The following is a 72,089-nucleotide window of genomic DNA, read 5'->3' on the forward strand; positions in this document are numbered from 1 at the left end:
GGGTTTCAAACTCTCACAAGGGGATTTTAAACTCTTGTGAGATGTGCCACATACCATGTACCACCTAAGCCTTTTAAATATATAGATATTTGTAGCCACCCCTCCTCCAAGAAGCTTAGTGTAGGACATCTGGGTTGTTCTCTCTTTTATTCTCGAAGTAACCCAATAAGAAAAGTTTGGCTGCCTGTGGGTCACCTACTGGGCTCCATGACCACATCTCTCCATTCTAGGGCCACCACTCTATGCATCCTGGCTCTCCTTTATGTTAACAAGCACTCAGAAGACAAGCATGGTAGTCATAGGAATGCCACACCTCTTTAAATCGATGCATTCTCTTTGGGACACTTTAGCCCACAACAATACTGGTGTCACTACAGTTGCCAACACAACTCTAGAGTAGTTATTTGACATGCTCTTCAAGCAACATAATAAGTACTTATATGCATTTATGTCTTTATTCAGTTGTAGTGAATGCAATTACAAAACTAAATTTCCTTTAACTCAAAGATGAATATAATCACATCTGTTATAGAAGTTTCTGAGATTACCACCTTGTTATTTCTCCTTTCAAAGTTAAAATCTCCTCATCATTTTAAATGAAGGCTTTGGAAAGCCAGTGATGCCCTATGGGCAACACAGAGCCCTTAAATGGCGTTTTCTGTTGAAGTTATTTGGCCTTAGGCTATTGTGGGATGTGTCTAGACAGGCTGAGATGGCTCCTTCTTTATACTTTATACTTGTAACATGTCACTCAGTGATAGGGGATGGTGCCTGTGTACTTTTCCTATTGAGCAATGAGTCATCGAAATGGATGGCACTGCAGAAAGGAATTCACTGCTTGGGTCTCCTGTGTGAAACCTACATCATGAGGAATCGAATAGGTATCAGTTTGTTACCACATTGACTAAGATTGTGGATGCCAACTATTCATTGTGTCAGTCTTATAATTTGAAGCTCAGTCTCTAAGCACCTACCATTGGCCAGAAAGGTCATGCTGAGGCTAGCATCTGGACTAGACTTTATGATTAATTCGCATATAAAGGTCCCTTGAGGCCATCCCCCCCCCCCCCGCTTATGTTTTGCCTTTCATCTCACAATAGGACCCAGCTGAGATTGAAACTGCTGCTCTGATGAGGCACAAACTTTAGTTTATGGCGATATATATATAATTGTTGTCTGGACTGCTGAATACTGTCAGCAGACCTATTCAGATTTATGATGCTGGAGCATTTGTTAGAGTCAGTTTGGCTATCTATCTATCTATCTATCTATCTATCTATCTATCTATCTATCTATCTATCTATCTATTTATCCCACTTTTCCTCCAAGGAGCCCAAAGTGGTGGACTACATAATTAGGTTTCTCTGATGCCTGGAGCCGAGGACATCTCTCATTGGGTTATCATGTCCACGTGCTCCCAGGCAGGACTAATCAAAATTAGTTACTAGGCTTAAGAGCCCCGGACGGATAACCCCACCCAGTTCTTTTAGTCCTGCAGTCGCTTCTAGGCAGAGATAGTTTGTATTGCTCTTGCAAATCTTGTTTGTCTCTTTCTTACTTCTTTGTGGTATTTCTCATTGTACTTGGACTTTTACTCTATTTCTTACTTAGTTTTTATTTAGTTTTAAAACAAACAACTTTTTAAAAAAACCCACTTTCTTTCCCACTCTTTTTACTATCCTCCTCAACTGTCGTTTCTCTGTTTCCCTGCACAATGGAGCATCGCCAGGCTATTAGACGCATTTTAGTGCCCAGGGGAGGACAAATGGAGGTCTTCCCGTTCGCCTCTCGAGCGCCGGGCTCACCCCCCGTATCGCTGCCATTAGCGGCAGCGCCATTAACGGCTGCATGGGAAGAGGAGGATTTGCTGAGGGATGCCATGTCGGGTCCCTCAAGTGCTATGGGCATGGGCGCTGGATCGGGCCCATCCCTGCTCACCCGCACAACGCGAACTGCGGTGAGAGCAAGGGGAGATGCGAGCCTGGATGGTGCTGGCCAGACCTCGATCTCGTTCCCGCCCATTCCAGAGCTCAGAGAGCCGAGCCGTACCACTTCTGCCGCTGCGCCCTCTAGTGGCTCTGCAACGGCTCCTGCAAATGGCGGCTCAACAATTTCGGCGGGAATCCTGGGAGCCGCCGCTCTTCGAAGCCGCGTTTCTTCCACGGACCGTCAGGGAGCTGGCTCCACAGCAGAAAGACCGGTGAGATCCCTCCTTGTTGCGGCTAGCCAGGGACCTCCAGTAAATGACCCCCCAGTAAATGTCCCTCAACCTATTCAGAATGTACCTCCTCAGGCCATTAGTCTCCCTTTGGATATGCCGACTACATGGCAGGACTGGATTAAAGAGACCTTTTCTGTGTCTCTTAGGGAGGTGGTTTAAAAAGGGAAGAAGTCTAAGAAAAGGTCCAGGGAATGTGTTTATATGTCCTCTTCTGAGGAGTCCACTTCTCAGGCCCCCAGAAAAGCAACACGCAAGAGAAGGCACACTAACGCTGAGAGGCGCAACCTGATTCCATCTCATGACGTGGTGGTTTTAGGCAGGGGGGGTTCGCTCTTTGCAGGGGTCTGGCGGGGAGTCACCGGATATTACATGCAGTAACCCCCTACCTCCGGCTCCCTCAAGTGAGCCCATTCGCCCTGTCGGGCTGATATCCCCGACTCCTTCAAGAGCGGATGCGGTACCGTTAGATATTCCAGATCCGGGGGTACCTGTTGTTATACCAAATCCTGTGGCTCCAATTCCTAATCCTGTGGTTCCATCACCGATCTCTATTCCTAACCCGCGGCCGGAATTACCTTTAGACCCATTTGACAAAGAAGAGGGAGAATGGTTGGATGACCAGGACAATCCTGCATCCACAATATCTCAAAGATTATTTTCTCAAGTGGATTTGAATCCCCTCATGTCTAGGGCCATGAATGCATTAGACCTTCAAACACCTGTGGCCACTGAGGTGGTTCCACCTACCAAGGGCTCACTGGTGTTTCCTAAACTGAAGAGTAAGGAGTTGCTGTTACCTCTCCCAGAACTCCTGGCTGATACGGTTAGGGAGGAGTGGCTACTCCCCTACTCTAGTCGTAGATCATTGGCAGTGGCCAATAAGTACTACTCATTCCAACAAGAGGCTATGGACATGTTTAAAGTACCCTTAACAGATGCCCTGGTGGTTGCCCTTCTAAATGGGGCTTTACTACCAAAGGATGCGGAATCAGCCCTGAAAGATCAAAATGATAAAAAACTGGAAGCTTCTTTCAAAAGAGCTAATGAGGCCTCTTCTCTGGCCATTAGGGCCTTGGCGGCGGCCTTAATGTTGTCGCAGGCATCTATAGTTTGGTTAGATGACCTTATTCAGGACCCCCCTACAGATGTGTTTAATTTAAGGCACCAACTCATAAAGATTCAAAAGGCACAAGCCTTTGTCTCTGATGCAACCCTAGATGCTATAAGATTTTCATCCAGGGCTTCCACAGCCACAGTCGTGGGACGCCGTAACTTGTAGCTAAAACGTTGGCCTGTAGATGCGAATTCTAGGGCCAATTTGGCCTCTGTTCCCTTTGATGGGGTTAAACTCTTTGGGGAGGAGGTCCTTGGAGGAGGCCCTTAAAGAGGTGTTAGTAGAATCTAAGGACAAACGTAAGACCATGCCTCTTCCATCCACCACACGTAAACAGGAACGTCCTCCTCCAAGAAGGACTTTTCAGTTCCAGTACCAGCCCTTTTGATCCTTCCAACCCTCCTTTCGAGGGAGAGACAGGGATTCGAGATTCCAACGACCCCAATGGGGCAGACAGCGAGGCGCTAGGCCCTTCAACCAGGGCAGACAGGCCTTTGCCAATCAACCCAAGTCTCAAAAACAGCAATGACTCCCCAGCAGGGTCTCTGGGGGGTCGCCTGTCAGCCTTCTTTCAAAAATGGCAGGAAACAACTACGGATGGACTTGTGGGTTCTGTCAAAAGTGCACTGGGGGCTACAAGATAGAACTCACATCCTTACCACCCAGCAGATTTCTACCAACCCCAAGATCACAATTGCCTATGAAGCATGTTGGCCTTCTGGGCACTATTCACCACTTAAAAGATATAGGGGCTATAGAATTGGTGCCTATTAATCAACAGGGACAGGGAATCTATTCCATAATCTTCATGGTTCCCAAAAAGGACAAATCCCTCAGAGCTGTTCTGGATCTGAAGTTTTTGAATCAGTGGGTTCCCAAATGCAGATTTCGCATGGAATCCCTTCGCACCATAACAGAGGCGTTACAACATCTGGACCTCTTAGCTTCCATTGATCTAAAGGAAGCTTATTTACACATTCCCATAGATCCGGAAAGTCGTCATCTCCTGCGCTTCAAATACAGTGGAGTACATTATCAATATAAAGTACTGCCGTTTGGTCTCTCCTCAGCCCCAAGAATTTTCACCAAGGTGCTGGCACCTGTGATCGCACATCTAAGACTACAGGGAGTTTGTGTTTTTTGTTATCTCGACGACCTGCTTTTAAGGTTTCCCTCGGAACTGTCTGCCACAAGAGACCTTCATCTAACTCTTCGCACATTAGAACAACACGGATTCCTAGTAAACATAGAAAAAAGTCACCAGCAACTTTCCACCAGGATGCAACATCTGGGCGTCCTAATAGACACACGAAGGGACTGTCTCTTCCTATCAGAAGACTGGATCAAGACCCTCAGGGAAGAGATATGGGAGGTGCTGAATGCTTGTCAAGCCAAGCTCCTGTCGTTGGCATGTCTCCTCGGCCTAATGGTGGCCACATTGGACGCAGTACCGTGGGCCAGATTTCATCTGCGACCGCTACAATGGTTCCTTCTAACATTCAGGGAACCCATTTTGAAGAAAGTCAACATAACCATCCTCGTTCCCCAGGACATACTAACGTCCCTGTAGTGGTGGCTCCTGGATTCCAACACTCAAAGAGGCAAGGAGTTCCTCAACCCGGCCCGGATTCTGATCACGACCGATGCCAGCAAGACTGGCTGAGGGGCACATTGTCACCACAGAACAGCCCAAGGCTGGTGGTCACAAGCCAAGAGTGTACACAGCATCAATTGGTTGGAGCTGAGGGCCATCCGTCTTGCCTTGTTGGCATTCCAGGACCTGATCACCGGTTCCCATGTGTTGATAAGAACAGACAACGCGAAGGCCCACATAAACAGACAGGGGGGGACCAGGTCTCGATCTCTTCAGGCAGAAGCATCACTGATACTGGATTGGGCGGAGGTTCACCTGACCTCACTCATAGCCCACCATGTACAAGGGGATCTCAACTCGATAGCGGACTGGCTGAGTCGAGAGCAGCTCCTACCCGGGGAGTGGGCACTCAACAGGAGAGTCTTTCGGATGATCATGCAACGCTTCGGCACCCCGAGAGTCGACCTGTTTGCCTCAGCACTGAACGCACAGCTCACCAGGTTCTTCACCCACTTCCCCTGCCCACAAGCAGAAGGGGCAGATGCCCTAGCAGCGAGATGGCCTCAGGAACTGCTGTATGCCTTCCTTCCCACCAACTCCGCTCTTGGCCCGCTTTCTTCGCAGAGTGCGCTTGCTCAAGGCTCAGGTCATCCTAGTAGCTCCTTACTGGCCCAGGAGACCATGGTTTGCGGAGTTACATCACTTGGCCATACAGGAACCGTGGTTCCTCCCGGTGTCAACAGACCCTCTACTTCTTTTTTTTTTTTTTTTCATTTAAATTTTTATTGATTTTAACAATGATAACATCGATAACAAACACAACAAACAAAATTGGACTTCCCGCTCATCTCTTTTCGTGAAATAACAAATATAAAGTTATCTTCTTACAATATTAATAAACAACAAATCACCATAAATTTAAGGCTTAAAAAACAAAAGGAACCATAAGCCTATCCTCCCTGCTTTTCAACCTGCGATATCTACTGCAAGCTCTATACTGAAGAAGCACTTTAAATACCACTTCAATATTGTCTACTTATTGACAACTATAACAAACAGTGTTGTCTAGATATTAACAACTATAAACTGTAATTTACCTTATCACAGACCCTCTACTTCAAGGTCCCATAGAACATCACGATCCAGGCTAGTTTCAACTAGCCGACTGGAGACTGAGCGGGGAATTTTAAGTAAGTTCGGCTATTCGAGAAGAGTTCCAACCACCATGTTATCTTCCACAAGGAAGTCCACCAAGCGTATATATCAGTATACATGGAGAGCATTTCTTCGATGGTCAGCAAGGCATTCCATACCTCAGGGGACAGCGTCCATTAAAGATCTCCTGGCATTTTTACAAGATGGCTTAGACAAAGGACTCAAGGGTAATACCTTAAAAAGACAAGCTGCTTCCCTAGCAGGTGTGATAGCAGGTCTATCCAAATCCAAGGTTCTTAACCACCCTCATTTTAAAAGATTCCTGAGGGGGGCCACCCTGCTGTCACCTATGGTGGTTCACCGTTTTCCATCTTGGAGTCTCCACACTGTTCTTAAGGCACTTCAGAATCATCCGTTCGAGCCGATAGGAACCATTCCCTTAAGGCTTTTATCATACAAGACGGCATTCTTAATAGCTGTTACATCTGCAAGAAGAATCTCTGAATTGCATGCTCTGTCGGCTCATAAAAATTTATGCATTTTCTCTGCTGACTCCGTACGTCTCATTCCTAGCCCGTTCATCAGGCCGAAGGTGTCCTCAGCATTCCACCACTCACAAGATGTCATACTTCCATCGTTCTGTCCTAGGCCAGCTCACCCAACAGAACGAAAATGGCATAAACTAGACATATGCAGATGTTTGAAGAGATACCTGAGACGCACGGAGAGCTTCAGGAAGATGGAGAGTCTATTTGTTAGTTTTTTACCAGCTTCCATGGGCAGCCAAGTGTCTTCGCAGATTATTGCTAGATAGATACGGGCTTGTATTTCACTAGCCTATGAGTCTCTACACCTTCCAGCACCAGAACACATTCTGGCTCACTCTACTAGGGCAGCGTCCACATCTGCGGCCTTCTCAACCAACGCGCCAGTGCATGAAATATGCAGGGCTGCGACTTGGAAGGCTCTGTCAACATTTACGAAGCACTATAAAATTGATCTATATGCGCCTTCTCAAGCTGCATTTGGACGCAGAGTGCTTCAACAGGTTCTTCCCCCGGAGTAGGCATGGACACTCCCTCCCAGAGAGTTTTGCCCAGGACTTTGGTATGTCCCAATGAGAGATGTCCTTGGCTCCAGGCATCAGAGAACGGAGCATTGGTTTCACTTACCGTGAAGGCTCCTTCTTGATGCTGGAGCCGAGGACATCTCGGCCCTTCCAGGCGGTGTCCTGGCCTACTCCACAGGAAACTTGAGCATATTACAAGAGCATAGCTAATAGTTTCAGAGGTTTCTGGGGTTCCTCTGTCTTTGGCTCCAGCATCAAGAAGGAGCCTTCACGGTAAGTGAAACCATTGCTCCGTTCTCCTCACCATAACCCTGTGAAGTAGGTTAGGCTGAGAGAGAAGTGACTGGCCCAAAGTCACCCAGCACGTATCATGGCTGAATGGGGATTTGAACTCAGGTCTCTCCAGTCCTCGTCTGGCACTCTAGCCACTACACCATGATGTTGCCGTTGTTATCGGTGCCTGTATTGTTGTTCTCTTTCTCAGCTACTTCCTTGATCTGGACAATGTAATATGGTGGTAAACTTTTGGAAAAGCATATTAACATGTTGGGGGGAAAGTCCACTACACACACACACACACACACGTATCACTTGGTACAGATAGGGCAGTCACTCACCAATAGAGTGGCCAGCTCTGACTGAAGTTATACCTGGAGAGCTTCCCCCCTACCCCCCCAACACCACCCCAATATTTTCCATATTATCAAAGCATTAAATTATTTAGGATTGCTTTCAGTTGTCTCCTGAAGACTGATACCAATTCCTGGAGGCCACTTTGAAGCTCAGGCCAATCCTAGAGGGCTGGCAGCCTACTCACCATATACTGGCCACAATCCAACACAGAATTACTGTGTTCAATGTGCTTAAATTCTTTGAAAGCAATGAGCTTAAGCTTCATTGGATTATTGCCACCTTCTCTGTAATATGGAAACAAGCACTAAAAAGCCTTTTTGTGTCAGCTTGATTCCTTGAACAATGCAGAGAGATTCTGCTTCCCTATACTCTTAGGGCCACTTCACACATGGTACTTCCTCTGCTCTAAAGATGGAATTATACATTGGGAAAATCAGGGATGTTGCCAAAAACAGCAGCCCCATGTCAAGTACTCAGCCTCTGTAACACATGGCTCAACTTACCTCATTTCCTGACATAATTACTCTGAACACTTTTATACCCATATCATTGGCTGCTGCTAGCAGGGGCACAGAAACAGTGGCTTGCATTTGAACATTTTGTACACACAGGGAGAAAACAGCAATTTTGCCCCCCTCCACACACACAAACCCCCCTTTCTTCTGCTGCCTCTGCTCCCCTACAAAAATACAATATGTCCCTAAAGGTCCTCCAACCTTCAGTGACATATTTGAAGGGGACATTGGGGACAATAGAGTAAAGGGGAGTTTGGTAAACATTTCCCCTTCCTCTTGTGTGCGCAATATATTCTTACACATGTGTGGCATTAGTCAATACATATTAGTCATTCATTAGTCAGAGTGAATGACATCCTGCCTAACAAAGTGCTCACAAGCAAAGATGCACTAGTCCAAGATCACGTGGCTGCAATAAAAACAGGAATTTGCACAATTGTGCTCTTGTGCCAAATTTCCCTTTAAAACAAATGAGACATGCCGCATTTGTGCAAGTTCATACATTCTTGTGGTAGTGCAACACTGGTCTAGAACACAAGCTCCTGACTTAGCACAAGTAGCTAGCAGAAACAGCCTGGTGCTAGTGCAATGTCCTTCTGTTAGTCAGGATATCAATCACCTGACTGACTTCAAGACACAGTGTCATCAAGACATAGGAACATAGGAAGCTGCTCTATATTGAGTCAGACCATAGGTCCATCTAGCTTAGCATTGTCTACACTGGCAGCGGCTTCTCCAAGGCTGCAGGCAGGAATCTCTCTCAGCCCTATCTTGGAGATGCCAGGGAGGGAACTTGGAACCTTCTGCTCTTCCCAGAGCGGCTCCATCCCTGACTATCTTACAGTGCTCACATATCAAGACTCCCATTCATATGCAACCAGGGCAGACCCTACTTAGCTAAGGGGATGTCATGCTTGCTACCACAAGACCAGCTCGCCTCTTTAACATGGCATGTTGAACCACGTGTTATGGAGGGGGCAGAGGGACCTGGACAGAAGACTGCCATTTTTTGCAGCAGCCTTGTGTTGTTTTGTAACATGTACTTGTTCTACCCTGAAAAATATATACAGTGTAACTTGAATGCAGCAGGAGAGTTACTTTTGCCATGAGTATATTGGTTGGAAAGTCAATGAGTACATTGGCTTTCTGATCCATATGGGCATGGCAAAATATACACTTGTGCCAATATCTTCTTTACACAGAGAATATATATCAGTGTAGGGAGAATATTGTCTGTGAAGCAAACCATAAAGATGTTTATAAATATTAACAAAAAGTGCTTCCATAACCAACTATTTGATTGGCAAGTTGCTACTTCTAAGGCCATGATTGCAGACAATTTCCTAACATAATTACACTAGGTTCTATTGCAGTGATTATGTTGATGGCAACTACTTTAGTTTTGTTTCATATGCTGGCAGCTGGCACATTTCCTGTCCAATATAGATACATCCAGTGTGCATGCATATGACCTTACACGAATGTCACCAACAGCTCTGTTCCTCTTGTCTCCTTTCCTCTGTCACCCCTATTTTCATGTATTTCTTTTTCTACATGAAAACTCTCAAGCAAATGCATAGATGTATCTCCCAATGTGATGCCAGCTACTGTGAACAATGACTAAGAAACTGGCCTGTGAAAGGGAACATATGAACATATGAACTTTTCTTTAACTAGTCTGAACCATTTATCTATATAATTCAGTACACTGACTGGTAAGCCACCTAATGGCACAGCGGGGAAGTAACTTGCCTAGGGAGCAAGAGATTGCAGGTTCGAATCCCTGATGGTTTGTTTCCCAGACTATGGGAAACACCTATATCACAATATCGGAAGATGCTGAAAGGCATCATCTCATACTGCACAAGAGATGGCAATGGTAAACCCCTCCTGTATTCTACCAAAGACAAACACAGGGCTCTGTGGGCACCAGGAGTTGACACCGACTCAACGGCACAACACTGACTGGTAGAGGCTGTGCAGGATTTCCTACAGGGGTCTTTCCCTGCCCTATCTAGGGACGCCAGGGATGCACTTGGTTCAGAGGCCACTTTGGGAAAGAAAGGAGAAAAGACTTCAGAAGTGCACAGAAGATAATTTATGGCCCAGTGGATTTCAACCATTAAAACTCTTCCTTGGGGTGCCTCTGATTCAATTCTTCCAAGAAAATTTTAAACTGTTTTGTCTTCTGTGTTCCTTTGATGTCTCCTCTCCTACATTTAATGCCATCCCTTTTGTCCTTGGTCAAATCTCATTTCAATCATAAGACTTGGTGACACAAACACACAGCCACAGCACAAAATCAGGATAACAATACTGATGTACATTACAGGATTATTGTATTATTATTAAGATAATATAAGTAAAGCTGTTTGAACACTCTCGAGTGCCATAGAAATACCACATACTATGATAAATGATATATATATATATATAGAGAGAGAGAGAGAGAGAGAGAGAGAGAGAGAGTTGGCTAATAATAGTCAACGAATAATGCTCAGTAATGATCCTGAGTGTTCATCAGGATCTTCCAGCTCAGTTGTTTATCAATATATGAACAATCTCCACTGGTTTGCAAGGAAGCCCTTAGTTTGTTTAAACAGGAACAACGGTACAAAAATCTCCCAGTGTGAACAATATTTTTGGGAAATCTGAAAACTCATGGGAAAACTAAAGCCAGCAATATCTGCCACAAATCAACTCTATTCTGCATCTGCTGCTCTTCAGAGATTGTCTGAAGGCATACTGGCTTTTTCCTTTGATACGACTTGATTGCTCTGGTCTATCTTTTAACTTTTGGCTGCGGCCTCAGAATATATTTTGGGAGAAGAGAGTGCAGCGGTGGCAGGGCGGGTGGGGGGAGGTGAAAGCCAGCCCACTGTAGTCTGAGAGAAAGAAACAGATTTGGAAAATAAGAGGAGGAGAAAGAAAGACAGACAGACAGAAAGCCAGCCCAGCAAACCCCTGAACGGTTTCCTGTTGCCTCCTTCGAAGACATTTAGATTCCTTCAGATCCTTGAGAGAGGCTGAAGTTTTCTCAGTTCCAGTGTCCTGTCCCTGAGGTATGGCATTCAATTCTTCTTTTCCATTCTCTGCTTTCAGTGATTTCTCATTAGATTCCTTTCTTTATTACTAAACAAACAGGTCATCTTTATTACTAAACAAACAGGTAAAATAAAATAACACCAGCAGCTGAATTCTAAACTAGCAGAATAAAAAAGCAGTGATCTGAATGTATGGGAATATTCTGTATTTTGTTGACCTTACACAGCTATTACATTTTAAAGAAATGTGTTTTCTCTGCCTTATTTTTGTTATGTAGCGTGAAAACTCAAAACTGGCCTTTAAAAAAAAAGCTGATGCAGATTCATAGTTTATAAGGTTGAGAATAATTGGATTTTGCTGCTGCGTCAAATGTTTTTCTCTGCTGGAGTGCTCACTATATATATGCATTTATTTGGAGGAGACTGCAGCAATTTTCAACCATGTTAATCTGTAGTTACAGTTTCACAGTTAATGCCTCCTAACCTCTCCAACTTCGTTCCGCATACATTGATACGGTGTACAAGATTAATTAGGCTGAATGCATCCTAATTAATTAGGTTTGGCACATGGAACATACTCTTATCATTGGGCACGTCAGGCGACACATTTTCTGAGGAACTAAACTTGCCAACATAATTCGGTCTTACCAAATGTAGCTCAATTATATATTTATCTTTGGGGGGGGGGTCAATTTAAAAAGAGCAAATATTCCACTTCCACCCCTCTGCCACCTCTCTCTGCCCTTATTTCGCTCACTGTTTTGCTTAAGATAGAGTTTGGAAACCAGACAACATGAGAGAAGAGACATTTCCAGCTAGGATATTGCAACTTTATTAAAAATTAAGAGTGGGTGTTTATATTATTTGTCTCTGTTCAAAAGAACAGCTTTATTGCCTTTAAAGGCTGCAGCTGCCTCCCTACTCCTGCCATGGAGAATAGTTCAATTATTCTCCTCCTCTCCCCTCTGTCTTGGAACAGTATTTTATTTCAAAAACATTGCCAAGGAAAAGACAGTTAGCTTCAAAATTCACGCTGAAATTGAAGTGCCAGAACTTTAATCTGGAGCAAAGAGAAAAGGGTCCCATTGCTCTGAGCCTTCTATTCTCCTCAAGTGACAAAACAAAAATGCAAAGGATTGTTTGCCTGGAAGGGTAGTGAAGTTGAAGGAGAGATTTTTGATTTTTTATTTTGGAAGGGATTAAAGTAAATGCCCGAACAGTTCCATGAAACGGTTCAAACAAAGCCATTGTCTGCCACATAGGCAGAGGCAGGAGATGGGGAGGGAGGAGAGATAGCAACTTTCCAAACTTTTGCCAAGCTCCGCCTACTGAGAAAAAGCCCCCCTCTTCTCTTCTATGACTCTCCCACAATGGAATGTCGGCTCCCATGGAAACCTTTTCAGTATCTTCTGGTTCAGGAGATCTAGGGCCTTTATGGCCAAAGCTGTGGAAAGGAGAGGATGTGTTCAGTCGGAGCTTTTCATTACAAAAAAGAAAGCAAAAAGGGGGGGGGGGTAGATGTTGAAAAGTTCAAAGGTTTATTTTGAACTACTACTAGCTTGGTTCTGAATTGCTCTGCTATGCACCATCCAAAAGGATACAAACATAATAGGAATTAGTCTCTTGAGTTTCCCCCACGCATTCTTACAGACCACTCCCTTACTCCTGGATACCTTTTGCATAGCAAAAGTGGTCTCATACCATGCGCAGCATTCCCCCCCCCCCCCCAAAAAAAAAACAACAACAACCAGGAAAAGAGTTAGTATAATTTAAACTTAGAGCTTAATTTGTGTCAGGGATCACTAGAGCTCAACAACAGAAAGTATCATCCTGGGCTAAGTCATGGAAGATGAGATGTGAAAATAAAGTGCTTCTGAGCACATACAAAGTGTCTTTGCCACTATGATCTTTCCCCATTACTTGGAACATTACTTCCAAAGCTTGCTTCAGCTCAGACTTCTTGTGGTTTAGATACCTAGATGAGAGATCAGTGCCTTTCATACAGTCACTGTTTGAGTTCTGTTTTGAAAGAACTGCAATTAAGTGTACATAGTTATTTAGACCAGCTGTTATACTGAGCCTATTTATGTCTCAAAGGACTATGGTTAAATAAACTTGCCTTTAATTAACCTTGAATGTTTAGGTAGTAGTTTAGTCTTTCTTCATAACTAAGAATGCTAATGGTATCTTTTTTGCACTGGTGTGTGTGTTGTGTGTGAACTGAAGGAGTTTCACAGGTGTTGACCCGTCTGGGCTTCTGTCCAACCTAAATTTCCGGCCACTTTCCTCTTGGGACACAGTGCCGGGAGTTGACAACATGACTCTTGAACAGCTGAGCTTGCTTACATGGTGCCACTGAATCCATAAAATAACATAATCAAAATGAACTGGAAAATTACAGTTAAAGAAGCTTGACTTTCCAGTGCTGAATGTCTTTGGCCTAGTCCTCATGGAGGTGGTAAATCTGTGTCTCAGCTGTCCCACCCTCAGGTTGAAGGTTCACATAATTAAAGGTCTCTTTAACAAACCCTGAACATAGAAGGTTAGCATGTCAGGGAGAAGGATCCTAGCCTAGCCGTCTCCTTGACAGCCTAGATTTTTATGTGCATGGAAATCTACAGAGGAACACTCTGCCCTGTTTACCGCAGAGAGCCAGCAGCCCTGGCCAACCCAAGCAGGGGCATGATGCTGACAGAAGAAAGCAGGGAGAGAATGGAGCCTCCTGCCTCTTCCCACAGAAGCCTGGCCAGCCTCCCAGCCCACCTCTCAAGCAGTCACAGCTGTACTTGGGCGGCCGGGCACTTGTTAGGATATGGAGCATCTCCCCAGAGGCTGCTATCATGCTGCTGAAATTGCTGGAGTGACCTTTCATTTCCTGGTGGGAGGGGCACCACAGGAAGCCAAATGCAGCCCTCTCTTGCTCCTTCTGGCAGGAAGTAAGATGTCTCTTTGGCCAAACAGGAGTGTGAGAGAGTGAGTGCTGCTGCTGTTGTTATACTGCTGCTGTTTCAGGTACCTCTCCCATCAGGCAATGGGAGATTGTTCCTGTCAGTGAATTGGCTCTTCGGAGTGGGGGGCACCATCAACCAAAGCCATCAGGGAGTGAGCCTGCTGCAAGTCCCCACATGAACTCAGCTTACTCTGCCTCAGCCTACAGATTCTAAAAGGGCATCTGAGGGCATCTTACCCGAGGCCTCACCCTGCTCCACCTGCAGTCTAAAGTGGTACCGCCCAGACACAGGTTTACCACCACAATGAGAATTATATTTCACTGCATTAATGGCTATAATTGTGCCTGCAACCTGAGTTTGTTTGAGAAACTATTTACTAAATTGGAGAAACTATTTACAATTGGAGACCGTTTTATTTGGGTAGCAAAGGACAAGCAATAAACAGCTAAATCATATCCCTGATGTTAAATGGTTACGTAATACTTTATAAAAAACTGTCTCTTAAGAATTGCTTACTGCAGGGCTTCTCAAACTTGGTTCCCCAAATGATAGGAGTTGGACTGCAACTCCCATCATCCCAACCAGTATACCAGGTGTGATGGGAGTTGTAGTCCAGCAACACTGAACTGAGGGGAACCCAAGTTTGAGAACTCTTGGCCGACTGCCTTCCTCTGCCCTCATGCAGTGGATATTTGTATGAGCTGATATCCGGACCATCATTCGTCCTGTAAACCCACTTATTTGATGCTGAGCCAAAGATTTGGATAGATTCTGAGTAAGTTCTTCTTGTTGTAAAAGTCAGAATAAAATAATGATACTTCTACAAAGTGCTTCACATAAGGGAAAGCAGAGTAGGAAAGAGAGAGCTTCACATAAGCACTTTCCTAAGATCACACAGCAGATTCAGAAATAGAATTCTTTCTGATCAAAGCATTTCCCAATCTCTGCTCTGCCTGCATTTTCACATCACAGTTTTTTAGTCAGTCTGGCCTCTGAAATATCAAGTCACTGGACATCCATCAGTTGTGGACAAGTCACTCCTACTCAGATTTAGTTTTCAACTGTAAAACTTGTGAAATGAGGGAAGAAATGAGGGAAACATTGGAAATGAGGGAAGTGGTGAAAAAGAAATGAGGGAAACAATGACATTCATTGGCTGTTGAGTGAGGGTGAATTTTTACCCTTTCCCTCCCATTATTACTCTCTCTTCCTACTGTGGGAGGGTGGGAATTTTTACTCTCTCCCTCTGCTTATGAGATATTGGGGGGGTTGTAACAGGATTGGTTGACACTGTAACAGGATTGGCTAATTACTGTACTGTCAGTTTTTCTGAGCCATGACGCTGAGGTATGGTACTTAACAGCACATTTCAGTCACAACTGTATAGCACTGAAGCTGATGTGTAACAATGAACTATTTGCTATTTTAACATCTGTTTTATATTTTATTGTGCATTAAAGAGGTCTTGAAACATTTGTGTTCTTTTGGAGAATGTGTATTCCATCGCCGTTATACCATCTTATTCAACTGTAAAACTGTAATAAAGAGGAGGAGGAAGCCCAGATCACAGAGTTTCTCTGGTTATGAACAAAGGACAAGGATTTTAAGACATGCACATATAGTGCACAGTGTGTTACACTTATAGTAATTCTGTGCACTGTACATCTTGCATATTCAAGAATTCTGCTGAATCTCAATAAGGGCATTCCTGAAACATTTCGCAAATGCACAGAGATTTGTGCAACACATTCATATTTACTCAGAAGTAAGTCCCTCTCCCAGCTAAGTGTGTGTCAGATTGTGGCCTAAAACTTACTTGGTCTTAAAACAAACCAGCTGCTTCAGCACAGTCATACTTAGGTCTCACTCATGTTCAGGGTACTAATTACAGTCCTTGCTTTTGTGCATTAAAGGCTTTGTCCATTAGAAAATTTGTAAAAAAGATTCACTTCTGTGTAATTTAGTGTCTTAGAAGTATTATTGAATACTCGGTGAACTATCTTACTAATCGATCAGATGAATATTTTCATAGTGTGTCGTATTTTGTTGTGTTTTGCTGTCTTTTAATGAATTCTTTTGTAAAATGTCATGGATTAATATATGAAGAATGGTGCATAACCCAGTCCTACAGAGCCATTTAGCAATAGTGCAGCCCTAATTGAATACTTCAAAAAAAGATACTAGCTTAAAGATAGCAGCATGAGGGCCTGGAACACCAGGAGCATGAGGAATCTGATGTTGTGGCAGCTCCCAGCTTTTGGTGTGAGTGCAGAACTGGACTATATGTACACCACCACACAACAGATTTCCAAAACGCTGTACCACAACCATGCACATTTATGTGGGAGTAAGTCCCAGTGGGATCTACTGGCATGTAAACATTTATAGGGTCGGGATGCATGTGTGGATTTGTTGCAACCCCAAAACAGTCCGGTCCTGCATGCAGCATACTCCCTGTGGTTTGCCGTAAGACACGTGTTAATCTCAATAAATTAAAGAATGTTTTAGTCTTCTAACTGATTAGTAGACTAAATTTAAATATATTTGCATACTATAAATATATCGTTTCAGTTTTTAAAAGCCACAATATAGGCTTTTAAAAATGGAATGTAATCTGAGATAATGGTCTGACTCTGAATAAGGCAGCTTCCTATGTTCCTGAGCTAAATGGACCAATAGTGTGTGACTCAGTGTTAAGTATCTTCACCATACCTGCCAACCAGTGTTCCCTCTAACAGGGATTCCCTGGTGCTGTGGACTACAACTCCCATAACCCCTATGCAAAAGCCATTGCAGCTGGGGATTCTGGGAGTTGTAGTCAACAACATCTGGGAATCCCTGTTAGAGGGAACACTGCTGCCAAGGCACGAATTTTTCACATGCATTTTCTTCATTTCCACATTTCATGTTTTCACATGAATGGGAAATAGGGACATATTGGAAGGTATGCATCACATGTTCAAAAATATAAGTGAGTATATCATGTGAACTATGAAAACTAGTAAAACCATCAGTCAGCAACCAGCAGCCCCAACACCATCACCCCTTCACCATGCCAACTCAAAGAGATATGAAAGAGAGGGGTGGAGGCCGGTGTTCTCTTGAACAATGATTCTCAGATGTTGTTTACTGTTTACTGTTTATTTGTTTATTTTGGCCCAAGGCCAGCATAGACTACAACTCCCAGAACCCCTGGCTGCAATGGCTTTTGCTTGGGGATTATGGGAGTTGTAGTTAACAACATCTGAGAATCTCTGTTGGAACACTGGAGGAGGCTGTGGGGGGAAAGGTGTGGGTTGGTTGAGGCTTTGGTCTACAACCCTGTACCTGCTTCTCATTCTAGCCCTTTAAGAAAACTTGCTGTCAGTTACGTCTTGAAAGCCAGAAGCATAGAGAAGGGAAGTGACGTAACCAAAACTGCCCCGTCAATCTGTGGCAGATCACAAAGTAGATTCTTATCCAAGTTTCCTCAGTCTTTTTTGTATATTGAGATATGGTTCTGCTGCACAAGCATACAGAATAGATAACAAAGATGAATAGTAAACTTTAATATGCAAGGGAGATAGATAGTTTTAGGAGAAGAGACGGAGCATGAACAAGAGGTGATAGAGAAAATGGAGCTGTGCATCATTTAAAGGCCAAGAAATGAAAATCATCCTTCCCTGGGGAAAGGGAGAGAAAATGGGTCATGTAGTACAGAAGCAGCAAACAATGCTAACCTTACTGAAAAGAGAATGGGTCTTCTGTTAAGCAGTGCACAGGTATTGCAGAAAGGTGTACATGAGATATGCAGCCCATTAAAAGGCAGCTAAGCTAATCGGTTCGTCTAGAGTTGCCCCTGGCTTGTCGGGTGGCTACTCAGGGACCGGCCGTTCTCTGTTGCTGCCCCCAAGGCTTTGGAGTGCACTCCCTGTTGAAATAAGAGCTTCCCCATCTCTGACAACTTTAAAAAAGTCAATCAGGACACATCAGTTCACCCAGGCTTTTAATTAGATTTACAGTTTTAATACTTTTAACTTGTTTTAAGTTTTAAATTGTTTTAATGTTTAAATTTTGTTTTGGTTGTGTTTTGATTGTGAACCGCCCAGAGATGTAAGTTTTGGGTGGTATAGAAATTTGTTAAAATAAATAAATAAGCTATTCCCGACACCTGCACCAAAAGCCGCTCATGGGAGACACAAAAACAGGATCAAGCAATGCTGTTTTAGAGAGTCACGTGACATAAAGTGGCACTGCATATGTGTTCCGGGAAAGGGCAGCAAACCAGAAGATGGAGTCAGTTAACAGAGCAGGAGACCTTCAGGCTGCTGAGGTGGTAGGCTTGGCTGTGGACAGGAATATATTGGGAAATAAGGACAGAATATGGTGAGTGAAGGGCATGAAGTGGTTTAAAGATGGCAATGAGGCAATTCTCATGCGCAGCCTAACCCAGGCTAAGGAAGCCCAGCCTGGGATAGGCTGCACGTGAGAACTGCCGAGATCGAACCCAATCCTGGTGGGGCACGCCACCTGTTCTGGCTTTATAGCCTAGCTTTAGCCGAGGTTATGGGAGTGAGCACTCCTTTAACCTGGGCTTCCAGCTCATGTGCTCACAGCCCGGCGGCACACAGAGATAGGTGCCTAGAGTGTCCGTCTCCTGGGGGAAACCCCCAATGCACTGCACTTGGTGCGTTGTGGAATACTTGGAGGCTGGGATGCATCAGGCTGGCTCTCCGACACTGGACTGTATGGGAGCACAGATGTCACTCCCACCAACATTTCATCAGTCGTCTGGGGGGAAGGTGAGTGAAGCCAAGCCTTCTCCCCACCCGCCTGCCCACCCGGTCGTGTGAACAACCTCAATTTGTGTTGGTTTGGCACCACAGAGCTAGCTGTGTAGGAGAAGAAAAACCTGCTAAAGCAGCCTTGCCAATCATTAAGGGGGTTAAGCCTCTCTTAACTCTATAATAGCTAGGAATCGCAAGTGAACATGATTTGGAGTGCAGAATAGATATGATGCTGCTTTGCGGGGCAGGGAGGCTCTTCAGCTGCTGTTGGACTACAAACACACACACACCCCAACCCATCCTGCAATTTATTGCAGCCAGGAATGATGGGAGTTGTCCAACAACAGCTGGAGATATTCAAGTTGGCCACCTCTGCTTTAGAGTTATGGACCGGGAAGAGTGATCTGTGACACCAAGGAAAATGTGTACAGCTAGGACTCCTGCTGGGAGGATGAGAATCCTGCAGTGACTTTATGCAGTCACTCAAAACAAGAGAATATTCAAGTCATGCTGACCTTTTTCTTTCACAAGAAGCATTTTTGTTCATGTACTGGCTTGCGGTTAGGTATATATTTATAACCCTCTGAATGAGGGGCGTGTGGGGGTGGTTTTTTTTTTTTTTTTAAACAATTTCTCAGGCTGGGTTTAAACATATATCTGTCCACCAGGGGATATATACTTACCGTAGGACAAGAAGAGGGTGAAACTGACTGCAACCAGATTACTTGGTGGGAGGTGGGGGTGGGGCAAAAGATCCACCATGGGAGCAGCTTTGGTTGTGAACCAGAAAAAAACCTAAATATAAGTCATAAAATATGTTTGAAGTTTTTAAATGTATAACATTTAATTTTAATATTAACATTAAAATTAACATCCCTGATTAAAGTGATGCAAACGGTATACAAACCATCTTAACAAAATATGGAATAACCACAGCTAATCTGTAATTTCCAATGTTAAGTGGCAAGATTCCTGCTATCTCTGTCTGAACAATAGGAGAACCCAGTTTGCTCTTCTAGTGAACAACTGGGCCACTGACAGGATCACAGACCGAGGCTGTTCTCACGCGCAGGCAGAACCGGGCTAATGAAGCCAAGCCCCATGCATGAGAACCGTTGGGATTGCACCCAATCCCAGTGGTGCCTCGGTGGCAAACCCGCCAAGCCAGCCACCCACTTAAATGGTGTTAAGAGAGCTAGCGCTATCTTAGCCCCATTAAAAAAAAAACCAAAATCATCTGCCAGCCCCAGCTGCTTGCATCTGGGGCTGGGAGACTGCGGGGCTTCCAGCTGGCACCAGGGGAATCCCCATAGTGCACCACACACTCATGCGATGCATGATGGGAGTTCCGGGGGCTCAGGTGATGCGTCCCAGCCCTCTGCGCTGCACAAGGAGGCAGCTGCCTGTTTGGACACACAATCTCCTCACCCAGCAAGGATCGTTTGTGGGGGAGGTAAGCTTTTTTAGGCTTCCTCCCCTGACCCTTCAAGCCCTTTCTCACAGATCATGAGAAAGGGCTCGACATGTGGATCTCAACCAGGCCAGCCTACTGAACAGCATCAACATTTCATTTACTAAAAATAAATGTCAGGGTTTAATCTTTCTTAGAAGCTAGGTTTTCTAACACAGAATTCCCAAATGCATAGTAGCTGTGCCTGTCTGTTCTTGATGCAAAGAAACTCTGAGCATGTGCAGAATAAATAATCATAAATAGTCATCTTCTCATTCAGGGGGGGAAAAATCAACCAGCTCTAAAGCAAAGTATAAGATCCTTATCAGGTACCAGCACTACCCGTAGTTACCCAAATAGAAGTTTCTTTCCCTAGGCAGGGGTTCCCAATCAGTGTTCCCTCTATGAGGGATTCCCAGATGATAACTACAACTCCCAGAATCCCCAAGCAAAAGCCATTGCATCTGGGAATTCTGGGAGTTGTAGTCAACAACATCCAGGAATCCCTCTAGAGGGAACACTGTTCCCAACCTAGGGTCCTCGGACACTGTTAGACTACAATTCCCATCATCTCTGCTGCAATGGACAAAGTTATTGTGGCTGGGGGTGATGGGAGTTGCAGTCCAATAACATCTGGGGACCCAAGATTGGGAACTCCTCTTCTAGATAAATAACCTAGAGACAAGAAGAGTGCATTCTGTGTTCCAGGCTATTCCAGATCAGACATGGGGGTCATTCACTCAATCAAAAACTGTGTTCTACCTGGGTTTGGGAGCTATGTGTGCTCCCAATTTTTGGATGTGTGGAAGCAAGGTAGGAGGGAAAGCTGGGTAGAAGTGACTGTGTGGAAGCAAGGTGTGTGGAACAGCTACATAGGTTTACCTCCTACCTTGTTTCCACACAACCAAAAACTGGGAGCACACACAACTCCCAAACCTGGGTAGAACTTCATTTTTGCTTGTGTGAATGACCTCATATTCTCCTATTGGAGAAGCAGTGGCTGGGAAAGTGGGGTTGCAGGACCAAAGTTGCTCATACAAATGCATCAATCCAGGGCTGAGCCTTGACATTTAAAACAAAAGAAAGTCTGGGGCTCAGTTGATATCAGTCTTGACTCAGATTAAAGCCCAGACAGCATTTCTCATGGGATAGTTGTACAGTGACTGTGAAGCCAAGTCTTCACTATAAGTGGGTCATGCTGTGTACCAGTATATCTGACAACTATCTTACTGCAAAGCATTAAGAGCCTTGCTGGAAGGCATCAGAGCCAAAGCTTCTATTCAACTCCCCTTGAATATGAGTTAGTTAATGAGGCTTTTCTTTACATTTTGTTTTTAAACTAAACTTGTTTCCTGTCTCAGGCTACAGACGTTTATGTGACGCTTGTTTGCAGAGTGAGTTTATCCATGTCCCTTCTCCCTCCAAACACAACAGTGGCAGTTCTGAGTGTTTGCTGGCTTGTTGTCAGACAGACAAAAACCACAGCACAGACTCATGCTTTGAAACCTCGATGTTCCCTGGAACAGGGGATACTGCTGAGATCTCAGACAAGGGTAATTGAAGGGGTGCTGTCTTTTGAATGCACTCCTTTGACACCCCACTCATATCGTCTGAACCTCAATAGCATTATCATAGCTTGGAAATTGAGCTAGGACTCAAGGCAAATCCCTGCTAGAAGAAGCACAAGAAAAGCCCTTATAAATCAGGGATGAAGGGAACAGCCAGATTCAGCTGTACTTTTCCACCCCAAAAATGCCCTTTGAAAGGGGAAGAGCTATTGACCTCAGCTTCGGGTCTTGGCAGCAATGGAGGATGCTTTCAGCAGCCTCCAGAGCAAATAAAGGAGAGAGGAAGGGACTTGGTGTACTGAACAGGAGGAGAGATGGGGGGGAGGGAGGGCTGTATGCATTAGACAGCAGCCAAGGCAAAGGGAAAAATGGATTGCCCTTTCTATATCTATCCACTGCTTCTCACCAGAAAGAGTCCATAATGATAAAAACACCACATCTGTAATTTTACAGATCATGCTGCAGTTTCCATCTGATCCATATTAAAATCCAGATGAGTTTTTCTTTGATAGTGCTGTAACTTCATGCAAAAAAGTATATCATGAAAAAACAAGTAGAAACCATTTGACAGTCCTCCCTGATAAGTGTGGAGGCTGCAACATATAACTACTAGTATAGCAGTATAAATACTAGCAGTATAAATACTAGTAAAATCTTTCATTAGCATAAATATAGACTGAACTGGATGGACATTACTGAAGCACCTTAACATTTATATTCACAGACAAATTCTGAAGGTCAGTCCACATTTCAGGTGCAAAATGAGCTAAAAATAAAATACAATACTGCCATTTATCATAGAAATGCCAGGAGATGTCTTTGAATTAGATCTGAGCAACACTGGAGGAAGGCAAAAAAGTATACATTTTTTAGATTTCAAATATGTATGCAGATAACTGAAATCACATGCAGCATTTGAAAAATAAAACTTAGAGTTCAGCATTTGATAGATATGTGTTAATTTTGTGACAAATTTTCACATTTAGGGGCAACTTTCAGCTTTAGATGACAAAGTGTATCAAAGTTCATTTCTGAGTAGACTTGGTTTTCAACATAAAAACATAGCCTCTGAAACTCAAATAGCACATTTCTTTTATTTAAACATCAGTTATTCCAAAGAAATACTCTTCTGTAATATTTTGAACCCTTGCTTATAATGGAAATAGAAACACATTTATAATTGCTGGTGTGGTTTGCTTGGTACTCCAGTATTTAGCTTAAACTTGGAGCTCAGATGTTTAGGACATATATGTTTGCATCACTGGTGTAGCTAGGGGAGGGTGGGCCTGGGTTCATCCCCCTTCCTGGTGGTCCCGTGGGCAGATTACATGCGTGTGGCCTCCAGCCCCACCTGTGATGGTGCATGCTTTGTGTATGCAGCCCCCTTACCACTGGCAGCCCTGCCACTACTGCCTCAGTCACCACCCCGGCAACGTCCTGGTAGGGATGTGCGTGGAACCGGTTCGACCAGTTCAGTTCGAATCCGGACTGGATTCAAACCAGCCTGGTCTGATTCCAGGTTCAGTTGAACCGGGTCTGGTCCAGTTCGACCCCTGAGCCGGGCCAAACCGGTTCGTGGATTGGCTCGGGTGTACTTAGATAAGTGTCCCTAATCTTTAAGTTAAAGGCGTGGGGGTGGAGAAAGAAAGCGGCCTCCATACCTTTACAAGGTGGATGCATCAGAGAAACATTGAAGGGGTGAGGGGGCTCCTCCAAGCCCCCCGCTGGCCTCCCAAATGACAGCCCAGGCCAGCTGCAGCCCAGTTCCGGCCTCTGCAAATGTGCAGAGGCCATTTTCATGACCTCCACACGTGCACAGAGGCCATTTGCATCACCATCGGTCATGAAAATGGCCTCTGCGCATGTGCAGAGGCCCGAACCAGGCCATTGCTGGTCCGGGCTGTCATTTGGGAAGCCAGTGAGCTGTCATTTGGAGGAGCCTCCATCCCCGCCACTCCCCTGCCACCTCTGATGCTTCTCCACTGCCTCCACCACTGCTTCCTGTAAAAGTAAGGAGACTGCTTTCTTTCTCCACACCCACTCCTGTGCCTTTAGCTTAAAGGTTAGGGATGCCCCCATTACTTGTAAAGTGCCCCCTTTACAAGTTAACCCTTTCTCTGGTTGAGCACTAAAATCAATATTCCATTCTATTCCCAAGTAAACCCAAGCCTGTCCACGAACCGGTTCTTGGAACCAGGGCTGGGCCAGTTCTAATGCAGACTGCCCGAACTGGGCTGGTTTGATGTTGAATCGAGCCAGCTTGCACATCCCGACCTCCCGGGTGTCTAGAATCCTGCACTGCCTCTCACTTTTCTTGCTGCCTCACACTACCCAGCGCTGCCTGTTCTACTGTTCCGCATCACGCTGGTTCCTGGGCAGTGGAAAGGTGGAAAGTCTTGAACAGGAGCTTCCACCCAACCTGGAAATGGCTGTAAATGGAGGAGTGGAGCAGCAGGAGTGGGAAGCTGGCTGGCAGAGGGGAGGGAGGAGGTAAGAGACAGCTCCCAGATACGGGGCAGCTCGCGTTCTTTGACCACATCTGCCCAATTATAGCTCTGCCCCTGGTTTACATATATTATATTGTGAACCAGCCATGGATTATTGTGAACCGGCCAGGGACTTTTTTTGTATGGGATGGTAAACAAATGTACTAAATAAAATAAAACAAAATAAATATCAATGGGCAATTTACCCTCCTCTTTGACAACATGCTGCTTATTCACCTGCTGTGATTGAGGAGGTTCCCATGCAGATGGAGAGCCACGAATATCTTATTCTCAGTTGCAATTTGCAACAAGGAGTGTCAGGATGAAGACAGACAAAGGTTATTGAGAGCAAAACACACTAGAATTCCTTGACTGTGTTCCAGCCAAACACAACTTTCCTCCCCAGGAGGTTTCCCAGACTGAGGCTTTACCGCAAGAGAAAGTGGTATAAGTTAGGATGAGAATATATAAAGCTTGTATAAGTGTGTAAAAGTGTAAAGGAGCAAAAATGGAAGTAATTAAGGCCGTTCACATTGCATTCATTATTATGGCTGATTACATTTCATTACAGTTTTTCAAATGTTGGTTTGTTCACATAGCCAGATCCCCCCATCCATCATGTCTTTTTCTGGCCTATAGGGCTGTAGAAGATGTCCCTACCTCCTGCTTCTGATTGGCACCTGTGCCCAGGTAGTGAAGAGAATGTGGAGAGTATATGTGTGTGCACATATGTAGTGCCTGCGGATCCCCTCCAAATGTAATTTCTGTCTTTTAAAAATATATCCTCCCCCGCACCCAGTGTTCATGTGCAACAATAACTGCATGCTAGATCAATGGGGAGCTCCAGTTACTGTAATGGAGCATTAACTCTAAACCATGTTTTGGGGTCTCAGTGGGGGTGGGGGCTGGGAAGCTTCCCTCTGGAATGGAAGCGCTTTCCATTCTTACTGTGGCCTGGAGATTTGTTTTAAAAAACAATACACCAGCTTCCCCCCGCCCCCAGACCTCTTCAATATGCAAATCTGGGGTGTAGCAAGGTTGGAGTGGGCCCAGAGACAAGATTTTAAAATGGGCCCTCCCTTCACTGAAGCTCAGCTCATGAAGTAAAGAAATCGTAAATGAGGCTGAATAGTGGTAACAAAAAGCATAACCTATGTGCCACAACAGAACACCATCCTAAATTATTTTTTTAAAGGTTTTGTAAATTGTGGACAATGCAAGTCATTTAATGGTACTAGAGAAAGACATGCTGTTCTGGTAGCTCCAGGTCCTAACACTCACATCTGTTTCGGAGGATGAATACAACTGAAGGAAGCCCGGGCGGGTGCGCGGCTGGGGGAGTCAGTCATGTGACTTGCCCCCAGGGGGGCACCGAAGGCAGTGGGCCCCCAGACGTGTCTCCCCTTGCTATTATAATTACACCCCTGGTGCAAATATATGTTAAAAACTGGTGTTCAAGATAGCAGATATGGAAAGCTTGATTTTATTTTCAACCCTAACCCTAACCTGAGCAGGCAAAGTTCATTATCAAAGTCGCAGGGAAACCAACTAATTGGCCAAATCAAGGCTCTTCCCAGTGATTGAAGATCCTAGGGTTTGAAGAAAAGATGGGGTGCATGATGCTGGGGTGGGAAGAAGACGTGTCTTCTGGACCTGCCTGCTGAATGTTGGGTCTGAAGTCTTCCAGTTTTATATTCTTCTTAGCCCTTCACTGTTCTCGGGGTCAGTGCTCACATCCATCAAAACTTATGGTTATGACAACTCCAACGCCACTTGTCGGGGTCTTCAGATGTTCTCCTTTCATCTTCTTGTACTGTCAGCATACACAGCCTCTTATCTTCTGCACCCCAAGATGTCTTTGGCCTTGGTGGTTAGAGGCTAATTGTTAAACAATCATCACTTTGCCTTTCTGGTCCTTTGGTCACAAAGTCTTTATCAGTCCTTCAGAATGGGCATTTTGAGGAAGGAGAGGACAGGGGCAAGATTACACTTCTGCTGAATTGCTATCTACAATACATATGCCAGGTGTCCTGAGGAAAATGCAGTAATGCATATATCATACGTATAAGCTTACAGAATTAAGCTCATTTCTTAGTCTATGGGGCTAATACATAAAAGTAGCAAACAAGATATCTGGGACCCTGCTAATCTAGCACTCTCGTCACAGTTTCTCCACCCAGCAAGGCCATTCATAAATCTGTCAGCACGTTCAGTGTCTGGCAACCTTGATGTAGCTTTCTCTTCCACAGCTTCTGTCATACACATTCCTGCATTCACATTTAACATAGAGAGAAGAGAGCTATAACAGTAGAAATTATTAAAATCAAACAGCAAAAACTTGCAAAAGCTGGGTTATAGCATAATACAATGGCAGTATAGCCATGAAGACTGGGGCACACTAATAATGTTAGTTCATAGATAAGCAAAGAATTTCAATCCCTCAAGATTTCCTTAGGGCTTTTTGATAAGGGCATAGCTGAGTAAGAATGGGCAGGCAGTTTGCCTAAATATTATCAGAAAAGTTTGAAAGATCCAGGAGCTAAGAGTGGTTTTGGATGTTTCATAATGCAGAAGACAGGAAATCACAACTAATTCGCACATCTTCTTCACACTTGTCAGAAATTGGATGTTTGCATCTTCCACAACAGTCACTTGTGCAAAGCACGGTCAAGATGCAAAACTGTAGTGCTGGATATGGCAGAGAGCAGAGGAGGGCCAATAATCCACATCATCACTGCATTATATAATGCTTACATATAATAAGAATTGCCTGGCTGGATCGGCAATTTGCCACCAAATTGGATTTGCCACCACATTGTCATTTCCACTGTGCTTTTGAATGAAGTTAAAATGGCTACTCCACAGAAACCATAACAAGGGCAGTAAAATCTTTCATCTTAGTGCTGTGTCGATTTAACTCTTCCAAATGTAAAGTCAAATGTGACTTCCTGCGTTTGCTGACAAGTGGATTCTGTGATCTGGATTCTGCTGATGCCCTGAAACCAAAAGGGGCTTCGTTAGTTTGTGAACAGCCTTACAAATCAATGCAGGCAATGGCATAATGCAGTGATGAAGGCAAGGAAATGTGTTTACAACTCCACCATTTATACTATAATCATGGCTGGATTACAGTACATGAAGGACCAAACGTGTGGTTCATAAACATGCCTTCTCCACTGCCAGGAGTCAATGTATTATCAAATTACAAATGCAGCTGTACCTTCGTCTCCTTCATCCCCTCATCCTGTTCTGCTGCTCCTGAAATTTTTTGCAAGATCAGACAAGATTGTTCTCTACATGTTCTCTTGGCTCCCATATCCTGATCTTTTCCTATAGCTGCAAGCGTGGTGTTCTGTCTTGGGAAGAAAGAACAATCACTATACACTGAGCTGCAGGATTTTTAAAGGATTGGTGAAAATGTGACTGCCCACAAAACAGAAGGCACAGGGGGGGAATAATAGTTCTCTTTAAACTCATGGAAACTCTGTGTGTGTGTGTGTGTGTGTGTGTGTGTCTTTCCGTGGGTTTCCTCTCTTCAGGATAAGTATTGTGGCTAATAATAAAACTCTTCGAGAGTTTTTTAGGTCTTTGTGAAACACAAAGATACCTGCATTATTCTCTCAATATTTGTTATGCTCATTTATGTCTAAATACAGGTTAAAGATTTTTTTAAAAAATTTACATTGTTGTAATGTTTTAAACGTTTTGTTTTTGTTTCAACTAATGCTTTACTTTCTGTTTTTATTTTGTTATACACTGCCCAGAGACACAAGTTTTGGGTGGTATAAAAATATGTTAAATAAAAATAAAAATAAATAAATAAAATGTATTTGTCAATGTAGCCAATAGGAAGGAAACCCATTTACGGTCCTTTATTTTTACCTCACTATCCAGAATGTTCAAAAGAGAGCCTCTGAAAGTGCACCAGATATCAATATTTGTATCAGCTGACATCACACTATTATTGATATATTAACATTCAAAAGCTCAGTTAGGGCTGTCAGCTGATCTGTCACCAGTACTGTCACCCAGTACTGCCCTCATCCCTCTGCACTTGGGCTAATTATCCTTCGAAGTGCTGCACATGCTCCATAAGCCCTCTAAGAGCAGAAACACATTGTTTTGTTAGAATGTCAGCCAGTGCCTATCCCTTTAAATACACTGAGAGGTACTGGGTGTCTGCAGCTGCTGGTCCCCTTTTCACATTTCTCCATGTCTACCTCCTATGGGTCAAAACTGTTCAACTGGCCACAACAGGTTGATGGGTAAATCGCATTGCTTGAGAAACAGGTACAGTAGGCACAGCCTCGCAGCAGGATCCGAAAGACCACAAAGTTCAATGCTACTTACTGACTTGCTAGCTATTACTAGAATAGATGATGATGATGATAGCAGCCAGTGTGGTGTAGTGGTTAGAGCATCGGGCTAGGACAAAGATTCCTATCCCCACACAGTCACAAAACTCATCTTGGGCCACTTACTATCTCTCAGCTAAACCTACCATACAGTGTCATTATGAGGATGGGGGAGAGGGGGCAATACAAATATCATAAATAATAAAATACGTTAAATAAAATACAATAAAATAGTAACCTTTCACAAGGAGTAACATCCATCATTTGAATAAAAACTAACAATATAGAATACCATACATTATTTCCCAATATGTAAGTCAAACTCTTGCTCTCTTCCTCTCTTCTGTGTCTAGACTTCGGAGAAAGATGCAGGCTTGGATTTTCTTCCTTCTCTGCCTGGCAGGCAAGGCCCTGGCAGCACCGGTGAGTCTTATGCCTCAGTATAAAAATATCTCTTTCTTCAAATGGATTTTTGTTTGAGATATGACAAAGCTCGCTGTCCCCTACCCCAAAATATATTTTCCTCCTCCTCTACCCCCCCCCCATATATATAATGCTACCACTGGGTAGGATTGCAAGAAAGTCACAAGGACACTTTAATAGGTTAGCATGCACGTGCACACACATACATGCATTACTCTCAGAACATGGTATTTCAAAATCCAAAGTTTTTTGAAGCCTCTGCACAAACCATGCCTCAGGGATAGGAGTGCTGTAAAAGCAGGGTGGTGGTGCTCAAGTTAATGCATAGCAGGAATTCATGAATCTTCACTCTTTGAGTCTGAAAGACTGACAGCCTAATCCAGGGGTTCCCAACCTTGAGTCCCCAGATGTTGTTGGACTACAACTCTCATCATCCCCACTCACAATGGCCAACAGTCATTGTGGCTGGGGATGACGGGGAGTTGTAGTCCAACATCATCTGAGGACCCAAGGTTGGGAACCCCTGGTCTAACCCTATACACCCTCTCTCGGAAGTATTTCACTATAGTCACTGAGGCTTTTCTCCACAGAGGATTGCATCCAGAGGGTTACTTCTCATATGACACTGTGCACTGTGGCTTCCAAAGACACACTGCAAAAAAAGACAGTTGTCCGATTTTCACACGATAGTGCCTGCTGGTTCAGATTCCACACTTTCCCCCTACACCTGAAGTAGCTCTTATCTAAGCCATTGCAGACTAGGAACAAACCAATGCAAAGAGCAGTGGGACGTGCTGTATGCCGAAAAGACAAGAAATAGCATTTTTGTAGCACGAGAGTGATACAAAAACTTTGGTTTTTGTACATTTCGTTAACAACAAATATTTATATACTGCTTTTCAACAAAAGTTTCCAAAGCAGTTTATATAGAGAATAAATGAATGAATGAATAAGATGGATCCCTGTCCCCAAAAGGCTTATAATCAAAAAAGAAATGTAAGAGCATACTAACAGCGCATTGTGCCTTGGACAGTGCTTGATGGCCAAAATGTCCACGGATGTAGCAAGACTGTGAGGTCATCCACACAATCAAAAACTGTCTTCTACCCAGGTTTGGGAGCTGTGTGTGCTCCCAATTTTTGGTTGAGTAGAAGCAAGGTAGGAGGATAACCTGGTTGGAAGTGATTGTGTGGAAGCACGGTAGGAGGGAAAGCTCTAAAGAGCAAGCCCAGCAAGCCTCAGTGATAATCTGTGATAACTGCAGTAAGAGGAGGGGCTTGAAACACAAAAAGGAGACAAGCCCTGCAGAAAGAACAGATGGAGCGGCGCCTCACTTTCTGATTTCTCCCTTACAGCAAGATGCACTGCCAGAAGAGATGGAAGTAGTAGAGGATCCTACAACAGAGGTATGAAGCAATACCACACTGGCTCCTTTCCCTTTCTCGTCAAGGGGCATTGTAAGAAGTTGCTGGCTTATTTTGTTTTCCAAGCATGAAGACATCGCTGGTCTCAGTTGCCATTTCTCAAGATTAGTCTTTCCACTAGTTCCATCAGGAGTTAAGAATGTGCAGACATTGCTCAAGACATACCAATCATCAGCATTACCCAGCTCTGCTTGCAACAACCACTGGCCAAGTTCCTTTTTATCTTTCCTCTCATGCAGGCTAGGCAGTTTGCCCCCATGCCCTTAGGACAACCAGGCCTGGGACACCTTTCTCCATGCCCTGCCTTTCCTAACTGCAGCCCCTTCCCCTCACTCCATTCACTTGTGCAGAGCCAAGGAAAGAGGCTGCAGTTGGCACCATCCTTGTGGAAAGGACACAACTGCCTCCCATGCATCAGAATGTGTGGCTGGAGGAAACAATGTTTGTGTCTAGTGTAGCAGAATAACTTGAGCTAGCCCTACTTTCATGAAAGGAAACCTGTTCAAGGGATTTAGCAGTTATAGGGACATAGGAAGCTACCTTCCACTGAGTCAGACCATTGGTCCCTCTCACTCACTGACTGGCAGCAGCTTCTCCAAGGTTTCAGGCAGGAGTCTTTTCCTGGAGATGCCTGTGACCTTCTGCATGCAAAGCAGATGCTCTACCACTAGGCTACGGCTCCATCCACTAGTCGTAATTGAGCTTAGCAGCACCAGCTAAGAACTGGAACACCTCCCTGATGCTTGACTTCCTGAGCTTTTACTAAAGTTATTTGTCCCTTTAAACAGTGTATTCATTTCAGATAGGCATCTGTGATGCACCAGTCAGGGGCCAATCAGAGCTGACCACATTCTCTCTTTACTCAGGAGCCTGTGGGAATCAACCCAGTTCAAGTGGAGGTTGGAGAGTTTGAAGAGCCCACCGTGGACGTGGAGGAGGTTATTGCTGAAAGTGAGTGGTTTCAAACCCAATACTTAGCCTAGCTGTTCAGCACCAGAGTTATTTCACACCAGCATGGTTACATGTACACATAAAATGTCTTACGTGGAGATACACAAATGTAGTACATGTATGTGCTGAACACATGTATTATCATGTAGGCACAGACATTAGGGATCCAAAATTGGACCTTTAAAGCCTTAGGCACAACTTCCTAGTCCCTACACGCTACTGTAAGTAAGCTTAATTATGTGTAACTAAAATAATTGCATAGTTATAGCCAGATGACAGTTGGTCCTTCTCAGGCTGATGGAGGGGCCTGTTTCTAAATCCTTGTGCCTGTTTCTAAATCTCTCTGTCTGTCTAATTTATAGTCCACCCCAAATTTCCATCTCTGGATGGCTTACAACATAAAATAAATTAAAACAAAATGAAAACCATACAACAATTTTAAAGCCACAGTCAAGTTAAGAAGCTGAGGTGAAAAAACAAGTCTTTTAAGGACTTTTAAAACGTTGTCAGAGATGGGAAGGCTTTTATTTCAGCTGGGAGTGCATTCTAGAATCTTGAGGCAGCAAAAAGAAAAAGACAAGAAAAAATCCTGTCCCTCTGTAGCCACCAGACGAGCTGGTGGTAACTGCAGATGAACCTCTCCAGATGATCTCAGTTACCAGCTGCAGTTTCTGGACTATGTAAAAAGGCAGGCCCCGCCCTGCCCCCATAGAACACATTGCAGTAATCAAGTCTGCAGGTTACCAGCAAATGTACTACTGCTCTGAAGTCGTTTATCACAAGAAACAGACACAGCTGGTGTATTAGCCAAGCTGATACAAAATACCTCTGGCCACCGCCTCAACCTGGGACACCAGGGAGAGGCTCGGATCCAGAAGCACCCCTGGACTGCGTACCTGTTCCTTCAGGAAGTGTGACCCCATCCCGAACAGGCAAATTAAACTCATCTCCCGAGTTTTGACCCCGCACAATGAGTGCCTCTGTCTTATCTGGATTCAGTCTCCGTTTGTTATCCCTCATCCAACCCATCATTGCCTCCAGGCAGCCATTAAGGGAGGTTATGCCTTCTGATGATATTGACATGGAGAAATAGATTTGGGTGTCATCAGCATACTGATAACGTCCTGCACCAAATCTGATGATCTCTCCCAGTCTAAAGCATTTTAGACAGTATGGAGCCTTCAGGGTCTCCATTAAAAAGTTCAAGTTTTGAAGAACAGCAGTCTCCAAAGGACACCATCTGGAATCTGCCCAAAAGATAGGAGTGGAACCACTGCAAAGCAGTGCCTCCCATTCCCAACCCTCTGAGATGCTCCAGCAGGAGACTATGGCTGATAGTATTGAAAGCAAAATAGAGATCCAAAAGGACCAACAGAGTCACACTTTCTCCATCAGCTCTCTCTTAGGAATAATCTATCAGGCCGGCCAAGGCAGTCTCCACCCCATAGCCCACCTGAAAGCCAATTTGAAATGCGTCTAGATAATCTAGGATATTATGGGTCTAGAAGACGGCAAGCTTCTTGGGGCGGGGCCTGTCCTCTCTTTCTGTGTAAATCACCATGTATATAGGCAGTATTTAATGTAATTAAATTATTTATTTAAAATATTTATACTCCGCCCCTTCAGTTCACTACTGCTCAGGGAGACTAACAAATTCAGTAAAACCAATACGCTATAAAAATATAAAACTGACAAATTAGAAATTGAAAACCAATCTAAGTTAGAACCAAAATTGAAAATTACAAGTTTAAATATTAAAAGTTAGCAAGTTAAAAATACTGGTACTAAATAGATATAGGGATAGATGGATATAAGTTGGCATCTGTTACATATAAGGTAAAGCAGATTACAAGCCTTTATCTCAGGGCAAGCCCACGTGAGGGAGAAAAATGCTGATTCATCCCCTCTGTGTTTTCCAAGCAAAGGCTTCTCCCAAAATTTTCCTGTAAATCTTGGTAGGTTCTAAGGCTGCCACCACCACCCAATTATCAACAGAGTTTAACACCCCCCCACACACTGGGCTTGGGTGGAAATCCCAGGGAAAACTCTCCTTCTTTTGCTATTGGAAAAGTATACTAAAACTTTCCACGTGGAAGCTTACATGTGGTGAGAAACCCCCTCCCTAGCCACTATGATCGCGGGAATAACCTCATAATGTGACAGAGAAGAGGCCTCCAGAGGACAAAACAATCCATAGAGCTTCAAAGTCGTGCAGGAAGAAAATATGTGCAACCCTTCACACTTGTTGGGCTTCCAAAAGGAAAAGGTACATGCCCATCGGGGTGGGGAAGGACAATTCTGAGGGTTTTTACAAAAAGCATAATAACTAGAGCACTGTTTTGGATTGCAGTGGTAGGTGGTGTCTAACTACATTAGATAAGGATATGATTTCTGTATATAGAACCAATATGTAAGCTAAAGATATGGGCATTCCTGATGCCTGGTCTCAAACGGTCCACATGGCCGTCTCTCGCTGACTCCAACCACTCTTTGGAGAAGAGAATAGTCTCTTAAGAAGCTGGGCGATCCTGGTGCAGACAAAGCAATAATGGGCTGTTATACACACATGTCTTGGTTATTTTATAGTTGTTTGATAACATAATGCAATAGTTAGCTATGAAATAAACAGCAGGCTATCTACATGAACATTTTATAACATGTTAGTTTCTATACCAAAGGAAGCATTACGACAGCCTCTTGTGCAGTCCCATTCTTGAATTCCCAAGATACTTCCCTACCATTCCCTATGCTATTAAAATGTTCTATTAAGCAGCCTTAAATATGCCGGAAAATATTAGAGAGTTGAAATGACCCACTCCCCCTCACCTCCTCCAAAAATCCATTAGGGATGAGCACTATGCTAATGCTGCTTTGGAAAACTGAAAGCAGAAAGAAGGACACAGACATGGCCCCTCAGCCATGCCAGGGTTGGGAGTTCAGGGGAAGAGAAGCAAGCAGCTTTCTGTTTTAGACCTGGGGTCTAAAGTGGGGAGAGGGATTGATTTTGGACAATGCCCTCAGAGTCCCCTTCTCTGAGCCCAAACCATTCCGCCATTTTCCTTGAACCTGAGAATGGGCTCCCCCCTCGCCCACAGATTAAAGGATCACGGTGGTGGGGGACTGACCTTGGAGAACACCCCCACACACACACGCACATACACACACAGATGGACTTTGTGTGAGTCCGTTTCCATCTGCCACCCCTCACTAAAAATGCTTTTAACAGCAAGGAAGGAGGTCCGAGGCAAGAGAGAATTTGCCTTGGAAGTCACACTTCCTCTGAGGCTGGTTCCTCCCTTCACTTCAACTGTGAATTTTTATTCACTGGCATCCATTTTTAGACCTTATTAGCCAATTAAATGGAAAAGATTTTAAGTATATTAGACAAGTCTATGCTGATAACCATGTGGCAATAAGCTGCCACTCTAGAAGAGGAGAATTCTGCCACTTATAACAGCCAAGCTGGGGTATAGCAAGGTTGAGTGGATCTGGGACAAAAAATAAAGACCCACCTCCTCCCTTTTTATTTGCAAAAAGAGCGAGCAAAGAACAAGCTGTCACTCAGCTGTCTGTCACCCACCTCAGGGTCAGTGTTCCTTATCTAACAAGGATTCCCAGATGTTGTTAACTACAACTCCCAGAACCCCCAAGCAAAAGCCATTGCAGCTGGGGATTCTGGGAGCTGCTAACTTGGCAAAGAGGCACCTTTTAACGTGGCGATTCTCTTTATTTAGCGGGGGGGGGGGGGTAACTGGCCCTATCCACCCCCAGCACAGTACTTCCAGTGACTGCTGCTGGTGTCTGTCTTATGTTTCTTTTGAGACTGTGAGCCCTTTGGGGACAGGAATCCCTCTTATTTATTTGTTATTTCTCTGTGTAAACTGCCCTGAGCCATTTTTGGAACGGCAATATAGAAATCAATCAATCAATCAATCAAATAAATAATCAATCTGGGAATCCCTGTTAGAACACTGCTCAGGGGCCCAGGGACATCTGCCGTCCCTCCTTCTTGTTCAATTATAGCTACGCCTGTGCAGCCAAGTATGAACTAAGAAGTCCTGGTCATTCCATTGTTGTCCCAGTCAGTGAGAAATGTACAGAATTGGACTTAACTTTATGACTTGCTCCATAAACATTCTGGTTAGCATATCCTATGTCTGACGAGCCAAGCAAACATTGAGCTGGATGGCTCAGATGCTGCCATTGGTGAAAAGGCTGAGTCCCTCTCTCCATGACCAGTGCTCCAGGCTTTTATGATGCACCTCTGACATCTTTTTGGCTTCTAAAATGCCTTTTCTGGTCTTCCTCAGACCCCTGCCAGAACCATCACTGCAAGCATGGCAAAGTCTGTGAAGTGGATGAAAACAACACCCCAATGTGTGTATGCCAGGATCCCTCCAGCTGCCCAGCCAGCACTGCAGTGTTTGAGAAGGTAAGCAAAGACTTGACACTCAGAACAAAGTTGAGTGAATTCAGGGCTGTACCATCAGTAGACAAAAGCGGAGGCCCTCTTGGGAGCCGTGATGGCTTATAGCCCTATTTATGCATGAGGGCGAGAAGAAGTGGTTGCTGCCATTTGGCGGGTGCTCCCGGTAACACCTGCAACTTCTTGCCACATGGTCAGTGAGAGGCCTTCACTAGAAATGCCTGCCCACTAGGCATGTGTTGCAGGTTTAGTGTGTAGCTACATGCTCCATCCTAGCCACAAGAGTGGAAACAAAAGATGTTACCAGGAAAGGTATGGGAGCCATCGCAGGAGAGCAGCAACCATGACACTCCTGGAAACATTTTTTTAAAAAAAATCCCTGGTTTTGTTGTCCAGCAGAACTCTTTTATTGCAGTTTATATCGCTGTATATTGAACCCCTCTCCCCTTTTGATTATGTAAGCCATCTTGAATTTCTCAAAAGAAAGGTGGGATATGAATGTTTAAATATGAATGTTTAAAATCAACACATTTGCCCAGTTGTGACAATACAAAGAACCTAGGCTGAGCATTTTATGTTGATTTTAAACAACAAAATAGATCGCTGGAAGAGGCAGGGATTTATCTGCTTTTAAAGAGGACCTCCCTAGAGCTAGCTGATTTAAAGAACTGTAGGATAATGCCAAGTTGGCCTTTGTTGGGCCAAGTGATCAAACAGGCAGTGGTGAGTCAGCTCTCAGAACTTTTGGATGAGAAAGGTTTTCTGGACTCACCATACAGTCAGGAAGAGAGACCATAATAGTTGCTTGGCCAATTCTCTATACCTAGAGATAGGCAGAAGAAGTGCAATTGCTTATTCTTCCGATCTCTCCTCAGCTTTTGATACAATTGACCACAATCTTTTTCTGAACTGCCTGAGGCAAATGGGAAGGGGAGGTACGGCTTGGCAGTGGTTCTTCTCCTGTGCCAGAAGGCAACATGGGAGGGGTGCTACTCTGACACCCGGACTCTGACTTGCAGGGTATTACGAGGCTCCATCTTGTCCCTGGGGCTCTTTAACATTGATATACAATGATTAGAAATGATCATCCATCCGTTTAGAATACAGCGTCATCAATATGCTGATGCCATTCAGCTCCATTTTTCATTTTCATCAAATTCAGGAGCATTAATTTAGTCCCTGGATTTATGTCTAAACGTGGTAATGGGCTGGATGAAGGCTGACAAGTTGACGCTTAATCCAGGCAAAACTGAAAGGGTATTCCCACACACCGCCTAACCTAGGCTAGGGCAGCCAACTTGGGTTAGGCTGCACATGTGAAGTGCTGGGAGCAAGATTGCTCCCAACGCTGCACCCATGCCAAGCCCCACTTTTTAACCTGGCGTTTAACTGAGGTTAAGCGAGCCTGTGGTTCACTTAACCTTGGCCGGTGACTGTCAAGGTGATTGCTGCCAAGTTAAATGGCTTCCCCCCATTCCTGGCAGTGAGCTGCAGGGGAAAGAATGGCTATGCCGAGCGCGGCACCCTGCAATATGGGAGGCGGGAGGTCCTCCTGCTCCCAGTGTCTCCCTCTGCCATACCACTGTTCAGGTGGGTGCCTGGTGCGGCCAAGGGGAGGATGGTCACTGCTCATCTGCCAGGGAAGGCAGGTGAGCTCCTGCCTTCCCTGCAGCCCACCATCGCTCCCCAGCGAGGTCATGTGAAAGACCTCTGAGTTTTTTTTATTGTATGCCTTGGTCTGGTTATTGGTTTCACCTGTTTGGGATTGGGAGAGAGAGGAGGACAGACCCATATTAATTTGAGTACTTTCTCCATCCTAATGCAACAACCTTCTTCACAAAGGTCTGTGCTACTGACAACAAGACCTATGACACCTCCTGCCACTTCTTTGCTACCAAATGCACTTTGGAGGGAACCAAGAAGGGACACAAGCTCCACCTGGACTACATTGGACCTTGCAAATGTAAGTTGCCATCCTTGAGTTACAGAGCAACTCAGTTAGGAAGTAACTTGGCAAAAATGGCCTGTGTTCAGCCATCTTTTTCAAAATCTGTGGCTTTGGTATCTATATGAGCTAAGGAATAGACAAAATACTAGTCAATACACAGTTATGCCAGTATGGAGCTATACAGGGATATACTGAATAAACTGGGACATAATAACTGAGGTTTGGATAATGCAGATTGTCCATGGTACTGGAATAAAGGCTGCTAATAGGTAAAGCCATGTTCATAACAGGCTTGTGAAAAATTCCTGTCTGAAGAGCACCTAGGTAATTCTGTGACAATGGTGGATCACCCAACCTTGTGATCAAAGTTCGGCCTACTCTTTGACCACAACAGCCTTTTTCCTCTGCTCCTGCATTCAGAAATAAAACAAAAAAAGGCTTCTCTCTCTCTCTCCCAGGAAAACACTTTATTCCAACCTCTGGATTGCCCCATAGGTCACCCCCAAGACCTGGTATCCAACATCTCTATAATCTCAGCCATTGTGTTCAGTGTCAGGGAGTAGTCACTGGACAACAGTCACACATTAACATCCAAAGAAGTGGCATAACTAGGTCATTTTCTGCTAGATGCTCAGTCACACACTTGAAAAGATGGTGTTAGTATCTGTCTAGCCCAACTCTACGCCACTATCACCCTATCTCTGTTCCTTAGTTTGACTGTACCTCCAGCAGCTCACCAGTACAGGGCTATTATGGGTTGTATCCTATGACAGTTAGTCATCATTAAGTACCACTGAAATAAAAGAGACAAGTTGTGACCAACTTAAGTGCCATTACTTTCAATGTAATGCCAGAATCCAAACTTCCTTAGGATGCAAGCTTATGATATAGCTATGGGAAGAAAGAGATATTATCAGTGCCTTGTTAAACAGTGCTCCAGTGCATGAAAATGTTCCACACACAGTGCTAAACAGTTCCACTTTTAGGCTTTTACTGGATTTTGTGGTATCTTTTTAAGTGAACTTAGGCAACAAATATTTGTCAGCAAACCGACAAATCAGGCAAGTGCCGTCTTATGTCCAACAACTCAAAATGTCCATCACGAAGAGTCTGGTATGAGATTTATTCTAATTAGCAAGTATTTTCTTAGCTTCCCTTACCTTGTCCCTTGGTATCCAAGCTCCCCATATGTTTATGGAACACACAGTGGCTATGATGATTTCCTGTTTCACGGTGTTCCACTATAGCTGTCCTGTGTGACTAACAAGCTCCCTAAGTTTGAATATGGCAGGGAAACATGTTGAATAAATCAAAAACAAGATTCCTAGCCAACATTCTGAGCGGGCAGGATGGAGTTAGATCAGGTCACAACACAGAATGTATGATCAAGGTACCTTTACTGTGTTAAGCACCGTCAGGATATTTCTGGCTTCCCTAATTTTAAAGCAAAACGGCCTCTGAAACCAACACCTAGAAATACATTAAGACCCTCAGGCTATAGAACAGTGGTGGTCAACCTTTATGGATAGTGTACCACTAGTCAAGTTAAACACAGAGAATTAATATTTATTTATTTATTATTTATTTAACATATTTTTATACCACCCAAAACTTACGTCTCTGGGCGGTTTACAACAAAATAAAAACAAATAATAATAATATTTAATAATAATAAATACACTGAACTCATGGTTGAGTTAGGGTTTTGTGTTTTGTTTTGGTTTTTGGCCCACACAACTGGTGCGGGAATAGAGTATATTTATTTGGTAGCCATGAAATGGTTGTCCACATTAACAGAATGCCAAGGTGCTCTCACAAATCAAGTGATCTATGATATTTCTGCACACACCCATAATCTTACGTACTGCTTTTTGTGGAAGAAATTAAACTTGGATCAGTCAATCAAATTGTAATTGGCTAAAGCTAATCTTGAGGTCTCTTCTGATAGTTCAGACTGATGTATTCAGGATGCATTGCCTTGAATAACAAAATAGCAAAGCAAAACACAAAACCCAGAAGCTCATGAAAGCTGTGATTTATGGTAAGCATATCGTAGGCGGCTGGCTACTGAAGAGAGGGCCGTTTCTGGTAGCATCCAGACCCTGAAACTCTTATCCTGGCACCAGCATTGCTGGCTTTTAGATGTCAGGCATGGTTGGTTCTGTAGTCTTGTGCTCTGTAATGGTCTTTAAGACCCTTTTTTCTTTGACTTTTAACATTCTTATGTCTTTTTATTGATTATTTTTGGTATTTTTGGTAACCTTACCAATTCCGACATTCCCCTGGCATCCAAGGCTAGAGAGGCCCCAGGCGGGGTGGGTGGCCAGGTAGAGCAGCCCAACGGGCGGCCAGCTGAGATGCTGCAAGACCAAGGAGCCAGGCTAGAGGGGCCAAGGGAAGGTTGGAGGGTGAGTGGTGGAGACCTCTAGAGAGAGACTGCCACAGCGACCCCAAGGAGTCTAGAGGAGGAGGACACGGGTGAACCCAACCCCCTCCCCTCAAAAACTCTGAGGCCCTGCCTGCGGGAGGTGAGAGGGAGAAGTAAAACAAGAGAATGGCCATGGAGAGACCAGCGTTGTGACAATTGTTTTTTATATGGATTTATTTTTGAAGCTGGCAAAATGGCTTCTAAGTCAAAAGGCTGGGTAAAATTTTCCTAAATAAAACATTACATTACAACACTATCAAAGGAGGATCTAGAAGTGGGTCTAGACAGAAGCACTTGTCTCCAAGATAGGGCTGAGAGAGATTCCTGCCTGCAGTCTTGGAGAAGCCACTGCCATTCTGTGTAGACAATACTGAACTAGATGGACCAATAGTCAGACTCGGTATATGGCAGCTGCCTATATTCCTATGTTCCTATGTTAGTAGGTATTGAAAAGGTTTCTATGGGGAAGACTGGATTGACTGGCCTCTGGTTTAATTTCAGTCATTCCCCCATGCCTTGATGCTGAGCTGAGTGAATTCCCTCTGCGTATGCGTGACTGGCTGAAGAACGTCTTGGTCACCCTTTATGAGCGTGATGAAGACAACAACCTGCTGACTGAGAAGCAGAAACTCAGGGTGAGCAAGAGTCATATATAATCCATAGCTTATTCTGCCCACAGAATTTGTGTAGTGGAGGTGAGAGTCCAGACATACATACCTCCATCCCAGCAAGGCAAGCACTGCATATATCACTGCCTATTGGGAACCTACCTGATCACAGACCACTTCATCATTTCTTTTAATGTGTGCACCTAAAGTTTTTTTTCAAGTGTATACCTAAATATGTAAAGTATGAATGCAACAAGGATTTTGCGAAAATATATGTTACACTCATTAGAGCCATGATTAACTGCAGATCCCTGTCAAGGGCCTCCTTCGGACATCACAGGGAAGCTGAGGCAAACTCACCTCAGATTCGCACCCCATGACATATGAATGATTGGAACCATGGTTCCTGGACCCAACTGCAGTTCTGATTCTTCCCCCAAACCTGGGAATGAACCCTTGGTTGGAATTAAGTTACACTCACCAAACCGAGGATCCATAGACTTCAGTGTGATGTCCAGTTTGTGCAGTTTGCATAAACCAGAGTTAAGGGGAGGAAACTCCTCCCTCTCTCCAGTGCAATTGGCTGCTGTGGTTGTCCTTCTTGTGTTGGAGGAAGCCTGCTCAGCCGATTCCTCCCCCTTTGCAGTCAATGAGGATTGTCTGGGAACGCACTGGGGGAATGGACAAAAACTGCAGGTCCTTTGAACCCACAGTTTCAAGGTCCAAAGGTGGCTAAGGCTATATTCATGGCAAACCTGGGTTTGCTGCCATGTAATGTGTGCCATGCCCTTAACTGCTCAAATATCGAGCACAGCATGCATTCATAAAGCTTTTCCTCACAGATTACTGTCTTTGCAGACTTTGCCTTGAACACACGTAAGTGCAAATATGTTCCATCAGACGGAACCTTCTCTTAGGACAGGATCAGTCAAGCATGTGTTGAATCTCATGCTGTACAGTACTCCTTAAAGTACATTTCTGCCAGTGATTAATACAGCATAGACTCCTTCTTCCTGCTCTTCCTTGCCAATCCAGTGATGAAACAAAGGTTATCCCCACCCCAGTCTCGAGTATAGTCCCATACTAATTGCAAATAAAAATTCTATTTTGCTGCGCAGGTGAAGAAAATCCATGAGAATGAGAAGCGCCTGGAAGCTGGTGAGCACACCATGGAGCTGCTAGTTCGTGACTTTGAAAAGAACTACAACATGTACATCTTCCCTGTGCATTGGCAGTTTGGCCAACTGGACCAGCATCCAGTTGACGGGTATGTACCTGCATGCTTAGAGAGGGAAAGGATTTGTTTCCCTGACCTATGATAAGCTCTGACATAGACAAGACACATTCATATTAGATTGCAAGACAAATTAGCCAGCAGCCTTCAGAAAACAAGGATCAGCCAGTGGTTGTAGAAATACAGCCTGGGATACAAGAGACTAAGACTCTGGTCCATCTTGGATGTAGTGTTCAAGTCATGTAGGCAGATGTGACCCAGTTCTGTAAAAAGTAGCTGTTGCAACTTGGTAGGGCTGAGAGGAAGAGTGGCAAGTTGTTTACTGTGGGAGACATTTCCTGCATGGCCATGACTAGGCACGGAAGTAAGAGTTTTTGTCTATCAACATAGTCAATAGTGCATCCTTCCAGTTCCCAGGATACATACATATATACATATATGTATATGTATGTATATATGTGTGTGTATTTATATATACACACATGTATACATCCACCTCTCTCTCCCTCCCTCCCTCCATCTCTCTCTTTCTTCCCCTCCCTCCCTCCCTCCCTCCTTCACTCCCTCCCTCCCTCTTATGGTTTCTGATATAGTGAGAGTAGGGTCTACTAAAGGCTCTGGTACCAGATGATATAGAGTGCAGCTTTATACTGCATCAGCCCTTTTGTCCAACTAGCTCCGTATTGATTACTATGATATTGACTGCTATGATAGGCAATAGCTCTTCAGGGGTCACAGGAAGGGCCTTTCTCAGCACTAAGTTGCCATCATGATAATGTACTTGAAATCTGGATAATGACGTGCTTTGTAAAGGAGACCACTGTCCTTAGGTATGTTATCAACTGTTTAAGTGGACAGAAAGCCTTCTGCGCCACAGTGAGAGACTGAAAGTGTTCCTCTCTAAGGCCTAACTGAGAGATTACTTGAGCAATGTGAGTGCTGCTTGTGTATGGCTGCATCACATCCTACTCTGGTAATATATGAAATGAGAAGATCATAAGGGAGGAACAGAGCACAGAGCAAGTTCCTACATGAAAATGCCATTGAGGCCAATGGCACTGATGTGTGATCTCCTGAAGTGGCCCGCCCCTTCCACATGCTTTCCTTGTTTCTTACATTACTAGAATGGTATGGGTTGTAGCCATGAGGAATTGGCAGACATGCTGCTCAGGTAACATATGAACTGGATCCCAGTCTAGAACAAAAGAGAGACCTTGCCATTGGACACGAGGAGGGGGATTGGGAGACAGTGACTTAAAACTGCCACTGGGGATTGCTCCAGCATATAATGAAGCTAACACACAAGTGGTCATTGTCTTAATCGGGCAATTAACCCAGTACCCAACATGCAGAGTTCTTGCTACTGAACAGATATTGGAACTAGCCCAGAAATAAAGAGTATGAATAGATAGAAATAGTGGCTGACAGCCAGACCGAGTTCCTCGGGTGTTATTCTAAAGTACTACTTGATTTGAATAGGCTACTCAGGAGTAGTTTAACCTGTCAGCCACTAGCTAGAGTGACAGGATCATTGGTCACCTTTTCCTATAAGCTCCCTTTGTGGGGAATGCTGCTTCAACTCACTAGTCCCATAATTTTGTACAAGGGAAAGAATGAAGAAAATGCATTCCATTCTAGCAAGAGACACTGCATGTGGTAGATTCTGGATGTTGTGACCATTTTGATGTTCCTTGCAGGTACCTGTCCCATACTGAGCTGGCCCCACTGAGAGCTCCTCTCATCCCCATGGAACATTGCACCACTCGCTTCTTTGAGACATGTGATCTAGACAATGACAAGTACATTGCCCTGGAGGAATGGGCCAGCTGCTTTGGCATTAAGGAGAGTAAGTATCATCCACCTCTACTAAGCCACAGTGAGGAAGATGCTAAAACAGGGAGGAGCCTCCCAGATATCTCAGGATTATTCTAGCTGACCAAAACATGAGGGAGATATGTCAAGAACAATACTCTTATCAAGAACAATAAGTAACTAACAATACTCGCCTATACGCCACGAGCGTATAGTATTGCTGTGGAACTTCCAGGCAGCTTACTTCTTTGCTTATTTATTTATTTATTTAAAAACATTTATACCTGTCTTTCCTCAAAAGGAGATCCAAGGCAACATAGAATGATCAGTAAAACAACACAATACATTAAGCTAAAAGAAAGAAAGAAAGAAATCTGCAGTCAACTACTAAAAAACTTCAAGGTCAAATCTGCTTGGCTTCAGCAGTAGAACTGGATCATGTGCATTCAGATCATACTCTAAACCATCTAAAGATTAAGCACCTTCCCATAAACCAGCCAGCTCTATCAAATCAGCATATTGGCCAATCAATCTATGCTTTCTCATTCCATAGTGTGGCTATAGCCAAGGAGGGGGAAACTATACCTGAATCCTGAACCCATTAGCCACTGACTTACAGGCATTAGCCAGTTGAATTGCTAGAAAAGGAGTTATGCTGAAATTGCCTGGACCCACCCACAAATTAGCACCATTGTTCTTATATGATATCTGTCTTCTTCTTTTGCAGAGGATATTGACAAGGATCTTGTGATCTAAACTCCGCAGCTTCATCAACTGTCATCTACAACTTCACGTTTTCTTTCTTTTTTAAACAGTTTGGTTTTTGGTTTGTTTTTATCGGGGACAAGGTGCTAATATAGAACTAAACTTATATATTAACGGTGCTAAAAAAAAAAGAGACAGAAAGTTGTTAGTAGCCTAATCTATACCACTAGATTACCCTGCTCGCGCACTCATTTGTGTTTCTGTTGGCCTTTTAATTTGATGATAGCAGCAGCAACAGATCTGCTTCTGTTCTAAGTATCTACCCTTTCTCCTGACCCACTCTTTTTCTATTTTTCTTTTTTAAATCCTTAATATGTTCTTGGCTATTTAACTCTCAGGCAAAGGTAGTTCAGGCTGTTAACTCCCTAATTTCTGGAAGGCAAGTAAAGGAAGGTGTACCCAAAAAAAGGTGTTGGGAGACTGGGCTTTCCAAAGCCAAGTGAAGCAATTGTTTATGAAAGGGTAGGTGGCATGGATTTTATTCACTTGTAGGATGGGCAGAGAGGGTAGTGGAAGAGGCCTGCAAAATCCAGAATGATGGCTCCATAAATTCCAGTTTTTGAATGTACCAGTAATTGGGCATACACTCACACAAAAGGAATGGTTAAAGTAGAGAGCAACTGAGTTGCATGAAAAAGCAAACATCTTGTAAACTCTCCCTCTAAAAATAAAAAGTTAAAAATGCTTCATTGCTACTCAATAATTGTATTCCTTGTTACAGTGTTTACCGTACTTTAAAGGTTAGCTTTGCTGCTTATCGCTGAATAGTGACGGTGATTGTTTTTTACTTGGCCTTTTCCCTGCTCTAATGTGATTGTAACTGAGATGCATGCATTGCTGAAGAACAAAAACACATTTCTCCATATTATAGCTTCCCCTCATACTTGTGGCCATTTTGTAAGAACCATGCTGCTTTTTGGGACTAACTTTGGCTTCTCCTCAGTAAGAGTAGACTACTCAGTAAGAGTAGACAAAGGGCTTCTTTGGTTTTTAGTGCTTTCACGCACAAAAAGGGTCTTTACAGTCCAATACAGTCCAGGGCACGTGCCCTGGCTGCCCCACCCTAGATTCACCTATAGTTCTGGGCAAATTGATGGAAAGCATTCTCAAGGATAAACTTGTTAAGCATATAGAAGAACAGGCCCTGCTGAGGGAAAATCAGTATGGCTTCTGCAAAGGTAAATCTTGTCTCACCAACTTTTTGGAGTTCTTTGAGAGTGTCAACAGATGTGTGAATAAAGGTGATCCAATTGATATAGAATACTTAGACTTTCAAAAACCTGTCATGAAAAACTAGGCAAAAAACAAGTTCCAGTTAAATGTGTAAAGATTTTGAGAAGTGTCATCCAGCACCACAAATTGCAACAGAGTTCAGCAAGGGAGCAAGCCTCTTTGTCAGAGTAGCATTGTGGCAGGGAGAAGAGCAGTTGGTTAAAAGAAGTCTTAACTGAGGACTTGTTTTGCATGGGCAAGAAACACCAAACACTGCATTTATTGGTTTGGTTTGGTTTTTAAATCCTGCTTTATATCCCGAAGGGGCTTTCACAGCAACTGAGAAAATATCCCAACAACAAAATCACAGCGGCTGACATCCAGAAGTGTGAGAGTGACTATTGAAGTGTGAGTGTTTCGGCATTGCAGACTAGCAGCACGCTGAAGGTGGTTTTCATTTATCTCCACTGCCTCTGAAAATGCTCCCTATGACCCAGAAGTGGGTTACTGAAGACTGTGTGACCCCCAGGACCCACTTCCAGGTCATAGGGTGCATTTTCAGGGGGCAGGGGAGATGGGTGAAAATTCCCTCTCCCCACATGAGCATGTATGTTGTTTTAGTCCAGATGCCAGCCAGTATCAAAAACAGAAATAAAGCAATGCCAGGATTACCCAGGCAGAATTTTCTGTCCTCTTCCTTGCTCTGCCTTGGTCACCAACTGGTCCTTGTTCAGCTGCTGCCTTCGAGGCAGCAGCTCTGGCTGAGAACCACTGAGTGGAGCGGAGCAGCTGCAACTTTCTCAACCTTTGATGGAGGCAAGTCTCTTCTTGTTGGCCGTTGCCTAACAAGAGTGTTCAGAATGCCAGAGGACATGAATGTTGGGAGACAAATGTAGCTAGGGGAAAACCAAGCTACACTTTGACTATAGCTTGCAAACAGGGTAGTTGAGCATACCCCTGCAAGATGTTCCAAGTATAAAGACGGCTCATTCCTCTCACTCTGGGGGAGACACTTAACTCCCCCCTCACATGTTACAGCAGGGATGCAAAAAGGGAAGCACAACTTGGTTGCACTTTCCTTTTTTGCCATTTCTCACAATGTGCAAAACAGCACTTAAAGGATAGGCAAAGGTTGTAATTCACTAGGAATTTCTTCTCATCTTCTTAAACCTCTCATTTCCATGCATACTGAAAGTCACTGGAAAGGAAAACAAGCTCAAAGTTATAAAAAACAGAGGATGTTGGTTATTTTGGTCAGCGCAAAGCCTTGGAATGTTGGCTTTGGGCTCTCATGACCATGGTAAACCATTATGCCACCACTAGTTAGTCAAGGATATAAAACTGTCAGGGTTCATTTCTGCCAGCTGCATCATCTCCAGAGTTCCTGTATGCTGGTATCCTGATCAGCAGTGCCTTGCTAGGCTAAGCAAAGAGGTCATTCACCAGATCTGTAAATTTGAAAGACGCAGATAAGCAGGGACAAGAAACAGAGATCAACGATGGACAACATTTGGATTGGACCAACAAATATTCAAAAGATGAAAGCCAATTTTGTTTTACACAACCTCTTTCTCAGGCTGAATAGTCAGAATGAACAAAACCTATTTTCTACTATTATTTATATACTGCTTTTCTATGAAAAAGTTCTCAAAGCCGTTTACATAGAAAAAGAAGAATAAAATGATTCTCTGTTTCACAAAAAATATATGTTGTTATTCCAGATCAGTGTTTACCCAGCTATGCCTGCAAAGTTTTCAGTTCTAAGATGAAGAAACAAGCAGGAATTTAAACTATTAAACATCCTATTGGTAAGATTTCAAGATAGACAAAGCTCTGGTACACACACACACACACACACACACACACACACATCATTTTTTGTTTGCTTGCTCTGAGTTTCTTGTTCATTGAAATAAATGCAGCTACTAAGGCAACAACCCTAAGGTTAGGAGCAAGCATTCCAAAACTAGCAGAAAACACCATCGATGCAATAGACATTTGACCAATTATCATTCATTCATTCATTCATTCATTCATTTATTTGATTTATATACCGCCCTTCCAAAATGGCTCAGGGCGGTTTACAGTTAAAACAAACCACTAAAAAAAGAAATTTGAAGCTACACTGCAGAATCCAACATACTAACATCTCAGCCCTAAACCCATTTTATCAGAAAATAAGATCAACTAGCTGACCCCACACAGAGCATCTGTGCAACAGCACACTCCCCCCACCTTCAGGCCCTCCCGCCCCCTTCTGCCCCAGTCTACAATGGGCAGTGGGGCTTCACTCTCTGTCCGTTCCCTTCCCACCCACCAGTCTCTCCTTCCCTGCCCCACCACACCTCCTGCCCCAGCCTCTCCTGCCCTCCCCCACCCCACCTTCTGCCCCAGTCTCTCTTGCCCTCCCCCACTCCTGCCCCTGTCGCTCCTGCCCTCCCCCCACCTCCTGCTGACCCCATACAAAGCCTCTAACCTCACTGGACAGCGGGCCGCCATTTTCGTCTGGTGCTTGTCAGCTGTCGGGCAGCCTAGGATCTCTTGATGGTTCCTCTCCTCCCTGCTTGTCGTCCCTCAGCTGGTCAACCATTCTCCCTCAACCACAACCCCTGTGGAGACCCGCCAAGCACCTCCAGGTGTGTGCTCCTCCCTCCCGCCCTTGCACATGTCGCCCCCTTTGGGCCCAACATTGGTCGCAGCTGCAGCGGGGGTGGAACTTGCCATATCCCCACACACACCCCTGGTCCATCTACAGGAATAGATTGGTTTCAGTGGAACACGGTACACTTGCTAACATTCAACAACATTTGCCATTTTGTCGCCCACTCACCCAGTTTGGAGAGATCCTTTTGGAGCTCCTCACAATCTCTTTTGGATTCCACTACCCTAAATAGTTTGTCATCTGCAAATTTGGCCACTTCAATAGTTATCCCAACTTCTAGATCATTTATGAACAAGTTAAAGAGCATTGGTCCCAGTACAGAGCCTTGGGGGACCCCACTTCTTACTTCCCTCCATCGTGAAAATTGTCCATTTATTCCTACCCTCTGTTTCCTGTCCTTCAACCAGTTACCAATCCACACATGAACCTGCCTCCTTATCTTATGACTGCTAAGTCCTCCACAGAATCATTATGGGTGACAATACAAGGACTGAAAGGCAATGTGTTACTAGGGACATGCTATTGCTCTCCAGACCAAAACACTGACCCTAAGTGGGACTTGCAGAAGGAATCAGGAAGGCGCCAAACAGACACAGTTGTAATAATAAGTGACTTCAATTACCCACAATTGGACTGGGTAAATTTACATTCAGGTAATGACACAGAGCCCAGATTTCTAGATATGCTGAATGACTATGCCTTAGAACAGTTGGTAATGGAACCAACCAGAGAAAAGGTCTGTTAGATGATGTGGGAGTGAAAGGGGTTATTAAGGAGGATATGGAGATTGGAGAGAAACTAAATGAGTTCTCTGCATCTGTCTTCATAGCAGAGAATACTGAGTGTATACCTGTGCCTGAACCAGGCTTCTCAGGGACAGAGGCTAAAGAACTGAGTAAGATAGAGATGACAAGAGATGACATTCTAAACCAGGGATTCTCAACCTTGGGTCCCCAGATGTTGTTGGACTTCAGCTCCCATAATCCCCTGCCCCAATGGCCTTTGGTTGAGAATGATGGGAGCTGAAGACCAACAATCTGGGGACCCAAGGTTGAGAATCTCTGTTCTAAACTGTCTGTAAAAATTAAAAATTAACAAATCGCCAGGGCCAGATGGCATCCACCCAAGAGTCTGTAAAGACCTCAAATGTAAAATTGTTGACCTCCTTGCAAACATATAGCTTATCCCTACAATCAGGATCTGTACTGGAGGACTGGAAAGTAGCCAATGTAACATCGTTTTTCAAAAAGGGATCCAGGGGGGATCTGGGAAATACTGGCTGGTTACCTTAACATCTGTTCTGGGCAGAGGCATATCTAGGGAAAATAGATACAGACAAGCACTGAAATTGTGCCCTGGTCCAAACAGCTGACACCCATCTTTCAGATGACTCTACCATAATATCAGCTCAAAAATACAACTCCAGACACTTTAAGGAGAAACAGGTTGTAAGCAATACACACATGAATGCACACATACAACCACACATGTGGCACATATGTGCCAGTTGCCTTCCCAAGGAAATTTAGCACATCCATGTGCTGGGCATGCCTCCATAGAGCTAAGTAGTGAAAGCTCTCTTTAGCAAATGTTCTGCCATCTCAGCACACCTCATTACAGGTTGCTGCCTCCAAGAAACTCAGGGATGGTTTTTTTCTGTCCAAACAGCTTTTGCCTTAAAGGGATATGGTTGCAATGGGAAATCCTAGGGGCCCCAAACAATCTGAAATTATCCAGCAGCTTACAATAGGCTTGGATACAGCAGCCTGAGTAGGAAGAAGGTGGAAGTTGCAGCTAGCCACAGAACAGCAAAACAGTGTGATATTTGAATCAGAAAAATGGTGTGTGTGTGTGTGTGTGTGTGTGTGTGTGTGAGAGAGAGAGAGAGAGAGAGAGAGAGAGAGAGAGAGAGAGAGAGAATGTATAACAATAATCTACCCTGCACTACCATCACCAATTTTCTGTCTCTGCCACACTGCAAAGGTTTGATAAAAGGTTGCCCCTGCCCTTGTTCAATACGGAGGAAGGCAACAGGCAGACTGGACAGTAAACTTTATGTCTAGTTTATCAAATGCACTAGTCAATCAGAATCACAGCATGACTATTCAATGTGTCTTTTAAAACAATTGTGTTCAAAGTAAAAAGGGAGTTGCATTGATTTCTTAAAGAAGACATTCTAAAATATGATCTTTTTAGAAGGCAAGGAAACTTGAGCAAATCTGCTTGGGAGGCACAGGCAATAGGAACCCAAGTACAACTCAGCTAAATTGAAGGGAATAATTTGCAGCATGTTAACCACATAGTTAAAAAGACAAGCTATTTATCAGTATGGTAAGACTATACAACACAAGGATGTCAATACATTGCAAATGCAACATTTCTGGGTGTGAATTCTTACAGCAGTTGTTATTTTTTAAAGCACCACACAAGTTAAAGGCAGGCACTTTCCAAGTTTGAACTCCCACAAACCTTATAATCAGATTGCTTGACAAATATGCAGATAAAGATAGAGCTCTGTATAGAAAATTAAACTGCATGTGAGTGAATATTTCCATTTTATTCCTTGCCTCCCCCCACCTTCAGTTTTGCGAGCTTACAAGGTTTTAAACCAACACTGTATTTTTAAGGGATGTTTTGTCCACTTACTTTTGTGCCATTTAGATCTGTTTTTTAAATGCTCGGGTCCATTGCCAAGTTCAAGTTTGCATTCTTCCAACTCCCTAGATCAGGGGAAAAACTAGACTAGGGCCTCGCAGAGGCCATTTGAGCATGTGCCATGGCCATAATTTTAAAAAAATGGCCACGGCACATGCTCAAATGGTCCCTGCGAGGTTCTAGGCCTTGCCAGGCCTCGCAGAGGCCTTTTGAGCATGTGCGGCGACCTCCAAAATGGCCACTGCACTGATCTTTGTAGGTCTGAAGAGGCCTGAAAATCAGACCAGAATGGGCTGTGGCGGTAATCTAAGAGGCCAGTGGGGGAAGGGGGAACCTTTGCAGACCTGCCCTCCCCATGGCCTTTACGAAGCCCTCCGAAGGGGCTACAAGTTAAATTTTTTTTTTTAATCGTGAATTGGGGAGGGGGTGGGCAGCAACATGGCACTGGCACCCCCCCCCCAAGTGGCACCTAGGGCACGTGCCCTGGCTGCCCCACCCTAGATTCACCTATAGTTCTGGGCAAATTGATGGAAAGCATTCTCAAGGATAAACTTGTTTAGCATATAGAAGAACAGGCCCTGCTGAGGGAAAATCAGTATGGCTTCTGCAAAGGTAAATCTTGTCTCACCAACTTTTTGGAGTTCTTTGAGAGTGTCAACAGGTGTGTGAATAAAGGTGATCCAATTGATATAGAATACTTAGACTTTCAAAAAGCTTTCAGTCAAGTTCCTCATCAAAGACTCTTGAGAAAACCCATGGGATAAGGAGTCAGGTTCGTGGGCAGAGTTAGCAAGTGTAAAGTGATGCATATTGAGGCAGAAAACCCCCCAACTTCACATATGCACTGATGGAATCTGAGCTGTCAGTGACTGACCAGGAGAGAGATCTTGGGGTCGTAGTGGACAGCTTGTTGAAAGTGTTAATTCAATGTGTGGCAGCTGTGGAAAAGGCCAGTTCCATGCTTTGAAGCATTAGGAAGGGGCTTGGAAATAAAACTGCTAATATTATAATGCCCTTATACAAAACTATGGTGTGGCCACACCTAGTGTACTGCGTACAATTCTGGTCACCACATCTAAAAAAGGACATTGTAGAACTGGAAAAGGTGCAGAAGAGGGCAACCAAGATGATCAGGGGCCTAGAGCACTATTCTTATGAGGCAAGACTACAACACCTGGGGCTCTTTAGTTTAGAAAAAAGACGACTGCGGGGAGACATGATAGAGGTCTAGCAAATCATGCATGGTGTGGAGAAAGTGCATAGAGATAAATTTTTCTCCCTCTTTCACAACACTAGAGCCAGGGGTCATCCCATAAAACTGGTTGCCAGGAAATTTTGGACCAAAAAAAGTAAGTTCTTTGTCACACAACATATAATTAATCTATGGAGTTCTCTGCCACAAGATGTGGTGACAGCCAACAGCCTGGATGGCTTTAAGAGGGGTTTAGATAACTTCATGGAGGACAGGTCTATCAATGGCTACTAGTCTGAAGGCTATGGGCCACCTCCAGCCTCCAATACAGGATGCCTCAAGGGCGCTTTCCAGACTAGTTGCTCATCAGAAGCAAAATGCCTCGGTTTGGGTAAGTTGCATTTGAAACGCAAACAGCAGGGGAAGCAGTCTCGCAGCAACCAATAACCCGAAAGAACAGCAACTTTTTCACACTGGATATGCGACCTCCTAGCCCTATATCACAGTGATTAAATTTGAAACAAGAGATTGGAAATGGGAATGGTACCCTGTTGTCCATGTAGGGACTGCAGTGTCATGACGCAGGAAGTGTGGGAGTACACTTCCAAGATACGTCCTGACCCTGTTGTAGGGTCCAGTCTGGAAAGCGCCCAGATACCAGTTGCAGGGTACTAACAGCAAGCGAGCGGGGCATACCCTCCACTCTTGTCCGTGGGCTTCTCAGGGGCATCTGTTGAACCACTGTGTGGAACAGGATGTTGGACTACATGGGCCTTGGGCCTGATCCAGCAGGGCTGTTCTTATGAGCTGCACTCCTGAATAGAGGCACAAGTGGTATTCTTCAGTATCTGGTGGTGTTAGTCATCCACAAGAGAATTTCATGTTGAAATACAGGGGCAGGGCAGCAAAACCTGCATTTTTAGCAGTAAACAAGAACTGTTATCATTCCTATGTTTATAATTCTGCGGCTCTACAAATCTAAAGAATGTAACTTTGGCGGTGTTAGTGTCAATGTCGTGATTGAGTACAGTAAGGTTAAGTTGTGTTAACTGGCAGGACTGAGACTTGTACTCCTTTCAATCCTGTGCTATATTCTGAATATCAAATTCCACTGAGAGCTACTGAGGTAGGTTCAGAAGACAGATCTGAGCAACTGCTAGATTTTATATATTCAAGGGAACAGCCATTTTTGTTTCTTTGTCCTAGTAACCCTCAGTGCTATCCACAATCTTCCTTGTACCTAGGAGAGATTAAGTCTACACAAAACTTTCTGCACTGTTGTTCTCCGCCTCAAGACTGTTGGGAATTACAAGCAGTGGGGCTTTCCCCTCATGCTCTATTTTGACTCCCTACCTTTCTCAACCTGAGGAGAGGTTCTGGATAACTCAAAAACCTACTTACCACTTTGTGACATTTAAGTTTGTCCCAGTAAAGGTATGGCCCTACTTATGGTTTTAGAAAAAAAATTCCCAAATGGACCGACACAACTACCTACATTTTTTGCATATTCTTAACACTAAGTCCTAAGTGAAGTCTATAGATATAGATAGTGGCCAGTCTCTAGATGAGTGTCCCATCAGTTGAACATCATTTCTATAAGGAGGCATGGACAGGCATGAGCTAAGGGAGAGTGGGCTCGTGTTCACCCCTATCCCTGGCAGCCCTTTGTGTGAACCAGCCACACTCCCTGCATATGACGTCACATGCAGGGGGTATGGCCAGCGCGACCCTCCAGAGCTCATTGCCTAGACGGCTTCATTGCTGGCTAGGAATTTTCTTCATTCTCTCCCTCACTCTTCTCTCCCTCAAAGCAAGGGAGAGAACAAAGAAGGTATCCAGCCAACAACAAAGCCAGCTGGGAAACAAGGCCACTGGAGCTCGGAGGCGGGGGGAGCCAAGTGGCTCCCTGGAGCTGGGCAGCTTGGGTTCTTTGAATCCATCCACCCAATTATAGCTCCACCCCGGGTGTGGTGTTGCGGTAGTGCAAGGACCCCTTCAGTTCATGAAATTGATGTTCCACTGATGTCTCAATGACAGCCACTATAAGTCTGCCATAATTGTCTCTAAGGGGATGAAACTTGATTCTTCCGGCCGCAGGAGGGCCCAAGTACTCACTCAGTTGTGGGGCTGAGAAGGCAGAGGCCACACAGCTGCTGGGCACAGGCCAAGCCATCTGGGACCTTCCCTGGTTGCCAGGGAGAACCAGGACACCCAGGAACTAACAGACAGTGGGTGGCCCAGCATGGCCCAGCAGGTTGCCTCCTGATGGCGAAGAGGAGAAGGTAGGGCCTCAACAGCTGGCAAGATCGGCAACAGCTGAAGGAGGGAGAATGTAGGCAACTAGATTGGAGAGGATGGCGTCAGGAGAGGGTGATTGGGATTGCCCTGATTGAAGGGCTTTATTTAAGGTTTGGATGGCCAGGGATGACGATGTCTGGAGAGATGTGAGTGACTTGGCCCTAGAGACTCCCAGTGAGGAATGGTCTGACCCCTCTCCCTGATGGCTGGTAGAGGAATTGGTTGACAATTAACCCCCTCCCCAGCACCTCTGAGGCCACTTCAACAGTCTATGAACAGGAGCAGCGGAAGAGAGGCATTTGGAGACTGTGGCCACAAGGAAGTGCATGACAGACATATAATTTGATTATTATTTCAGACATTAATATGCTTCCTAAATATACATATTAAATCACATTAAGCAGTTTATGGTTCATACACTTTTCTTTCCCTTGATCTGAATCAGAATTCATGATGCCCCCTCCACAATTTGGAGCAAATCCTAACCAGGTACCTTTCTGTTTCCACAAGGGCTCATACTCCAAGAATTCATGTTTGTGGAATTTCTTTTGTGCTTACAAGCTGCTTTGGACCTACAGGGACAAGGTGGGATATGTCATTACAAAATTCATTACCAAGAGCAATCACCAAAGCATCCCCTGAAACAGAATGCTGAGCAACAAAGCTGTGCCAATATTGGAACACCTTTGAGTCTAATAGGAACAGCAGCAATCAAATTCAAGAGAATAAGGCAAGCTGAAAGTCCTGATAAAAACTGTCCCTCCGCACCTGCCGCCTCCCCTGTTATTCCAGAAACAGTATCACTCCTCACACACAAACATCAGGAACCCAGTTATATCAGCAATGAGTGGATGCACCACAATTCAAAAGTTATGCGAGTACGGGTGTCTGTGGGTCTGAAAAATTGTGTGCATGTTGTGTGCATGAGGATGCCCATGTTGTTTGCATGAGCATCTGCAGGACTTCTTTTGTGTGTGGGGGGGGGGGGCAAAGCCAGCAATCCAATACCCCACTTTGTGGGAATATGCCCCATCAGGCTCGGACTTGCTCACAGGGCAACAGGGCATATTCCTGGTGCGCCCCACCTGCAGAGCGCCCCTGTGCCCCGCCACACTCAGCAGCAGTGAATACTCCCACCCTTAAGCACCCATTCTACTCAAAACCCGGCGCCCTCCCCAAGTACATTCAACTGCCCTCTCAGTGCCCCCAGTCCAGCCCTGTGCCCATTGAATTAAATGGCTCAGTCCAGAGGGGGGCAACTGTCCCCTCTTACTTCCCCCAGCCCAAACGCCCATGGGGGACCATAACAATTCCTGAGCACCCAAATGGAATGGACTAGGCCTCCCTTTGAGGTCCCCTTCCACACTTCCATCAGTAAATTCAAATGTATTTCGAATAGAAAAAGGCAGATAGACGACACCAGGAAAGAGCAATCCTATAACCTGCTCACCAGTTGCTCCCTCACAGCCTAGAGCTCCCTATCTACATCAGCAGTCAAAACAAGGGCAGCATTCCATCCAATTGAGCACAGTTTGCATCTCTCCCTCCAAGTTAATAACAGTCTACCAGACAAACTCTCTCCCTCGCTCCATCCCCCACACAGCTCCCATGCAAGGCAAACCATTCCAAGCCTTCCCCCCCCCCACTTTCCTTCTGACTTCTTCTGAGTCAGCCTGCCTCGTACAAAATATAGGACAAGCAGCTCTGGGAAAGCGAGAGAGCTCCCTCTCATGGAGTATTCCTTCCAGGATTTCTTCACCACCCACTTCCCCAACTAGAAACTTTGGAACACTTCGTGCAAATGCAGACTTGAGGCCTGAAATGGATTCTGTGCAGAGAAGGATTCACCAACCACTTTTATGTGTCGACTTGACTTCAATAGAATAATGGCCCCAGTGTCTGTGTTGAGTGATTCTATCCCTTCTTGTCAGTCTCTGATGTTATATAATAATAATAATAATAATAATAATAATAATAATAATAATAATAATAATAATAAAAGCAAGATAAAATAAGCGACATAGCAATACCAGGCAATACCAGAACAGAAGAAAAAGAAAAAGAAAAAAATCACAAAATACAAAATACAAATACGCCATCAGCCAATTACAAAAAGCGACTTTATTGGGAACAGCCTATATTCTGAGACGATATCTATAATAACAGCAACAACATTGATAATAAAATTCAGCCATCTCAGATCCTTGGGAAGGACTCGATGTCTGGATAAAACAAACCAGTCAATAACACCTGTCTGACTGTGTAAACAAAAATAATATATTTTAAATAGTAACATTAATGTAGAAAGGCTATATTCTCATAATCAGGCTTGCAACAGGAAGATTATCATTCAGGATTTTTGCTCAAGAAGATAACTGCAAAGGTTCATACAGACAACGGAAAATCAGCCCCAGCTTTTCAAAGAATTCAAAGAAAGCTGCAGGCCACAATCCAGCATAGTTTGGGACTCCAGGGCTCATTCTAATCAACTGTCTTTGACATGACTAATCCTATGCTGAGTTGTGGCCAAAGTGAGTCAAAATTCCAGAGACTAGCCAACCCGCACAGAACATCTGTGTGCTCTTTAGGGCCGGCTGTTCCCCTCTCCCTCCTGCCCCACTCTCCCTCCCCCTCCCTCCATTCTGCCCCACTTTCTTGCCCCTCTTCCCCTCCCTCTTCACTCTCTTGCCCCCTCCCTGCCCTCCCCCTCACTCTCACCCTCCTGCCCCAGTCTCTCCTGCCCTTCTCCTCTCCCCTGCCCCACTCTCTCTTGCCCTCCCTCCTGCCCCACTCTGTCTTGCCCTCCCCCACTCTACCTTCCCCCCACTCTCTCTTGCCATCCCACTCCCTCTTGCCCTCCACCTCCCCTGCCCCACACTCTCTCTTGCCCTCCCCCTCCCCCTGCCCCATGCTCTCTTGCCCTCCCCTCCCCCTGCTCTCTTGCCCTCCTTCCCCCTCCCCACACACTCTTTCCCTCCCCTCCCCCTGCCACTGCTCTCTCCCACCAGCTCTCTTGCCCTCTTTCCCCCTCCCCCACACTCTTTCCCCCTCCCCTCCCCTCCTCCTGCCCCCCACTTTCTTGCCCTCCCCTCCCTCGCTCTCCTGCCCTGCCCTGCCCTCCCCCTGCCCCACGCTCTCTTGCTCTCCCCACGCTCTCCTGCCCTCCCGCCTCCCCTCCCTCCTCTTTCTTGCCCTCCCCTCCCCCCTCTCTCCTCCCCTCCTCCCCATTTTACCCTCCTTACTGGGCGGTGGGCGGCCAAAAAGGGCCCCGCCTACGCTCCTCCTCCCGGGCGGTGAACAGGGAAGTCCCACCGCCCGGTTCCCTCTCACCCCAGACTCCCATGGGTGCCTGGCCTCCGCGGCCGGGCCCAGCGCCTTTGTGGCCTGGCCTGCTGCCAGGCAGAGTGCCGCCCCTGTGGATGGGGCCTCTGTGCCAAGTGCCGCCCGCCGGGCCCGCTGCCACCGCTTGCCAGCCTCTAGAATATAAAATCATAGATCTGCCTAAAAAGATTTAAAATACAAGCACAATATAACCATACAAAATACAAAGCAACAGCAGTGGACTTCCAAAAACGTTCGACAAAGTTCCATGGAAAGTTTTCACAATGGAGGGAAGTAAGAAGTGGGGTCCCCCAGGATCTGCACTGGAACCGGTGCTTTTTAATTTATTCATACATGATCTAGAAGCAGGGGTAAGCAGCGAGGTGGCCAGATTTGCAGATGATACCAAACTCTTTCGGGTAGTGAAATCCAAAATGGATTGTGAGGAGTTCCAAAAGGATCTCTCCAAACTGGGGGAGTGGGCGACAAAATGGCAAATGCACTTCAGTGTGGGCAAGTGTAAAGTGATGCACATTGGGATGAAACCCCCCAAGTTCAAGTATACGCTGATGGGATCTGAGCTGTCAGTGACTGACCAGGAGAGGGATCTTGGGGTCGTGGTGGACAGCTCGTTGAAAGTGTCGACTCAATGTGCGGCAGCTGTTAAAAAGGCCAATTCCATGCTAGGGATCATTAGGAAGGGGATTGAAAATAAAACAGCTAATATTATAATGCTCTTATACCAAACTATGGTGCGGCCACACCTGGAGTACTGCATACAATTCTGGTCACCACATCTAAAAAAGGACATTGTAGAACTGGAAAAGGTGCAGAAGAGGGCAACCAAGATGATCAGGGGCCTAGAGCACCTTTCTTATGAGGCAAGGCTACTACACCTGGGGCTATTTAGTTTAGAAAAAAGATTACTGCGGGGAGACATGATAGAGGTCTATAAAATCATGCATGATGAAAGTGGATAGAGAGAAATTCTTCTCCCTCTCCCATAACACTGGAACCAGGGGTCATCCCATGAAACTGATTGCCACAAAATTTAGGACCAACCAATGGAAGTACTTTTTCACACAACGCATAATCAACTTGTGGAATCCTCTGCCACAAGATGTGGTGACAGCCAACAACCTGGATGGCTTTAAGAGGGGTTTGGATAACTTCATGGAGGAGAGGTCTATCAACAGCTACTAGTTGGAGGGCTATAGGCCACCTCCAGCCTCAATGGCAGGATGCCTCTGAGTACCAGTTGCAGGGGAGTAATAGTAGGAGAGAGGGCATGCCCTCAATATCTGTCTGTAGGCTTGCAGCGGCATCTGGTGGGCCACTGTGTGAAACAGGATGCTGGACTAAATGGGCCTTGGGCCTGATCCAGCATGGCTGTTCTTATGTTCTTACAGTAGCAGAGACAATCATATACAAGCCTAGGTAAAAAGCCAAGATTTCACATCCTTTCTAAAAACTGTGATGGAGACCGATGAGTGCCGGGAGAGCATTCCAGAGTCTTTGTTAACCTTCTCACGTGGTGAAAATGGAATGGGCTAGGCATGCCTCCCAAAGGAGGGTGTCCCACAGTCTCAGAGCCATGGTCAAGAAAGCCCTAACCTGCAAACCCACCAACTGCAATTCAGAATGTAGTGGGGCAAGGAGCAGAGCCTCACTGGCTCTGCTAACTGTGCAAAGAGGCACCCTTTAAAAGTGGTGATTCTCTTTATTGAGCAAGGTTAAAGCAACTAGCCCTAGCCATCCCCAACACAACATTCTTCCAGTGGCTGTTGCTGGAATCTATTTTATGTTTCTCTTTAAGATTGTGAACCCTTTGGTTACAGGGATCCATTTTGGGTTTTTTATATCAATGTAAACCACTTTGGGAATTTTTTTGTTAAAAAGCAATATATTAATATTTGTTGTATTCGTATTCACTGGTAGATTTCAGTGGGCAGGCAGGATCATGTGGGGGCAGGTAGTTTTTTTCAGTACCCCAGACCCCAGCTGTTTAAGTCTTTAAAGGAGATAATGAGCCAGAGGCGAATCTAAGGAAAATAGCGCCTAGGGCAAGCATTGAAATTGCGCCCCCTGTCCAAACATCCAACACCCATCTTTCAGATAACTTCACCATAATATCAGCTCAAAAATACAAGTCAAGCTCATTAATCCATTAATATTTCAAAAACTATTTAGCTGTGGATGTAGCCAGACCAAAAAAATGCTGGAAAACTACAAATTTCAGTATGCTGGGGCTCATGAAATACCCAAATACTATGTGGAGGTGTACTTGGAAAACTAAACAGAAGTGCCTGTCTAATTCTCTACTATGCATTGTAGCATCGCTATTACATAAGTTTTAAAAATCAATGGAGAATTGGACTTTCCCCAGATACTCTGAAAATAATTAAAGGATATGCAGAGTAAACTGTGTCACTGCTTGGAATATATTCTAGTATTTCAGAAAGCCAGTTAAAATGAGAGAAAGAGAGCAAGAAACTCTGAAAGAAAATGAGGGCCTTAATACTAAGGATTCCACACTGATTCAAGGACAAACTCACCGTTAATAGCCATATTATTAAGACATCACATTTAACTCACTTATCACAAGAAGCAAAGTTAGAGCAAATGAATACAATCCTAGCTCATAAGCTTCAGCTCAGTATTCACAAGCCCTGATTCTCTGTACATAGTGCCAAACTGAATATGTGTACAGTGACTTATATTAAATTTAAAAAAAAATGTTTACCCTTAGGCCCCTTGAGGGGCTTCCGAAAACTGTGGGGGGTGGGGGTCTGCAAAGGTTCCCCTCCCCCCACCAGCCTCTTAATTTACCACCGCAGCCCATCCCGGGCTCATTTTCAGGCCTGTTTGGGCCTGCAAAGATCGGCATGGTAGCCATTTTGGAGGCTAGCACGCATGCTCAAATGACCTCTTCAAGGCCTGGTAAGGCCTAGGGCCTCGCAGGGACCATTTGAGCATGTGTAGTGGCCATTTAAAAAAATACTTTTTTAAAAAAATGGCTGCCAAAAACAAAATGGCCACTGTGCATGCTCAAATGGCCTCTGTGAGGCCTGGCATGGCCTAGGGTCTCACAGAGGCCATTTGAGCATGCATGGTGGCCATTTTGTTTTCAGTGGCCATTTTAAACAAAATTTAATTTTAAAAAATGGCGCCCCCCCTTCAAGTGGTGCCTGGGGCATGTGCCCTGCCTGCCCCTCCCTAGATAATCCCCTGTAACCAGCGCCTTGAGCTGGGCTCAGAAACATACTGGGAACCAGTACAGATCAAAGAGCAATGGAGTCTCCTGTGCTCCAGATAATGGGCCCCAGTCAGCAACCTGGCAGCAACATTCTGCACCAGTTGCAGTTTCTGAGCACTCTTCAAGGCAGTCTACCTTGAGCACATTGCACGAGTCTAACTGGGATGGGACCAGGACATGCATGACAATGGCCAGATCTGCTTTCCCCAGGAACAGTCGCAGCAGGCAGATCAGGCAAAAATGAACAAAGGTGCCCCTCACCCCAGCTGCCACTTGAGCATCCAGGAACAACGCTGGGTCTATCAGGGCACCCAAGCCAGCTGAAGGCCTGTGGGGATAATCAGCACAAAGATGGAGCAAGACTGCATCTGGCCCTTCCAAAATCTCCACAGATTGACTGGGTCTTCTGCACAAAACACACATGTCCACAGTCTGAATGCACATAGAGCAGGGGTGCACAACTCAAATGTCCCTGTATGCTGGAACCAACCATGACTTGGTGTGTGGGGGCCAAAGTCAAGTGCAGCACATTAATTTTGATACATTAAAATTAGTTATTAAAAACATTAAGGACAGTAAGGTGGCAGAGAGTTGGGGGAGGGGGCAGGCCAGGGGACAGATGGATGGTTTCAGTAGGCTCATGCCCAAGGACAGGGGACATTTGGCCTCAGGGGACCAATTGCACTGAGCCACTGTTGCTCAGCAGCTGGACAGTCCAAGGGCTCTTCAGGGCTCCTGAGGTTGCTACAGTTTACTCCTTCCTGGGGGCCAGCAAAAAAATTCCTCGTGGGCCAGATCTGGCCCCCGGGCCTTAAATTGTGCAGGCCTAACTCAGAGTGATCCACAGCTTCATTTCTGCATGTGAGATAGCATTGTGATGGTTCCTGCATCTGCTGCCACCATTTATCTTCAATAGGTATCTCCTGTAATATCCATTGCTTCTGATGGTGGCGGGTGCTGTAGGCATGCAGTGTTGCCACAATAGAGGCCGTCCAAATATTTTAAAAATAAAAAAGGATTTATTCGCAGAGATCCAGCATAGTGTAGTGGTTAGAAGTGTTGGACAAGGACCGGGAAGACCCGAGTTCAAATCGCCATTCAACCATGAAACTCACTGGGTGACTCTGGGCCAGTCATGTACCTCTCAGTCTAACCTACCTCACAGGGTTGTTGTGAGGATAAAAATAAGCATGTACCTCTGAGCTCCTCAGAGGAAGAGCGGGATATAAATGTAAAAAATAAATAATAAATAAATAAAATATTGTTTCACCAAGAAAAACAAAATCAAAAGTAACAACAGTTATAGCAATTCAAAGCACACCCAGTTTACAGTTTGCGGTCCTTCAGTCTGAGTCCCTTCCTCTCAGCTTCTTCCTTGGTAGTTAACTTCAAACAGACTCTACGGCACATCTTCTGGTACCTATAGAATGCCTCCTTTCAATTCAAGTGCCTGACAACAGTTACCAGGCTTTAATTCACTGACCTCCACCCAGACCAAGCACCATATACACATAAATCATTCTTAACCAGTCAGTTCTTCACAGCAGTACAAAGCCTGTGTGTTTATGGCCAGAGGGTGAACTTGCTGAAGCTGGAGTGGCGAGCAAAATCTGGGAGGAATGACTCCACAAAAGAGAACTAGCGTGGTGTAGTGGTTAGAATGCTGGACTAGGACCAGGGAGACCTGAGTTCAAATCCCCATTCAGCCATGATACTTGGTGGGTGACTCTGGGCCAGTCATTTCTCTCTCAGGGCCGGATTAAGGGCAACTGATGCCCTAAGCATAGCCCAACAATGGTGCCTCTCCTCGGCCCCCTCCATTGCTTAACTGACAAGACGACATTAAGACTCAAGCAAATTATTTACTTATACCTTAATATTTATTTAAATTTTAAAAAAATTTCTTCTAGATTTTTTAAGGTAAAACAAAACAGTTCAACTGCCTATAATTTCTTATAAATAGCCGCAACAGAAGGAATGATTGAGAAAAATATTTCATCTTCAAGTTCAGACTTCATAACATACAGCCATCTTTTATGTGAAGTTTTATCCATATTTTGTACTGCTCTTTACAGTAATCTTTCGTAAATCAATTACTGTTTACTTCAGATACATAGTATAGTAGTTTCTCAAAACTTTAGTCGCTCACTGAGCCAAAGAAAATGTTTTTTTAACAATGCAAATTAAAGTTGAACACGACAGATAAAAACAATTACAAAACATCAAATAAAGTTGTGTGGCAGTGAAATGCAAGGTGACAATAAGAGAGGCAAAAAGAGAGTTTGAGGAACATGTAGCAAAAAGTATCAAGGGGGATAATAAAAACTTATTTAAATACATCAGAAACAGGAAACCTGCCAGGGAGGCTATTGGACCATTAGACAATGAGGGAGTAAAAGGGATTATTAAGGAGGATATGGAGGTTGCAGAGAAGCTCAATGAGTTCTTTGCATCCATCTTCATGGCAGAGGATACAGAGCATATACCTGTTCCTGAACCAGACTTTTCAGGGATGGAGACCAAAGAACTGAGTCAGATAAAAGTGAAAAGAGATGATGTTCTAGCTGTCTGGAAAAACTGAAAATGAACAAATTGCCAGGGCGAGATGGCATCCATCCAAGAGTCCTCAAAGAACTCAAATGTGAAATTGCCGAACCCCTTGCCAAAATATATAATTTATCCCTGCAATCAGGCTCTGTCCCGAGGACTGGAAGGAAGCAAATGTAACACCAATTTTCAAAAAGAGCCAGCGTGGTGTAGTGGTTAGAGTGCTGGACTAGGACCGGGGAGACCCGAGTTCAAATCCCCATTCAGCCATGATACTAGCTGGGTGACTCTGGGCCAGTCACTTCCCTCTCAGCCTAACCTACTTCACAGGGTTGTTGTGAAAAAGAAACTTAAGTATGTAGTACACCGCTCTGGGCTCCTTGGAGGAAGAGCAGGATATAAATGTAATCATCATCATCATCAACAACAACTTGTGGAACTCTCTGGCACAAGATGTGGTGACAGCCAACAACCTGGATGGCTTTAAGAAGGGTTTGGATAACTTCATGGAGGAGAGGTCTATCATCGGCTACTAACTGGAGGGCTGTAGGCCACCTCCAGCCTCAAAGGCAGGATGCCTCTGAGTACCAGTTGCAGGGGAGTAACAGCAGGAGAGAGGGCATGCCCTCAACTCCTGCCTGTAGGCTTCCAATGGCATCTGGTGGGCCACTGTGCGAAACAGGATGCTGGACTAGATTGGGCCTGATCCAGCAGGGCTGTTCTTATGTTCAATAATAGTTAAGAGGGGGAAAACGTTGTGGTGCCCGCCTTCCCTTGATGCCCTAAGCACGTGCTTGTTTTGCCTTATGGTTAATCCAGGGCTGCCTAAGCTACTTCACAGGGTTATTGTGAGGAGAAACTTAAGTATGTAGTACACCACTCTGGGCTCCTTGGAGGAAGAGCGGGATATAAAAATGTTAAATAAACAAACAAACAAACAAATAAATGCTAGCACAAACCTTGTTCACAGGGTGGCAAATCTCGGCTGGCATTATGTGTGAGCCTGTCCTCCTATGGATGTTCAAAGCACTTCTTCTTCACGCTAACTTACTTGTGATATGAACAACAGCCAAAGAAAGCAACCTCAAGGTGTCAGTGTTACTCTCAGTATCAGGAACGGGATCATGACCATTGCCCAATGCCACCCAGTCCAGGTTGTTCCAGTGCCATTCATTCCTAATTTAAGAGGTGTGATGTGTCCCACAGAGGCTTCTTCCAATCTGTTCTCACATTGTATCTGTAGGAATTGAGCCGATAAACTCTTCATCACCTAACGTTTACCAGACCTAATCTGCTGTGCACAAATTTTTGAAGGGAATCAGTGTATCAGCATGTTCCTCTCTCTCATTTTGTTGTGCCAAAGTTGGCCACAAGATGTCAGTAAAAACCTAAGCCTGTGTGTTTGTACACACACACACACACACCCCAGGCTGAGGTGCTTGTACAGGATGTGGGATCAGAAAGTTGCACAGGCTTCAACAGGCTCTGCCAAGGGCAGCCACATAGTCTATACTGGTGTTAAAGTATACATCTTGAAAATTGTTTCCTTCCACAGGATAAATGCCTCTCCTTAGAGGCATGATCAAAACAAATTCAACAGCTAGTAAGAGGATAGCTGGTCTTGTGGTAGCAAGCATGAATTGTCTCATTTGCTAAACAGCGTCTGCCCTAATTTGCATTTGAATGGGAGACTACGTGTGAGCACTGGAAGATATTTCCTTCAGGGGATGGGCTGCTCTGGGAAGAGCACCTGCACACACTTTTAGGGAAGACAGCTGGTCTGTGAGGAAGAATGCTGGTCTTGTGGTAGCAAGCATGACTTGTCCCCTTAGCTAAGCAGGGTCCACCCTGGTTACATATGAATGGGAGACTAGAAGTGTGAGCTCTGCAAGATATATTCCCCTTAGGGGATGGAGCTGTTCTGGGAAGAGCAGAAGGTTCCAAGTTCCCTCCCTGGCATCTCCAAGATAGGGCTGAGAGAGATTCCTGCCTGCAACCTTGGAGAAGCCGCTGCCAGTCTGTGCAGACAATACTGAGCGAGAGGGACCTATGGTCTGACTCAGTATATGGCAGCTTCCTATGTTCCTATGAGCATCTATGAAAAGCTCATCTGCTTAAAATGAGGATCTATGATAATGAGAATTAGCATAATTTCCTTCAGCAGGTGCTTTTTAGTTAAAAAAAAGTTTTCGATATTAAGTTCCAATTTTCTTTGATCACGCTTAGCATATGCCAATAACAAATCATCATCATGCACAAGGAGAGAACAACAATAACAGATACATTGGTCCTTGGCCTGTGCATATAAATCACTGAGATCCTCATTTGTAAATAAAAGGTAATGGCAAATGAAAGGTAAATGATAACTCAGAGACAAAAGAGAAATGAATATATGGCGAAAGGGAATTGAATGGGAGGAGGGGTAAGTGTTAGAAAGAGAAAGGGAGCTCCATAGTACCTAGATGACCTCTAGGAGAACACAGCAAGGCTTCCAGTGGGGTGCAGCATCCTGTCCTCCTGGGGGCACCCACACACATTATCAACCAAGCATGAAAAGTAAGCGGGTGTCCAGTGGGAGCCCCCACTGGCCTTACTGGCTCCGATGTTCCCTTGGCAGCCAAGGTCAGAGAGGCCCCAGGTGGGCCAGGCGGCCCGATGAGCAGCCAGCCGAGATGTTGTGGGATCAACGAGCCGGGATAGAGGGGCCGGGGGAAGGGCGGGGGTGAGTGAGGCAGGAGGCAGCAGCAGACAGAGGCACAGCTGAGCGGGATAAGGGTGAGAGCAGCCTGATATGGCAGGGTGGAGGTTCAACTAGTGGGGTCGTAGGATGCATCAGTTGTCAGGAGGGATTTAAGGCAGGCTCGGCCTGTGATGAGGGGCAGTTGGAGGGCGAGTGGTGGAGGCCTCCGGAGAGAGACTGCCACAGTGACCCCGAGAAGCCTGGAGGAGGAAGACTCGGGTGATCCAACCCCCTCCTCTCAAAAGGCCTTGTCTGGGGGAGGTGAGAGGGAGAAGTAAAACAAGAGAACGGCTGGCAGTGGAGAGACCAGGGTCTTGACAGGGGGCTTCCTTCTCTTTGTTCAGGCAGTCTGGGAAGCAGCTCAAAGACGCAGGTGGGACCTCCAAGAAGCACCTCCACACTCTGGCCCTTTAGGACTACCCAGTCAATGCTGTTTTACAGTGAGCTGCGTACAGAATGTTGACTTGTAGTAAATTTCTATTGTAGTAAATTGTAGTAAACACAGAGCAAATTCCAGTAAACATTCCATATATAATCTTCATTCACACATTTTATTTTATTTATTTATAATATGTATATACCACCATCTCTAGGCAGTGCACATAATCAAAATGACAATATAAAAAATAAAAGCAAACAGAACACTTGCACAGAATAAAAACAATTAAAAACAATTCACAGAGTGAAACAATTAAGTAAACAATTAAAATGATTTCACAGGATAAAAATAAACAGTTTAAAAATAATTTTAATGAAAAGCCTGAGAAAACAGGTGTGTTTTAAGGGTCTTTTAAAAAGCAGTCAGAGATGGAGATGCTCTTATTTTGATAGGGAGTGCGTTCCAAAGCCCTGGGGCAGCTGCAGATAAGGCCCGGCCCCAAATTCACTTCCAGATGAGCTGGTGCAACTGTAACTGTAACTCTACAGAAGATCTTAATAGGCAGCAGCATTCATGACAAAGAAAGCAATATACCCTGGACCTAGGCCACTCAGGGCTTTATAGGTAATGACCGGCACTTTGTATTTCACTTCACTTGGAAACATATAGGCAGCCAGTGCAATTCTTTCAGAATCTGAGTTATATGATCCCTTCATGTTGTCCCAGAGACCAATGTGGCTGCCCTCATTCTTTACCAGTTGTAGTTTCCAAACTGTATAAAGGCAGCCCCATTTGGACTGCAGTACAGTAGTCAAGCCTGGAGGTCACCAGCATATGCACTACCATTTTGAGATCATTTACCTCCAGAAATGAGAATAGCTGCTGTGTCAGCTATAGTTGATAAAAAGCACTCCTGGCCACTGCCTCAACCTGAGAAACCAGAGAGTTTTGGATCCAGGGCACTCCCAAGCAACACACCTGATCTTTTAGCGGGAGCATAACTCCATCAAAAACAGGCAGATCTAAACCATCTCTCAGGTCTTGATCCCCCACAAATAAGACAGCACCTCTGTCTTATTTGGATTAAACTTTCATTTGTTATCCCTAATCCAACCCATTACCACCTCCAGGCAGGCACTTAGGGAAGTTATGCCATTTCCTGATGAAATTGTTTGGGAGAGACAGATTTGGGCATCATCCACATATTTATAACACTCTGCACCAAATCTCCTGATGATCTCTCCCAGTGGTTTCATGTAGATGTTAAAGAGCACTGGAGACTGTATGGAGCCCCATTGCTCTTGTTTTGAAGAGCAACAGTCTGCAAGCGACACCATCTGGAATCTACCAGAGAGGAAGGAACGGAATCACTGTGGAACAGTGCCACCCAATCCCACACCCCTCAGGCAACCCAGAAGGATACCACTGTTGATGGCATCAAAAGCCGCCAAGAGATCCAAAAGGATCAGCAGAGTCACACCTCCTCTTCCAATACCTAATCGGAGATCATCCAGTCATCTCAAACTACCACACATGTGGGTGTTACAGCATGGGTGTATCTGGACTAGTGCAGTGCAGGTAGCCACTGACCCTCTACTTCCTTTAACACCCACCCACACCTTCAAAGACATGCACAAAAGGGCTACTGTGCAGTGTGCCTCTGCACCTGTTTTATGCACAAAAGTGCATGAGCACAGCGTCACTCTGTGAAACTCTTTCCCCGCCCCCAAGCTTAATTACTTCAAGATCATTTGAAAATGGTTCTGTCAGAGAAAGAAGGGACCTACACAGAGAAACTGCATGTATATACCAGGCAGGGGGTGCAGCTTATTTGCTTAGGGCCCATTCATACAAACATGGATCATAAGATACCGTATCACTCAACAATGTTCAGCTGAAAGTGTGAACTGACTCCAAGGTGATATGAAAACTGCCTCTGTGGTGTCTGATCTGTGACAGGTGTTTCTAGACAAATTAGCCATTTTTGGTGCAGTCATCAAGTGATGTACATGTGTGAATTCACACATCCTGAGGCCTCTCCTAAACCTAGCCTAGAGAACGTGTGCATTACATTAAAGGATTCCCGGAATGCTCTACCATGAGGTTTTCCAAAGCAAGGCACCTAACATAAGGACTGGGAGAAGGTGCAAGGAAGGGAAGCAAGGTTAGAGAATATTGCTGCTATGTGGTTCTTCAGCAGTACGAAAGCCTGGCTGGTAGCAGCAGACAGTTGTACGTCAAATAGTTGCAACTGTTGATATCAGCACGGTGGGGACTGAGCAGAATTTGGCTGGATGTACACTATATAACGTGTACACTATATAATGTGGTGGATTCACACACACACACACTCACGGGTCTAAGTCTTAGAGAGGGAGCTGCTACTGCACGAGGTGCGTGCAGTGATCTATCTATCTATCTATTACAGCAGTGCTAAGGTCTAAGCTCTTGTTATATCCTTTTCTGTTTGTGTGGGGCAAGCTAGAACTGTGGCTGGCTTTCCTTGCATTTAGCCTCTGGCTGTACCTTTAACCTTTGTGGGCGCAACCCAGAGTTGTCTGCGAAACACAACTGAGCCCCATAATGAAGAGAGGGCATGCTGTATACCTAAAGGCTAAAACTGCAACTCGGCACTGTTTTGAGAGCAAGCCCCCCTGACCTCTGTGGGAATTACAAGTGAGTAAACATATATAGGATCGGGCTGCATGTGAGAAAGGATCAGCTCAGGCTGACTTTCTGATCTGCTTCTAAAAAGATTGTGTCAAGAGGCCATGTTCTAGTAATTTTTATAGCAATGAGCTATGATGGAGGCCAGGCTAAACCAGTCCAAAGAAGGTGAAGGAAGAAGAGAAAGGAAATCAGAGTAATTGGTTCTAACCTAGCCCAGGGTTTGGTTTTGTTCTAAAGATAGATTAATATCTCAGCAGCTGTTTGCCAGCAATGAGTAAATATACTTATGTCATAAAATACAACTACATTTTTAAAATGTTTGCTCTTTTTATATTTTTAAAAATTTCACAGCAAATGTTTCTTTTCACATCATATTGACTCACATCACAAATGTATGCATCACACACCAAGTTTTTGTTCCTCCTTGTTTGCTAACAAGTTTTCACTTGTTTATTTCTCTCTTAAGCCAGCTGAAAATGTTCTTGCTCACCCGTTCTCTAATTTGTCAACTTTGGTTACCTTTTTCTCCCTGGTATTCTCTCCTCTCTCCTTCAGTAGACTTCCACCACAGGCTCCAGTGATTATTGGATGCAGACAGTGGCAAACTTGCCAAATGGTAGAAGCTCATATAAGATTTTGTACTGGTCAAGGATACTCACCTTAAGTGGCGCACCAGGGAAATGCTTGACTAACAAGCTGAAGGTTGTTGGTTTGAATCCCTGCTGGTACTATATCAGGCAGCAGCGATATAGGAAGATGATGAAAGGCATCATTTCATACTGTGAGAGAGATGGCAGTGGTAAACTGCTCTTGTATTCTACCAAAGACAACCACAGGGCTCTGTGGGCACTAGGAGTCGAAATCAACTTGACAGCACACTTTACTGGTCAAGGACTGTAATAAAGTTTAAATCTAAATAATCTAATAAGAGATTAGCGAAATTTTATTTATTATATTTGTACACTGCCCCAAACTCATGTCTCTGACAAAAAAAACTCATGTCTCATGACAAACAAAAAACAAATTAGAACAGAAATTAAAAACATTAAAAACTTTCTTCTTCCCTATAAAACAAGTATAGGGTAGAAGATTATAAGGATGGAGCAGGAGGGGGATAGGAGTGGATTGCTAGAGAATATGTGGTTGAAGAACGATTCCCATTACCACTATCGTCAAACTTGCAAATGTCTAACCATAGGTAAACTGGGAATAAATTTGGGGTGCGGGGGTGGGGAGTGGCACATTACATGCTGTGTAAAAACCTCTAGAGGGAGCTCTTCACAAAGCAAGCCATTGCCTAAGCTTTTCAGACATGCTCTTGTTGAGTTTTCAGTATCAATCTGCAATCACAAGAGTTTATTAATTATTGTTGTTGATATTATTATTACTGTTATTTTATTTCTGTTTTTCAATAAAAAAAATAGTTCTCAAAGTGGTTTACATAGAAAAAGAAGTAGGATGGTTCCCTTTCCCCAAAGGGCTCACAATCGAAAAAGAAACTCAAGGTAGAAACCAGCCACTGGAGGCGAGACTTCAGCTGGATAGGGGCCGTAGCTCCCCTGCCCCCACGGATAAATATAAGAGTGTCAACACTTGAAAAGGTGTTTCTTTGCTCAGTAAAATATAAGTTTTAGGCAAGTATCAAACTGATATCCTTCAGATAAGGTAACAGGTAAAGTGTGCCGTCAAGTCGATTTCGACTCCTGGCGCCCACAGAGTCCTGTGGTTTTCTTTGGTAGTATACAGGAGGGGTTTACCATTGCTTCCTCCAGTGCAGTATGAGATTATGTCTTTCAGCATCTTCCTATATCGCTGCTGCCCGATATAAGTGTTGGGAAACATACCATCAGGGATTCGGACTGGCAACCTTCTGCTTGTTAGTCAAGCATTTCCAAGCTGTGCCATTAGATGGCTTATTCTTCAGATACTGACACCTAAATTCTTCAGATACCAACACTTAAATTCTAAAAAAATGGATGTAAAGTCCACTAAAATCAATAGGGGTTGTTTCCACATACATATGCAATGTGTAAGAAGGTCTTGTAGGCCAAAAAATCTTTGGGTTGTGGGGTGGGGTAGAATGTTGACCACACAGATTAACTACTGGATGGAAATGCTTCCCAGAAGATCAGCGGTTCTGCCACTTTTATGCTCCCAATTTCTCCCTGGCTCCTAGATGATTGTTTGTTAGAAAAATGGTTGTTCCACACGTTTTCA

General features: G+C 44.6%; 1 protein-coding gene across 1 annotated transcript; it reads left to right on the plus strand.

Moving 5' to 3' along the window:
* Nucleotides 1–11,149: 11,149 nt before the first annotated feature.
* Nucleotides 11,150–45,624, plus strand: SPARC (secreted protein acidic and cysteine rich). Its single transcript, XM_053300800.1, has 10 exons — nt 11,150–11,363; nt 29,275–29,344; nt 30,700–30,750; nt 31,635–31,719; nt 36,030–36,151; nt 37,988–38,108; nt 41,023–41,156; nt 42,248–42,396; nt 44,061–44,209; nt 44,903–45,624. Exons 2-10 carry the CDS (start codon nt 29,288–29,290, stop codon nt 44,929–44,931), a joined length of 897 nt encoding a protein of 298 aa, XP_053156775.1. The 5' UTR covers nt 11,150–11,363; nt 29,275–29,287; the 3' UTR covers nt 44,932–45,624.
* Nucleotides 45,625–72,089: the final 26,465 nt, after the last annotated feature.

The sequence above is a fragment of the Hemicordylus capensis genome, chromosome 2, assembly GCF_027244095.1.
Source record: "Hemicordylus capensis ecotype Gifberg chromosome 2, rHemCap1.1.pri, whole genome shotgun sequence".
Lineage (NCBI taxonomy): Eukaryota > Metazoa > Chordata > Lepidosauria > Squamata > Cordylidae > Hemicordylus > Hemicordylus capensis.

Coding starts and splice junctions, on each gene's coding strand:
- SPARC (XM_053300800.1), top strand. CDS start 29,288: ATGCAGGCTTGGATTTTCTTCCTTCTCTGCCTGGCAGGCAAGGCCCTG. Junction 36,152..37,987: donor GCACTGCAGTGTTTGAGAAG/GTAAGCAAAGAC, acceptor TTCTTCACAAAG/GTCTGTGCTACTGACAACAA. Junction 44,210..44,902: donor CTGCTTTGGCATTAAGGAGA/GTAAGTATCATC, acceptor CTTCTTTTGCAG/AGGATATTGACAAGGATCTT.